Here is a 67,633-nt window from a genome sequence, read left to right on the forward strand (position 1 = left end):
TAGCTTTCATTACAGCTTAGCACAGAATGCACACTGCATAGCTGAGCAAAAGTAGTTTTGCCACTAATGAAAACAATCCTATATGTGCCAGGAATACTAAAAAATAAAATCAGTAGGCTTACCAATATTTTCTTCTTTGGTGAAGAATGAAAATACAGCTAAATACGGACATCAATAATACATATCATTGCTGGGGAAAGAATTTCCTTTTTAGCTTATATAGACATTGTCATAAATCTTAAGATAACGGTTTTCAGAGTTGCACAGGGTATTTGACTGTTTCCTTTTTATTTCAATGGGAAATGCACATATAAATCCCATAGGCCTGGATTTTCAAAGCACCTTGAGGGACTGCTGATTTTACTCAGGTTTCTTCTTCACATTTAGGGAAGAAAATATTTTAAGTGAGTATGCCAGCAGTGGTGTCCACAAATACCACCATTTTGAAAGGATTTTTCTCTCTGACAGAGAGAGAGAGACACCATAAAAGTAGATAGTGGTGACTAAAAAGGCTCATATATAAATGAAACAGGTGGTCACTATATTGCCAAAGTTACCATAGCCCATAACTGTGATTAGGACCCCGCTATACTAGGTACTGTACATACAGTATAAAATAACCCATATCCCCAAAAAAGCATAAAATCCACATGGAAATGAAGCATGAATGAAAGCATTACCATACTAACCTTACATGTGGAAAACTGAATTAACTTATGTGGAAGCTGTTAAGGAGCAATACATTAAAAATACCTTATTGTGGCTTCATCCTTTGTTTCAATATCTACTTCATTTGGGAATTTAAGTGTCATGTTAAAAACATTATTTACTCCAAGATCTTAAAAAATAATTAGCCGTTTTATTTCTATTTAATAGGAGTCTAATAACTTTGAAGATCAGACTTCAGACTGTTGAACCTAAATCCATTTGATTTTCAGTTACCCTTAGAGACTACAGTGGCAAGGGGACCTTGGGTCTCATAATGCCACACCTGGCAGATCCTAACTCATTTGCTTTGCCACTGCATGGAAATCGGAGCCAAAGTCCCTCGGGCCTGGCATAACACAAGGAAAGTCAGGCTTAGTCATAATACGCTGTGCAAAGGCTAGAGTACTGACCAAGGAACTGTAAAATGCCAAGAGGAAATCACGATGAGAAAGACATAGGTTGAACTCCTCTCCTTTCCAGGAATTGAAAGGCTGTCAGGCATGCTGATCAGTTACTTTTCTCAGGTCAGTCCTGTACTATCCCTGGGAATCAAGCGTTTCAGCTTTTGTCTGAGGTGAGGCCAATCTTCTTTCAAAAGATAGCGGAATCAGGTGTTCCAAAATTTATCTAATAACTCAATAGTACAAAGACTAATGTGGGCTATAGACTTGAATTCAGTTCCCTCTTTTGTCTAACAAATGTTAACTTCTCTCCTTCCTTCTCCCTCTCCTTTCTCTTCCTTTTCTCTCTCTCCCCACTTCTCCATCCTTTCCCCCTCCCCTTCCTTCCATTTCTCTCTGCCTCCTTTCCTTCTGGCTTTAGTCATCAGCCAGTGAAATACTGTAGAATAATACGTTGCCAGTCCCTCCCGCCTGAAGCTATCCCACAGCGAGTTGAACAATTAAATATTTATGGCAGTCTGCAAGAGAAAGAAGGCATGTTTGAGATGAGGGAGAGAGCCTACAGCCTAGTGATAGCATTAAGTGAGGAAGGGTGAGATATGCTTCTTATTTCCAATCAATAAGTAATATAAAAATTTAATTATTTAGTGGAGTAGGTATTAGGAACCTGATCTCTTTTCTATGTGACACTGATTGTGTTACTATTTCTGGTTCTCATTTCTGGAGTAAGTTATTTATATATAAACTATGTATGAGAACTTGGGTTTATTTGTGTGTAGTGTTGCACATGGGGAAGATTGTCTTACCTTCATATATAATATGATGGACTCTGAGATGACCATTACCATTTAGGAACAAGGCATTGGAATCATAGTATAGAGACACATGCTATGCGCAGTGCTCAGCAACGGTCAAAAAGAAAATCAAACATTAGGAATTACCAGAATAGGAAAAGGTAATGAAGAGAAAACTGCATAAACCATTGAATACACCCATGGTTTGCTGACACCAGAAATATTGTGGACAGTTATGGTCCTCTGACCTCACAAAATATGTACTAGAACCAGAAAAGTTTTAGAGAAAAAGAATTCAAAAGAATGGAATGACTTCCGCACGGAGGATGGCTGCGTAAGCTAGCAATTTTCAACATGGAAATAAAGACAACTTAATCAGGACAGAAGTCTTCAAAATTATGAGTAGTGTGGTGAGCTATCATTTGTCTTTTCCAGCACAAGAAATCAGGACCATCAAATCAGGGCAGTAGCCAAAAAAAAAAAAAAAAAACCAAACCCAAAAACCCCAACAAACCAAAGAAAAACCCAAAACAAGAAAGAAGTTGTGTTAGACCTGTGAAATTCTTTGCTTTAGGAAATTTTGAATGACAAAATATATTGTGTCAAGAGGGGACTAATCAGTACTTGGAAGAGAGATTCATTAAGGATTACTTAGGAGACAAATACCAGCAGGCTTTGGGAATTTTCCAAGCTGAAAATTGTTGAAGGTTGGGAGAGTATTAACAGGGGAAATATTGCATATGCCTGCCTTGTTTGTACTCTTCCATAGATGCTCCCTTTTGTTTATTGTTGGAGTTAAAGCAGTAAGCTGTGGTCTGAACAAGTATGGCTATTCTTGTGTTATTCTGTAATCCTTCCTTGCATGTGGAACTGCTTCAGCAGTAAAGACGGGTTAAAAGATTGTTCCCAAACCTTATTCCCTGATGACTAGACAACTGTTCTGAGAGAACAAATCCCCTCATACAGAGGAGAAAGCATAGGATTTTCTGCATCACATATGAATGACCTTAGTAACACGCACGAGACCACACAGGAAGCCTATATCCGAGCACAGGGCTCAATTTAAATCTTCCAAACCTCAGAATAATTCTTTAGTCATCACCAGGCAGATTTTGTTAGTGAAGATTCTGTGGAATCAATGACATAATTTTGATACCTGATAATTTTGTAGCCTGAAAGTTAACAGCAGTAAGGGTAAAACATTCTGGCATCCACCCACACGTTCATTGAAATATGTGTGTGTCAAATGATTCATCCTGATCCTCACAGACTTTCTGATATTCTTGAAAGTCAGAAGATGCATTTGGTTATTTAGAGAATAAAAACTTTTTTTCACCACCAGAAAACATACGGGGAAAAAAGAGAACAGATAATGTTGTACCTGTCAGTCTGAAACAGCAGTTATGGAAAACTGCCCGGTATTGCCATACTTGGTCTAAACCCGAAAGCCAAATAGAGACATATATGTTAGCTCCAAAGCGCTAGCGGGCTCAGTTAACAGCATTATAATAATCACTTGGTCAGTAACTTTTGGAGAAACCCTTATTCAGCCTAATGATTAATTCTTAGCAATTCTGCCTCAGGGATTCACTGTAAAACAAAACCAGACTATTTATTATCTCTAGAACAGAATCCAGTTTACTAAAAAAAAAAATAATAATAGCATTGTGTTGTGGATGTGAAATGATGTTGAGAGGCCTGTGTTAAGAATATTTCCCATAGGTACTTTTTGGTCCTTTAAAAATAATCCTACATGTTGCAAGTACTAGAGATAAACTTGTGAATCCTCATATGTACTCTGCTGCTATTCAGACAACCACATTGCATACACACTTCCATAAAATGATCAAGCTCCACCTTAAAAGTATTAAGTTTTCTTCTCCTCTCCTCAACATCCATGCAGAAATGTGTTCCGGGATCTCATTGGTCAGATGGTTAGACAATTGATATTCTAACTTTTATAAATTATAAATGAGTTTGTACTTTAGTTCTTATCTTACACTGTCCCAGGCTTCAGCCACTCCCCAGATTCCTGTTACCAGTGAAGAATATTGAGATACGTCAGATTTGCAGATTTCTACAACTAAAGAATATATTCATAAACATCAGTAAGTGATGGATGGAAGGTCCATTTACCCTCATCTTTAACAGAAATATTTCATCACTTTCTCCCCACAGTCATTAGTACCTTGATGTTCACTGTGGCTCATTTTAATGCCTCAGTATGATAGTTACAATCCAAAGTGCCTTTGGAATCTCCGTGGAGATTCTCAGATATATCTGTGTAGGGGTCTGGCTGACAGGTGATTTTTTCCATTCTTTTAAGAATTAATTTTGCTCTAGGTGTAAACCAATTGCTGTCAACTTACAGGAACAACAGGAAATTTAACAAAAAATATTTTAAACTTTCTGACATGCCTTCTGTTATTTTTTATCACTTGCCCACTAGCTCCTAGTTTAATCATAACCTTAGTTTTTATTCTGGTAAGTTATAGTATATCTTTCCAAGAGCTAGAACAAAGTCCATTGTACTGATTATATCTAACAGACAAATCAGTGGCATTTCCTCTTTCTTCGGGGTTCTCAGTGTTGGAGTTCATATTAGAGGACCTCAAAACCTTCTTTACTAGACTCTACTCAGGTTTTGGATCCATCATATATTCTAATATTCTCAAAATTATCCTTGAACATCACATTATGTTAACAAATAGTTTATTCTTTCTTCATCAACGTCATTATGCTCCATTTTTTTTCACAATCTGCTTCATGGTAAAGAAAGAAAAGGGGTAAACTCCCAGTGGTTCATTTTTGGTGGTTTTCAGGAGTAGAGCTGTTTTTCCACCTTGTCAACCAGCATTGACATTATGCGGTGCTTTAGAAGGTGTTCTTTTTATGGACAATACCCTGGTGACACAAACCAGAGCAGCAATGGCAGCAGCAGAAGCAGCTGAGGTGGTAGCATGTTTTTTAGTGGATGAAACAGAAGAACTTGCAGAACCTGCGACAATGTGACCCATAGGAGAACTCGTTGCCAACTTTCTCTGTTTTATAACTTTTCCCTTTCTTTTTCATTATATTTGACATTTTCCTGAGACTAAGTTTTGTTAACTGTAAGTAGCTTATGGCAATGAACAGGAGAAATAGTCAGCTCTGATATGGAAAGTAGACAAAGAAAATGTGCAAAAGAAACCCCTTTCAAAAGTTGGAAAAAGCATTTGTGAAGTGCTTATGACCCCTCCTTGTCTTCAGATGATGGTAGAAGCTGAAGTTCTCCATTTCTTGCACAGCTGCTTATACACATAATCAAATGTCATTAATTTCTATCCCTAATTAGAGCGGGTTTGTTTTTCTCTCTCTACCTTCACTTGACAAAGAGTACCAGCCTTGACTTTCAAGTTGGGAATTACCCACACTCCCTCAGCTGGACTCCACTACTATCTCTACAATCGATTTTGTATGTTTTTTTCCTTAAAATTAAGTAAGAATTGAGGAAAAGTGAAAAAATTAGTTACTCAACAGTACTTTCACACTAAACCTATTGCACCTGTGTTCATTAGAAGTGCTGGCTTAAATCCAGATGCTAACTTTCACTTACGTGGCCTTGAGGAGTCAAAAGCAGGGTGTCTAGCAGACTACTTATGTAATATTCGTTCCACTTAGGGAGAAAAACAAAGTTTTCCTAGGCTTTTGTGGTGATGGGATCTCATCACCGTTGTTCTTAACTGGGTGATGTGGGGTAAGTACTGACAATACCGGTAGATTCATGTGGAATGCAGAAACGCAGTGTATAGTGTTGCAATTGACTGTGTAAGATTTCAGTAGCTTTTAAAATAATTTTAATAATTTTCCTTTTTAAAATACATTCAAAATTGCTATAGAGATGCTGCTAGATCTTGAGAGGTCTAGGATGCAGATTTCAGAGATGGATTCACGCATCAGATGTAGAGACATGAGGTAAATTTAGTTAATTTGGCTGAGGAGCCAGTGTGTTTGGGATTAAAAGGCAGCCACTGGATCATCAGGAGATATTCACTAGATTACTTCAATTTTCAGTATTTTGAAATTTGTGATAAATCCTGATGGTAGACAGTAGTGGTGATATCACTTTAGCTTTTTGTATTGAATTGTATCTCTATGGTTGGTAAAGGAGAAGAGGCCAGGCTTTTGTACCCAGCCCCTCTTTCTACTCTTTATTGTATGTCTGGCCCAATGTGCAGAAATATTCTGTGAAAAATCACCGTCACAGGTTGTAATTGATGTGAAATAGAAAAAGAAGAAGCCCTGTTTGCGTCTATTGTGCAGAGAACAGCAACAAGGCTGCCTAATGGGCTTTGCTGCTCTACATGTTGTGAGCCACACAAAAACTCAGTAGTTGCATTCGCGAAACGGGAAAAGTGACGCAATAGATAGATACACTACCTCCTCCATCTCCTTGCTACCCCCGCATATGTAAGCAAACATCTTTTAATGAAACATTTTGTATTTCATCCATCCTTTCACGTCCTTCCCTAGTCACACACCAGGCCTTGCTTTAGATAACCTAAATGAGAACTTGAGAGAGAGAGTTTTCTGATGAGAGAGAGATTGCTTCACAGTTAAAGACAAGCTGCTTCAAAGACAAAAAGAGCTCTGTTCTCAGATGTAGAAGCTAAGGCAAGGGCATACTCCTAAGTTTGAAATGCTTTTTCCTGTTTGAGTAACTGGGATATTTTCTTCAGGCATTGGTGTTTAGGTTGTGACCAAAGACTAAAATACATGCTTAAGTAATGGAAGATGTTACTTCCTTATTTGAAAATAAACCCAGAATTTCAAAATCAGATTAATTCTGCTGTTTCTGTGTGACTGCATGAGTTTAATTTAATGCATACAGGTACTTTCTTAGCATATCTATCAAGTGCTTTCAGGACTATTTTACGAAGAAAATAATCAGTTATTTTTGTTATGATTATTTACAAAGTATATGCAATACTGTTTGCACTGTACAAGGAAGGAATGCAACTTCTGTCCTAAGTTTTTAAAATCTAGTCAATCATTTGTGCCCACTGAGCTAGTTACAAGCAAATGTGTTTTCACTGTTACAGTTGTCTAGCTTGGGAAGTCTTGACATGATCTTTTCTGTGCTAATGTTTTCACACCTGATCTAATTTAAGATGTAATGAACAAGGAAGTTTATCTAAAATTTATCATCTGTTATCTATGTACATCTATGCATGCTTCTTTAAGAAGATGCTTTATATCTCTGCAACAGCTTATGATTATCACGTGATGCAGGAATTACCATGGTAACTACCTGTATGTATTTTTTACTGAACAGCACGATGAGAAGGTAAGAAAAGCTGCATAAGTTGTTGGCAACGCAAGTTACAGCTGCCCTTGGTTTGTGTAGCTCAGTCACTCACTGTGATAAAAGCATTGTCATTGTCTTAGGACAGAATGTTTATATTTATACATTAAATCTAAAGGAGGCATATTTTATTGGAAAATTCATTGGACTTCTTGTATATTTGTGATTTATAGCACAGAGGAATATACTTGCTTATGCCTAGGAATGAGAAAGAAAAGAGCTCTTTTCCTCATTTATCTCAATGATAAACTATTAGGCATTCTGTATTCTTCTGTAACATTTGTGCAGAAATGAATATATTTCTCAAAGAAAGGAATTTACAAACTGATATTCCTTGAGGAAAATATATAAGCGGTGTTTAAAGCTTTTTCAGAAATATCAGTGCAGAAAATTCAGCAAAATTGAATTTCTTCACATAGGATTACTGTGCTTGCTCATGCATTTTTCTTTGAAATGCTACATTTTGAGAGGTGTAGAACCTGAAATGCAGATGTTGGTTTTCAGGAGATAATAGTTGTATTTAGAAGTATATGTGCCCCTAGTAATATAATTCTAATATCTTTCTATAGAGTTCTTATGTGTAAGTGCTGCAAAGATAGACAGCAGGATGTGGCATGTAATCTCATTCACTGGCAATTGCTCTGATCCTTCAAGGAGCATTTGTTACTCATTCATTGCATGTCTGCAAAGGCAAGAATCTCAGAGTGGTTTATTGAAGTGCCCAGTAAAATTTTGTTTCTTGCAATTCACTGCTTAAGGAACAATAGAATCTTTCTAAGCGGAAAGACAAGTCAGTGCCCTTGAAGGGAGCCTCCGAAAGGAGATTGAGAAATATTTTTCCCTATCAAATTGCTTAGAGCGCAACACGATGGCTTAGTTTTAAATCCTGTGAGTTGCTGAACGTTTTCAGTGCCCACAGCCTGATGTTACGGAAGTCCCGTCTACAGAAATGAGAGTGAAGAATTGTTAAGTGTCATTCCCAGCAGTTCAGCCACAATTACCAGACTCTGATGAGTCAGTGCTCTGTCGGAATCAAGAATTAAATTGTGCTGAAATTAATCAAAGTCCAATCCAATTAATCCAAGCATATCTGTATGTGTCTATTGTTTTCCTCTTCACCAAAAAAGGTAGCATAGTTCAATAGTACATTAGAACTGGAAACTAGGTTCTGTTCCTAGCTCTGCCAGTAGCCTACTGAGTAAATGTGTCCTGCTCCTTTCAGTTTGCTGTACTTGGATTTTCCTACCTGTAAGAGAGCATAATGTTTTCTTTTCTCTGTGAAGATCTCTTTGAGATCACTCAGGTAACATATAAACAACCAGCAGCTTTGCTGTCATTGTCATGAAACAAAATATTAGATCAGTTGAGTTGTAGCCACATCTTTCTTCTTTGCTATCTGCTCTTCTTCCCACCGTCATGGACCCAGACAAGTGAATCAGCCATTCTGCATGGTCACAGAAGTGAGATCGCTGGACCAGTATCTTTGCTGGCCTCTCAGCCTGGCACATTCCACATCCGATCTCCAAAATGCATGATGCCAAGTGACTGGCCATTTCACGTAACAGAGCAACTTGCATAAGGGAAAAGATCCCCAAGGAACATTTTCCGAAAGCAGTATAAAGAAATAAGGACTACTTACATTTTTCTTGAATATTCCTTTGAGGAAAAACATTATGATAAATGGTGCATTCACAGTGATTTGTGCTTGTATTAGTGTTTTGTATCAGCATTATCACAATTGCATGTCTGCAACTTGAAAGAAATGATAATAACAAAATTTAAATTGCCTGGGTTCCAGAGTTGCCACACCTGAATCTAGAGCAATTGCCTCCATGTAAACTCCAAACTGGCAGAGGGCAAAGAAAGGAAAACAGAAAAATATTAGAGCTCTCCTGATTTTGAACAGAGAATTCTGACTTTAAAAATAAAATAGCTCCTGCTTCTAGTCTTTCTCCTTGTCAACATCACAGTCTGCCAGCTGCCAGATTTAAAAGCCCCACAAGGCTGCATTATTTTCCAGTACTGAGACATGGACTGACGTCACTCCTTATATAAGACCACAATTAACTGAGTTTTTTCTTGAGTTAGTTCCAGTGATTAAATTAGTTACATTGACAGTGCCTGCTGTACACAGTAACTGGCTCTACTCAAGTGTCTCTAGTACTTACCAACTAGTGTATTGCTTTTTCCAAACTTGCACTGAATTTTATTTAGAGAAAAAGATATTTCTGTTAATCTACCAATATTTATCTTCTCCACCCTCTCAAGTAGCCTTTCATATAGCTATTGAAAGTTGCCAGACACGACACTGAATTGTCAGGGGTTGTGACATTATGCGAAGTTTTTGAGCATCAAGTTACATACGCTATGTGCTAATGCTTTAAGGAAAGAAAGGAAGTTGGATGTGTCTAATGTTTTCTACAGTATCGATCATTTTCTGAGTGCTGCAGGGACCTCTTGGCAGGTTCAGAGTGATAAAAGAATGTTTCTCTGGATGTAAAAGCTTTTACTGCATATCAGTATACAATACTGCAAAAACTCATGCAAAAATGTACTAAAAAAATGCTAAGTAGCACATAAGTTAGGACTTCAAATATCTGAAAAAGCAAAATTTAAAATAGCTTTAGCGCTCTTAGCAATGTTGTCCTTGTGTACATTATGTGTGCAAAATGAGTGCAAAATGTGTCAAATGATCCTTGAAAAATGTTATCGTACATGTACAGAAAGATACACAAACTGAAATTTCAGAAGCATCTATAAGTCCTGTATTTCCCAAATGTCACGTGCTTAATTAAAATGTTCTTTTAAGAATAATTTTGTATGTATTTACTCAGTATCAGGTCTCTTTAAAAGGAAAAAGTAAAGCTAAATTACATTGTGTGAGATTTTAGCAGACCTCTCCTTTTATGGTGTCAATGGTGTGTAAATCCTTAAACAGTACATAGCTGCCACTAAAAATTATATGATAGCATATCCTATAGGTTGTCATCCTAAAAGGGGCTCAGCCAGAACAAAGAGGTGCTCAGCTTTCTTTTTCTCTTAGTAAAGGAACCGTGTTCTGCTAGGCTAGGTAAGAAATGGGCTGCTTTGCATATGTGCTAAATCAGGCAATGAAACAATAGAAATGTTTCTTGATGATCTCATAGCATATCCTATTTCCCAGTCTTGATAGCTGCTCCAAGCAGTTTCCACAGGTTCTCTCTATAATATCTGATGCTGCTGGGATGATAATGCGTATCTATTCCTAGACTTTCCATGTAGTAAAATTAGTCGGCTAATTATTACTGGTAGTTGTCAGTATTTGTTCCTGAACAGCAAACACTGCAGCAGAAGAATTAAGATTTGGTAACAGTGCATGCTTTGGCTAAATATGAAAATAATCTATGAACAAAAGAAAAAAAATCGGTCTAAAGATTTTCCTCTTCACATAGTCAATGCACTGCCTAATTATAATACATAATATTAATATAGTTTTCTTTCAATCTGCAAAAGATTCATAATCTTTTCTAAAGATTGCTAAATGCTATTTCAGGTATATCATGTGTATAATGACTATGTAATCTATATTTTTATATATACTCTATTTTAAAGAACACCCAACCAAAACTAAAAATGTGATGTAAATATAACAGCAAAGCTATGTGGTGAAGATCTGTAAGATACATTTTGGAGACACATGTCTCAAGCTAATAACCTTTCACCTCTCCCCATTTCATCTGCACTTTGGCCTCTAATCTGCCTCCACTGGGACTAGTATTCATATTCCAAACCACAGAGCAGCTGTCAGAGAGGTCCCATTATTATAATTTTATTTTTAAAAAGGCAACTTGCCATAAAACATGCCAAGTATTTTTGAATTCTCACGTGAAGAGAGTGATGAGTAGCAGACACGTGGTTTGAAGGCACTTTTTTTGTAAGGAATCCTTAGTTCTCCCTTGCTGCTCCAGTGACTAATCCCTTCCCTTCCAAATGCTGAATTTGTCAGCAAAGCATATGACTGGGGGAGGGGGAGGAAGCCACGCTTGCGCACTTATTTTTGGTGGTACAGATTAAAAATTAGGTTGCTATGGATTTGCAAGACCTTTTTATGCCAGAGTCTTGATAGTAAGATTTTGAAACAGAGAAAAGGGAGAAAGATTTGGTTTAATCAGCTTTTAGGATACAGGGGGAACGTGTGCTTGTGAGACAATACAAGTAAAACTCAACCCATTTGCCACATTTGAAGTTGAATTGTGTTTAAAATTTTAGGTCAGGCAATTATTTCTCTTCATACCAACGTAGTCTATCTGAAAATCTTGAAAGGAATTCAGCATGCTGAAAGGAAAATCATAATAGTTGTCATGTCAAGCTCCTGTCCTTAGTGTATATGATTCTATACCTAATCAACTTGACATAGAGTGGGTAGACTGGCAGCTTCCAGGAATCAGAAATGAAGGCAGTGAGACACATGTCAGAAGTATGCGAAAGTAGGAGTAGCTAGAAGTATGCAACTGCACTTTGAGAGTTTGACCTTTGGCACATCATGTTGCCAGCTCTTTTTTGCTGTTATCTAACATAGTAGCCAGACTGCTGTGTTTTGTGTACTCAAAAAATGTAGCTAATGGCAATTTTTTCTCTTTAAAAATAGCTGGTTAGAGAAGCAGATATTACTAACTGAAAGATGGGGATGCAACTCAGAAATACCAGAGGCAGATGACATAGTTCATGCCTCTAGCATTTCATTCTTTATGTAAATAAAGGACAAAATCTTCAAACTATATACTTCACCACTAGATTGGCAGCTTTGAGATAGAAAAATGTTTTCATATTGTCAGTTACTATTTCTTTTATATTCAGTATTTTTCTCAGTGTGTGGATGCCAAAATGTTCTTTGTCAGTTGTACAGTATGTACAATTTTCCCCTTTGCTCAGAACCATTCATAATTCATTGTCTGGATTTGACTAACTATATTTCTTATGAATTTACAAATAAGTGAAATTTCTTATACTCTAGTGGCTCCTTGTGGAGTTGCCTTTTTTAGACTGAACTTCTGCACATGATTCACTATTTGTTGAAGGGGTTTTTTCTACATTTGCTTTAATGTACATACAGGTTTTGATTCTTAAGTAATAGCTATAAAAATAACCCAGATATTTGAAGACAGAAGTCCTTTATAAAGTAGTTCAGCAGTTTCATTATATTCACTTTCAAACTGATTGGTTTCTTGGAATTTTGCCTGACTTTTTTCAATGTGTGTTAATTCATAAAAAATGCACATAATGAAGTCTTCCAAAAATTAAATGGCAGATGTATTGGGGATGCTCTTACTCTTCCTGAACTGGTCTGAATCATCTGAAGACAGTAGAGCTACTCTACCAAAGTTGAATGACTGTCTCTTTGCAACCTTGTTACTTTGTTACTATCAACATATCCCATCCACTTCTGTCCATTTCTGCAATATACATGACAAAATGAAAACATTCTTTGAGAGAGTAAGAAGAAAACCTTCCAGAAGTTCATAATTACTTACTTAGACAATTAAATCAATTTGCAATACTTTAATCTTTGAAATTTTTGAAAGCATGCTTTCAAATATTTGGGGTCCAGAGTAGCATGTACAATCATTGTATTTGTCCACTGAAGTTTAGCAAAAGATGCACCACTTCATCCTACTCAAATGCACAAATATTTATCTGCATGCACTGAAATAAATTCCATATGGGTTTCCAGTTCATGAAGAATCCCTGTGAAAAAGATTCCATGGGTGGTGTAGACCATTATGACTGCTCTTACCAACCACATAAAAAGCTTGGCATATGGGTAGATTAGGTACAACAATTTTGCTATCAAAATGGTCCTCTGGACTAAGGAATTAAATGAAATTGAGATTATAAATTGGTACTGGTAAGTGCAGTTTGCACATTCAGGCTGATGGAGAGTGAGGCAAGGAACACAGGCGGGGGATTGGGCACTACTGTTCTCATAAGATCGTTGACTAATTCATTACACAGAAAATAGTCGCTATAGATGAATACAAGTGACTTGTTGCATTAGTTCAAAAATGTGCATTTGACTGAGGCAGCAAATTACTAGCAAAAGGAGATGATGTTTTATTTGAGACAGTTGAATGCCGTGCCAATGAACTGATTTCCTTTTTTCTTATTCCAAAACTTTGAGACTGAAACTAAACAAGTTATTAAACAAAACAAAGAAAACTTCTCATAGATAATAAATAACTGTATTTCTTATTTCTGGGAGGACAGTGTGAGATGATACAGTCTGATTATGGTCAGATCATACATCTGATTGACGGCATTAGAGCATTTATAACTGTGGCTGATACGGGAGGCTATATTATAAAGTTAGGTAGTTTTATTTATCACCAATTGTTCTGAAAAATCAGGATTAAAACCTCTCAAATTAGTGCCCTGTAAATTAGTTATAATTTTCTTTTTTTTTTTATCTAATTCTCTACCTAAGCATGCAATCAAGACCCTCTTATATTACATAGGTGCTGAGGAAACGTGGATCAATGTCTGAAGCACTAGGACACTGTAGTGATGAGTATTACTGAAGAGTAAACAAGGAAATTAATCATCCTGTCTTCAAATCAGGATTTAAATGGGGTGATAAGACTGAACAAGGAGGAGAAAACAACATATTCAATAGCTGCTCATTAGTTTACGTTATTCATTTGTGTACTGAGTGACACGGAGGTCTCAGGGAAAAATGCGTTAGTTCATCATGCATTGTTTCAGAATATATGTGGAAAAGGAGCTGATTAGGGTTGTACACGCAAATTTTAATTCTGATGTCTCCTAACTGTTAATACTTGTCTTTGCAATCTTTAATCTTTATACACACACATATGTATATACATATAAATATACGCTGTAGCAACCAGAATTTTTAGCAAGTGTATGATGCACATGCTCAGTTTGATGTCTGAGCATCATCTGGAGGCTGTAGAAGGCAGGAGGAATTACAAGGAGGGTTTATTCTTCTGTCTGTGGACTTAAACCTGCTTTTAAGCCTCAAGAGAAAAACGAGAGATGATTTTCTGTTTTTCTGTTCTTTAAGGTATAATAAATCTAACAATACTAAGTAGTGAGGTAATTGTGAATGTTAATGCAAAAAACATCATTGTGAATTTAATTAGCGTAAATAGAGTTTTTAAAGTAACAGATACTTAGAACTGTTATTTTATGTAGATATCTTTATTTCTTCCATTTAATATACAGATTATGTCACATTTTTTGAGTCATGTCAGAGTGGAGGATCATCTAAAACATGTTGTCTTTAAAAACAATAGAAAAATGAATTAGTAAGAGAGGATCCTGCTGAAAGATGATGCTTTGTAAAGTCTGGTTTTGCTTACCTGGAAGTGTGGCACTTTTATAGGTTACTCAAAACCTGAGATCAAATCTTAATGGTGGCGTGACGTGAAATTTGTGCTGGCAGCACAGGCAATCGGGCTCCTTATTTTAAACTGTCTATGGCCAAAGCTCTTCTTTGAAACTGTTGTTTCTCATGCCAAGGGGAAGAAAGGAGCACTACTGCAGCAGCGCTGCCCACACAGCTAACAACGGCACGGTCTCAGAGGAAGCCTTCAATGGAGCTTCAGCTTTGCTGCCATATGATAGTAAATGTCATATCCCAGGCTCAGAGAGGTGACGAAGGAGAAGGGAAAAGGAGAAAGACATTGTCAGTATATAGTCATATGCTAAATTACTGTTTTACTACTATAAAATGTCAGGTTTTTTTCATTTTTACTATATTTTCTTAGTAAAGCTTTTTATCTGCTGCAAATCAATTAGCATATAGCTAAATTTACCCCAAGTCCTGCCTTCTGTCAAAGTTGTTGCTGACAATCTCTGTTCTTTCTACAGATATAGAATAAGCAGAACAATGTCTGCAAACCAAAATGTTCATTTGCAAATGCCTTATTAGGAATATAATGTTGATTTGTTTTCATACATTCAATTAAACACAAGAACAACAGAGGACAAATTAAATTTGTTTTTCTTTTTATTGCATACAGGATAAAGAGTGCTTCAGAGATTAGCTGTAAACCTATTCTAATTAGTGCCCAAAAGCAGATCAATAATTCATCTGTATATATCTTCCTGTGCTTTGCTAGTAATCACAAATTAAATTAATGGCCACACACAACAAATGAAGTGACGGACTCCAGTGTTTTTCCTCGGGAGATCAACACCATTTCACTACAGATGACACAGAGTCTCAGTGGGTCCTATGCTGTTTATTCAGGCAATAGAAGCAAAGTCACACTTAATAGGATGTCAGGCTTCAAGCTATTCTATAAACACTTTATGTACATATAAACCCTAACATACGCACATCAAAAATGTTTTTAAAAGAAACTTTAGCTCCTAATAAAAATTACATAGAGCTTTTATTTTGGAAGCGATTGAGGTTTCCCAAAAGCGTTTGAATACATAACATGTCTGTACCCTGTTATTAAGACAGTTAACTTTCAAACATCAACAATACAATTTTGCTAATGGATTTTATTGTCTTTTCTGATGTTTGGTTTTGCAGCCTGTTTTGATGGTGACCTTTAAATCTCTCCCCTTAGTCAGCTGGAGGATTCTTTTCTGTCTCATTCTTTCTCACACTTTCCTTTTTCTGTATGCTTTTCTGATAATTTTTATGAGATTATTCCAGGACAAATCACATGATTTGTGATTTCATTGCAGAAAAAGAAGTCCAAAGTTGCTTGCAATGAAAGAAACAAGAAAGCAAATAGGAATCCCACAGGGAATGATTAAGTCATGCTACCAACATATCGTTGTTAATCAACTTATATATGATCCACTATTTCATTTTTATAACATAATTGAAAGTGATAGATTCACAAGATGAAATGAATCAATAACAAAAGAGAAAATAAACATTTCCAAGCAGCACCTCCAGGTTCACTTATTAGTCAAACAGGTTTTTTTTCTGATGACATAATGCTTCTAGGTTGTTTCATTTGTTATTTCATGGGATTGTCTTTCTTGTGTGACTTACCATTGTCACTACTGACAGAAACTTAGGTGTGCATTAAGGTGTATTACCTAACTGATGCTGGAATCAGAACATCTGGAACATCTGCCATTTGGGTGCTGTGGCAGGCGGGCACAGATACCTCACTCGCTGACCAGGAGCCGTACCTTCCCCAGTTCTACTCTGTGTCACAAAGACATCATTTCTCTTTGCTTCAACTACTCTTACCAACTCATGCTAGGTAAACAGAAGAGATCAGGAGATTACAGAAGATCAGTTCAGTGACAGAAGGATTTGAACATTTGCCTGGAATGTGAGAGGCTTATATTTGAGGGTCTGATTCACTGCAGCAGCAGCTATAGCCCAGGACTACTCTGGAGCTGATTCGCTTTCATTGCAAAGTCCTGTGAAGATAAAGCTTTCATTCTGACGGAGAACTAACAAATGCCAGGAGCTCTCAATTTGAGGAAAATAGTTAGGGCTTTCTCTCTGTTTCAGTTCTTCCATTCTGTTAAATGGGAATATAGACTGAAATCTAGTGAGAAGCAGCACTGCAGATAATCTCCTACCTGGTGGGGGCTATTCCAGAACAGAATTTCAGTGCTTGCAGTCTGGCTGTTAGATAGCACAGTGTTCAGTCACTGAATCAGTGGCAATTTTGAGAAACTTGCTTTATCTTCCTTGTATTGAAGTCAGTGTCTTCAAAACACATTGCCTCCATAGGGAGCAGAACTGGGTATTTTGATAGAGGCTAGGGCCCGATTCTCCAAAGTTTCACGGTCTGTGCATTAAAGTATCAGTTAGGGAATAGATCTTAAATGAGTGCCAGTAGTTGAATGCTAAATAGTGCTGGTATTCCAACTCCACAGCAATTATTTCAGCTTGCATGTTTTCTGCTAAATAGTTTTTGTATCCTCTCACATCAAATTAATGCACAAGAACAAATAAACCACTGATGGCCCGAAGGATTTTATTCTAAATAAAACATGGAGTATTTACAATTATTAATATAAACAGTAAATGACAGTTGCAATAAGGCTGGCATCGTATGAACAAGTTTCAAGGTTAATAAAGATATTCTAAGACAAGAAAATAAATGAACTAGAAAGTGCTTTTTAAACATATACCCTTTCTTTTTACTCATGTGAAACACAGACACACACACACAAAAGAATGTCCTTTGAAATAATTGGCCTAAAGAGGTAATTCTGGCTTCTTAGATTTTCATTTCTCTCTCATTCATTACAGAATGTGTTCAGTATATAAAAATAATTATTTGATTTACAAGAAAGTTGTGATTTATGATTTATGAAAAAGTCAAATTTCAAGCTTCTCAGCATGACCCAGGCCATATCTGAAAAATAAAGAGAGATCTGGTTTTAACTGGCAGGTATGATTGAGGTATAAGAGAAAGAAGAAAAAAAAAAATCAAAATTATATTTCCTGAAACACATGGTTTTTAACAAATATTTAATTCAATTTTTAATGTCTTTAATTTTCAGGTTGCTTAAAATGAGCTGAAAAGTTTTTGGAGGATGTATACATATATGTTATATGAATTAGCTCTTCTTTCAGACTTTAGGCTGAGATTATTATTATATTTTTATTATTAAAGGGCATATGTCAACAGTAATTGAGATTTGCGTGTTCATGCAATGGAGAATACTAACTCACAAAGCACAGCCAGTCCACTTCTTCATAGCCCCATCCTATTATATACCATCACACTACCAGTCAAGAAATAACTGTGGACCATTGTCTTCAGGACTCCTAAAGTAGAGCTAGATGGTCAGTCTTCACCTTACAGTGCTGCCTTGTGATTTTCTGTGTAGGACTTGTACATGCCGACAAGCATCTTTTCATACATCACATTTAATTTGGTGCTTCATCTATACAGAGTAAACAGTTTGTGCTTTATTGATCCTATGGTCAGACATAACTGCACAGAAAAACCCAGCTGAGAAAAAAGTTGAGCTTTGGTTCAGCTTGTCTGTATTTGATTTAGTTTTAATTCCACAAAGCAACATTTACAAAAAAGAAAATAACATCGTAACTTTCCAGATTAAAACTGAAAGCAGTTCTGTTGATTGTTCTGATGTTCACCTTGAAGAAAATTATCATACCCTCCTCACAAACTTATTTAGTTCATGGCCATCTATGGCAATTATCCAGTGTTGACACATTTAATTGATTATAGAAGACAAACTCTAATTAAATGGCAATCTTCCAATTTTAACAATGCTATCTTTTATTTTTTAAATGCTTTCTTATCTAGTTCATATTGTGCTTCCAAGCATCATTTTTGCTTTTTTTTCACATCTGTTTTTGGCGTAATAGTGACCTTCCTCTTTGATTTGCTGGCCTTCCCAGATGCTACAGAAAGGTGGAGAGAAGTAAATAAGTAAGTAGGGCTATCACACACATATCTCGATTCTTCTAGATGTGACTCCTTGTATCACACAGAAATATTTTTCAAAATATGAGGAATTTTTTCCTCTCTCTGGACCCTTGGACATCCAGCCACCCACTCGCGTCTTCTGAACACTGATTTAAACCAGACACTATTTGTGTGGACCTTGACACATTTTTACAGCGCATGTGCGATTCATCTGCATGGCATGGAAATAGTAATTCCAACATTTCCTGGTATCATTTTTACTGTGCATGCCCGACTTAATCAATTCAGATTTTTCAGCAAGCGTGATGCACAGGAATCTTGAAAACCCTGGCAGGAGGAGTGCAAGCATTTGAATAAGTGAAAGAAATTCCATTCTTCAAGGAAAGCTCTTTTTCATATTTCTTTTTCAAGAAAGAACAGAGATGCTCTGAAAAAGTACATTCTGAATTCAAGGAGATCCTTTAAATTGGGGAATATTATTAGGTTATTCATACCTCTAGAAATATTATGAATCTTAATTATATCAACTTAGGTAAGTACTACATACTAAGTTGCTGCTATGGGGAAAATAAATAATAGATTATTCTACATCTGTGACCTGCAAAATGTAATGGTGGAAGTGTCAAGATAAGCAATACAACACCAAGTGTTTCCTGCCAATATCCCCATCCAGTTTTACGGACCTTTTTAGGTTGCCGTTCTGAAGTTCCCTGAAGCTATCAGAGTGCAAGATCTTCTCAGAGAGAACAAAACCAACCAAACTTCTTATGTATGATTTAAAATTTTTGTTACTTGTTGCTGATGCCCATGTTTATTGTAGGTTGTAATGGTTTTTAGAGGAGACTTATATAAGCGCTATTTGAACTTGCTGAGGATACATTAGGATTTTGGTGAGGTCAAAAAAGAAATAAAATCTTTCTGCGTACACTAAGATTTCTCTCCTATTACTGCTCCAAATATCTGTATATTATGTACATATATATGCATATTGTATGTACATGTATGTATATGCAAACCTAGAAGAATACTCGAACATGGTTCATGTTAAATTTTAAGTGAAGTTTTACAATTGGATTAATTTTAATAATCATCTTTTTTGTGGATGGCTGCTATCTTTCTCATATAACATATGTTTACCATTTCAAATAAAATTCTTCCTGTTGCTGATTAAGTTAACCAGTTTATTTTGTTAGGTTGCTAATGACGTGTAATGTCTGTATTTTCTGAAAGAAAAGCAGTAGAGGAAGTAAATTTGCACATGTATAAGTTATATATTGAGTGTTCAAGGTGTCGCAGTCAGAGTAGATGTGAATGAATTCACACTACTTAGTATGAATTGGGATGTTGCTAAACCAAATATAGCTGTACTGTTTGTCCATGTCAAATGTTCATCTCATTCACTATTCTTTGTGCACAGAACCTGCCATTTGATCCTCAGGGTACAAGCAACACCTCGTCATCAACTCCTTGTCAGTCGTACAAGGTTGTGATACTCTTTATAATGCCTTGATCGCCAGTTTTGCAAACCATCAGTTTTAACTGCTGACCCTGGTTAGTGCAAAGATCAAGAACATCATTTGCTTGCATACTTTTGTGAGCCGACAGTACGCCATCGTGCAACAGTGCCCGGTCAGAAGTAGTGTAAAGATTAATTTCAGGATTGTGAATTGACCACACATGAAGTTTAATAAGTCTCTTTGGACTGTCACCAGCGCAAGATGGGAAGTGTCCAACAGGGAGCAGGAGGAGCGATAAGGGCAGCTCCCTAGGGAAATGAGCCACGAGCCGAGGGTGACCCAGCTGCTGGCTGTGCAGTTATTGACCAGGGCACAGTCCTCCAGGGTCTGAGCAGCGTGGGCAGAGCAGGGTACTAGCACCACCGACAGTCCCAGAGACAGCAAGGAATGAATCAGGGCCAGGGTCCATCCAGAGAGCCCTCTCAGGAGCAACAGGAGGTGGGCCAGAGGCAGGACTGGAGACAAGGACACAACACAGATCCAACTTCTATTCAGGAGACAGAACAGAGAGAGGGAAGCCCAGACCTGAGCTGAAATGGGGCTCCTGGGGGGGTCCCAGGGCAGGATGCTCAGGGCAGTTAAGGCCTCATGGCCCTGACAGAGAAATGTGTTAGAAACTATGTTAGGATAAGGTAGGGTGCAGCCAGAACATGGTAATCAGCTTCTGAGCCAACCTTTGGTCATACCTTAGACTCAAGATAGGGTGGACCAGATATTTAGGACTTCATATTTAGTTTTTTTCTTCTCACTACTGCCATGAGCAAAAGTTAGGAAATTTGGCAGCTCTTCTATAAGCTTTTCCTTAAATTTCCTACACTTTATTTCCTGTAATTTCTAATTTATCCTTATATTTTATGTTTGACATTACATCTGCCTTTCATACTTATTCTCTACTTACTTTCTTATAGATAAGAGCCTGCCAGAGGTTGGACTGTCGCTCAAAATCTTATTTTGGCTTGTTTTCTAATGCCTCGCCCGTGGCATTTGAGAGAACGTGGATTCACCTAAAGCAAAAATTGCAAGGATTGTATGTTTCTAATGTTAAAAGCCTTACCAAGGAGGCATTTACCAACAATCATTTTGTAACATTAATTCTCAAACATGGAAGATACTATCTAAGCACTTGACCTCAGCATAACTAAGCACACAGGCTTCAGTAGTTGTACGTATGTAAATATATAGCACATTTCATTCTTTGCCGTGCTTTCCATTACAACAGAGTGAACAAGTGTAAAGCAAAGCTAGAATAGCAACATCAGACAAATTAGCTGGGTCAGAGAGGATATACATAGATATCTAATTAAAAGATCTGACTGTAGTTCTAGATCCTTTGATTATTTACTCTTAAATCTCCCAGTGCAATGAAAATTATTCAAGCAAAAACCACAGACAAATTAAAAATAAGTACAAAAGCAGCTGCTGTTAAGTAGCTAATCTAGACTTAGACTAGCCTTCAAACTCCTTCACCGCTTATCCTGAAAGGAACAAAACATTTCATCTTTCAGAGGCAGCAACTAAGACTGTGATGTTATCTTTCTAACAGTATGGCTTTGAACTGTGACATTTATTCTGACTTCCACATTCATTCCTATTCCTAGCTTCATGCTGAAAGAGGACTTCATTCATATTTGCAGATATTCTTTTGTCACTGTTATTCAACCTTTACCGTGAGGCTTTCTTTTCCCCCATAGAAAAGTGTTTTTATGAAATTTGGTCCATTGAATTTCATGATCACTTCTGAAAGCAAAGAGCACTTTATGATAGCTTTATCTCTGCAACAAAGACTATGTGTTAACAGAAGGGATTTGACCAATGCAGATTCAAATATTTTAAAAATTGTCACTGATGATTGAGTGATACTATCTATATGAAATCATTTGAGGACATAAAGGTGAACATTTGAGGTGATATTCTCACCCATCTAAACTTAAAGCTTTTCTAACAAGTTTAATGGAGCCTGGATTCTGCCCCTTCCTTTTACTTATTGTTCTACACTGAAAAGATAACTAACTGATAAATAAAAATGTGAGTAATAATTCCTTTCCTTTTTTTCAACATAGTAAGTGAGCAGAGAGTACCAGATAGGGGAACAGAACAGAAACAGGTGACAGGACAAAATGATCAAGTGACTGTGAACACAGTCTGATTGATAAACGGGGATGTTTGGAGCTGCTAAGAGTTTCAAAAGAGGAACACTGTACCACAGGAGTGCAACGTGTCTGCAGAGCTAGTCTTTGAATCTGAGTGTAAAAGAGAAATCTCTGGGCACAGAGGGCACAGTTCAGAAGAGGCTGAAGAGGTATATTTTAGCAATGCTACTTTATAAAAATGAAGTAGCAAGGGAGAAACATAAACATATTTACTGAGAAGAAATAAAGGAGTTTAGATGAAGGGTCATGTCCCCTCAACTCTCCTTTTCCGTAAAACAGATCCAGCTGCTGCTGCTTGTCTTCACTTAATCATCCTTTGCAAGAACCCAATTATTTTGTCCATTTCCCCTTCTTCTTTCTCAGCCATATTCCTGATGACTGGTTCCTGTATTTCTCTGTGAATAGGGTTCTGTGAAGAAGTAAAAATCTTAAAACCTGCTGCTCTCCTCTTCCTTCCCAGAAGGACAGATTCTTCTGCACTGCCATTTAAAAAGGAAGTAAAGGAGTCAAAACAGAAGCAGAGAGCTGGAAAGAGAATGTGGAGGATCTTTTAGTGTTGTAGCATTTAAAGGCAATTTTTGAGTTCCCACCAAGTAGTGCATGGCTGAACAGTGCAGTGTCTAGTGCCTGAATTAAAGTATCATCTCCTTTGTTCTAAGTAATTAAAAGGTGTCAAGCTAATAAGAAAAGAAAAAATTACCTGTACTTAAAGATAGGAAATTATTGAAACAATTCCAAAAGATAGAGAACCTGTAAGATTAGACTGAAAACTAAGTAGATTTTAATTTTGTTAATTAGTTTTCATTTTCCGAGATGTCCACTTACCATGAGAAATGCAACAGCACTTTTACAGACCCTATTTATCCCATTTTTGAATCTTTCAGGAAGTTTCCATGGCAACATCACACTAGTCCATCACAACAATTAGCAGTAACTTTGGGTGTTACCTGACTCAGCATCTCATGACAACTAGCCTATTGGTGAGAAACGCTGAGCACATTACTGTTCTGTCTAGTGTTTTGCAGCCTTCTGTTCAGTTTGATGTTTCTACATTCTTCTACTTGGTGCAAGAAAATTACTGAAAAGTAAAAATTTTATTAGAAAAAGACTTACTTTTAATAGAGGATTTCTTGAATTTACTGATTCCGGTAGGCCCTATCTAAAGATGGACGGAAAGTAACATTATGTTTTGGCTAAGGAGTCTTGTTCCAGGAGCAAGAAAGGGAGCAAATTCCAAGAACAGCAGTCTGTGATGCTTTATATTTTCTTTAGAGGAGGCTGATCCATGCCAGCTCTTTAGCTAACACAGATTAGCTTGTCTTTCCCAGTTTCGCTTCATTGGCTGGCACACTGATCCTCCTGTTCCTTTCTTTTCCACACCTACTCCAACTATCCTTATGAGAGGAGGAACAACAATCTGCAGTTAGGTGCCTCTCCCACCACACACCTCTGCATGGTCAGAGGTGAGAGTAGACAATGCAGGACACTGGGTATTCAGCATAGCTCCCAGATGGGACATAAGGTATTATCTCCATATCAATAGCAGGATTTGTTCTGCAGTGACTATAATTTTAGTCCTCTATATTAAAGCGCATCTAAAAAAAATGACAAGAAACTGCAATGGTCCTTTTTTATATAAAAGGATAAATAGAGCATTTTATTAACACTTTTTGCAGCAACAAAAGTGACACAGTCCACATCTTTTTCATTAAACACAGCAAAAGCTATGGTCACATTTTACATCACTTTGAGGCACAAAGCAAAATACTTTTTTCTTAAGGTCAAGGTATGATTTGCATTAAAAAAAAGGAGAAGAAACAATCCTCAAGTTGTATATTGCGGTAGCAGGGTTTCCAATCACTAGCACGATACAATGAACAGACCAAGAATCCAGAATGGATTATTACATACAATAATAATCATTTGATTGAATTAAGAAATGGATCATTGTTGTCATTTTAGAGTATTAAGAAGTGGTCTGGTGTTGCTAAATTCAGTTGGTTCAGTTTGGTTTAATCCCAACAACCCCAAATATATACAACAAGCTAAATGAAGGTTAATATATAGTCTAGAAGATTATGCACTTCATAATGCATTGCACTTATTGCTTGGTACACTAATGTTGCAGTCACTGTTGAGTTATGCTAAAAAGTCAAGCGTGATGCTTGTTGGCTTCTTTCAACCCAACACTAGTTATTTACCACTTTGGTTTATTGTGAGTTTATATGTTACTCATATTCAGTGTCCATTATTATTAGGTTTAACCGAAAGACAAATACATTTTTTATTTCAGGGATTTCTAAAATAGCAACATTTTCTATAATTACAGTATCTTCAATAAACTTATATCTATGTATACAACTGTGGCACGATGTGTAAAAATATGAAAGCTATTAAGGGAAGAATAAGGGTTAAATTATTCTCTGTTTCTTCTATTGGCTTCAAAATATTCTGCAAAACAAATACATCCTTTTTCATAGGGCTACTTGCTCATAGTAAATTTCTCTTTGGAATTTTGTAAAAGACTATATCTTCTTCTAGGTTATATTGGTTTTTTCTCTCTAAAGACACCAGTACAAAGTTGGAATATACTGCAAAGAACAGAATAACAAAGCTTGGTTCTGGATAAAGCGATTTGACAGTCTGCATGAAAAGTCAGACAGCATTGTATATTGTTTTTATATTAGTTGATAAATGCAGGGAAGAACATGACAATGCCTAGAATTTCATAAGATTCTGTAAAGAATAGAAATAAGAATTTGTGCCCAAATATTCAGTATAAAACTCCTAAATAATTCCTTTATTCATCACAGAGTAGCCTGCAGCATGTAATCACGATAAACATACAATATGCCCTATTTGTTCTTTAGGCTTGATACAATTGCCATTAAAGGAACTGGATCAATCCTCTGTAAATGCCTAGGACTCAACCTTTCTCCTTTAAGAAAGCTCTTGTCTTAGACTAAACACACAATTCCTACATTGCACTGAGTAAACGTGTGTATTTAACACAATCTCTTTCAATACAGTGTAACAAATATATAAGTGCATTTGTAATGATCAAGTAATTTTGGCTTTCTAAAAAGAGCATTAGATGTGCCAACTTGGTTGCTTAGTTGTGCTTTGATCCTTAGTTATGAGTTTTAGCTCTTGTATACCTTAAGTATCTAATTGCCTCTATAGTTTTGACCAGTAAACCCTTAAAACTCTAATGTTTATAGAACAAATATAACCTAATGAAAGTGATGACATGTCACAACTCATACAGATTGCACTTTGATGTATTTTTTTTACAGTAAGACCTTCCTGTTTGATATGTGTTTACATGTTTATACCACATTTTATTTCTGTGTGCAAACAATCACAATGAATTTAATCACAAACACTACAAAATATACCCAATATTTAGGTTTGTTATGAATAATCTCCTTCCTTGTAGTTGTATGAGTCTTGTACTTCCTCTTGTACAAATTCCTCTTTTTTCTCCCAACCATTAGGCCAACCACCGTTGACCTGGGTTGTAGCACCATAAGACTTGGTGGTACCATAATTTACATAATTCTGAGTAATGTCCCCTGTCTCTTCAGCAAGTTCATCTTCATGAATAAAGCCACATTTCTCTTCACTTGTCTGTTCAGGGTCTGCCCAGGGTTGTTTCTCTCCTGAAGCAAATATGCCATAGAAGATAACACCTCCATAATGAACTAAAGCAGCAATGAGGAAGACATACTGCCACTCTTCACGTGTCTGTAAAGAAGAAATTTGCTAAATCAGACTAGTGCATAGACTTATCTGACTCTTCTGAGCTGAAGGATTCAAATTAGGGATTGAGGCTGTGGTAGTCAGCACACCTAAAACATTTAAGTATCCAGTTTCCAGTTATTTATATCCATCTTTCTTTGAAAAATCACCATTCATTAGCCTACAAAAGCATTGACCTGGTGAGCATATACCGAAGCACGCTTCAAATTTGCAAGTCCCTAGATGCTATCCCCTGGGGGTCCCAGACTCTAATATGGATATCATGGCAAGTTGTACTATGGAAAGGTCTTTTTCTTGAAACCAATAGTATTAAACTGGAAGATCTGAAAACTGTATTGCCATTTACCTTGTTCTTTGTCATTGCTCCGACAATTATAGGGCAAACCATTCCAGACAAGGTCCCGACTCCATTAGAAATCCCCATTAAGATGCTGGCATACCTTGGGGCAATGTCTAAATGGTTGACATTGAATCCTGGAATACAAAGGTCAACAAACATCCATATGAAAAGCAGAGCATTACTTCAGTTCTGAAAAGTAATGCTACCACTTGACAATTTTACTATGACATATTTGGGCTGTTTAATTGCATTTCTTTTTCTCTAAAAGGCTTATAATGGTTAAATATTCCTAGAGAGACTCTGGGGTTTCGTTTTCTTTAAAAAATATATTATAAAAGGATACCAAATGCATTTTCTTCCCAAAATTGCAGTTTTTAAAAAAATCCCAGTAGTGGCTGTGTGGAGTAGAGAACCCAGAATATACTTAGGCAGGGAGAAAGTTCATATTTTGCAGTGTCATTCATGACCGTTTCATGCTGTAAATAACATGTCATTTCTTCTTCCAGCTTGTACCACTTTCCTATTGCCCACATTTTTCTTTCTGTTACACAGACCAGCAGAAGGGAGTTCCCTTCTGTTCTTGAGTGGTAAAATGAAGGGAGTAAAAAGACAGTATCTATAAATGATTTATTAATTATTTTTATAAATACTTGTTTGTTCTCTTGCATTTCCAGCAGCTTAATTCTGTTGAAATTTATGCAGTAACTATTTAAATAATCTTAGAAAAAAATCATGCTTCTCTGAAGTGACAGAACTCATTGTCCCCAAAATAAGCATGTAAGTAAGTGAAAACAGAAACCAAATCTTTGGATACAGAAATGCAATAAAAGGGGAAAGGCAGGCAGTAGGATATGCATAACTGTTAAAGAAAGTGCAGTACACTTCAAGTTGTACAAAACAGGCATGATACCTTGCAGAATACATGGGATTGAGGACAGATTTGATTACGGAGAGTTTAGATATTTGGCACAAAAGAAAAGAGAGCCTGTTTTAGACATAAGGAACCAGCATGGGAGAGGATACTTAGATCACAGTGGGAAAACAAGGGAAGGCCAGGTGACTTGTGTTTGGGAAAGACAGAGGCAAAGGGGTAATATATCAGCAGGAAAGGGGAAGAGCTGAATTTTAAATCAGAAAAAAATTGCTAGTAATTAGGCCCCAAAGTAATAAAATAATGCAACACCAACAAAGCATTAACTAATACACAATGGAGAAAAATAGTAAAGGGTCTATATTTAAACAAAGACATGTACATTTAGGTATCATTGTATAATACCAGTCCATTTGTGTCATACATTTGATTTCAAGAAAAATCTACGGCGTAAATTAGCACCTCACTGCAAAGAAAGTCTAATCTGCTGCAATGAAGATGGAAAAGATTGAAGTATTTGAACAAAAATAATCTAATATAAAAGATGTGGTACTGATTGTACTTTCCTTTGTAATGATCATAAATAATGTCGTTTGGAATTCTGAGGTTTGCTTAAATCACTATCAATGAATAAAACCCAAATGAGGTGTTCTATCTCTTAAGAGAAAATAATCTACTAATAATGGTAATATAATCTTACCAGATATGGCGAATCCACTAAAGCCTACAGCAAGCACTAAGAATGAAATAGCCACTCCTTTACTGTGAGAATATCCCACCACGAGAAGAAGAGTTGCTTCCATACCAAAACCTGGGGAAATCATAAACAAAACCAGGCATCAGATTTAATTTCCTCTCAAATATTGCACGCCTTAGGATATGGCGATATTTCATAGGAAGACAGAGGCAAAACATTACCTCAGAGTGTAATATAATCAGGTATTTCTTTCATCCCTAAAAACCACATGTTCTTGCTGCCTCAAATAATCCTTATTTTATTCTTTGTATGCTAATTTACTGTTACTCCCTGTCAGTTTTAAGATTAAAAGAAATACCTGTGATTTGGTTGGGTCATTCCAGCCAACCCTAATGGGAATATACACTTAACTCACTTAGCAATTTTGCAGCCCTTATCACAGCCAGGATTCAGCTCAGAAGTCAGATATGTAATCTCAGGTAGCTGTTTGGGCTCTCTTAATGCAGAGGGTGTTTAGATGAGGAGCTAAGATTCAGTAAGTAGCTAAGGATAGGCAAATTACCCCCCCAAAGCTCATCTGTTTCTTTAACAGTCAAAATGCTTTTTCAAATACCAAACATCTATATTGAAACTGGGAACAGGAACAACTGTGTTTACTTTTATTTAGTAACCACATCTGTAATACACAAAAAATGTACAACATATTGCTTCATAAGTACATAAAACCACGCAGTTTGTTTGTTTACTGTATACAGTGTACTATATGGACATTGAATCTGTACAAGAAGCTTTTTAATAGAAAAGGACTTACCTCCACAGTTCATTATCTTTCTCACAGTAGTGGTGGAAAGAATCTGCCTGCTTCTTAAAAAGTCTGCAATTTGTCCCCCAATAGGAACAATAATTGTCATCACTAAATGTGGGACAGCAGACAAGATACCCACCTAAAATAAACATTAGAATTAGCAGAGTATAAACAGTAAGAAAATATTGATTCTTCATTTTCTGAAGCATTCAGCAACTAATTAATGGTTTCTCTTCAATTTCAGGCTATGTGCTAAAACTAAAAATCTTAGCTTGGTTTATTAAATGAAAAAAACTGGTTATCTTAAGTTGTCGTTGTATTTTATGAAGGCCAGCCAGAGTGTTTAAGAACCTCTGATGTCATGACACTTTTTGTTTATAGATTGTTTTCATAGTTTATATTTAAGCTAATGACTTTTTCCCCCCTGATTTATAGCCCCTCTGCCCTTTCTTTTCAGAAAATTTATGATCAAATGTATTGAACTGAATTGCTACATTTCTGTTGGTGATGTCTTTGGTGTAGCATTGCCCAGTAAACCTAACACATCCAGACAGATTCCCTGTGGATCATCCTCACATGCACAATGGCCATTTGCCTTTGATTTCTGACCATCCCTCAATTTCACTTGGGCAAAAGATATGTCTGAGAAACTCTGTACATAGTGAAAGATAACATGCTAAATATCCACTGACAATATTCAAAATGCTATACATACTAGCAAAGTAAGACGTAGTAATTTTGTGATGACTGTTCCAAGATATAATAATGTATTTGAAGACCTTTCCTTCAAAGCAGGATAGGGCGTCTGTGAGCATGGCACTGCCGCCTGCTATCTCCTGTCAACATAACCGCCTTGCAAATAGTTTGATTTAGTACACACGGCATTTTGTTCTAATAGGGAGTGCTGATTATTGTGTATGTGAAAAAGTGCTTAAGCAGAGGGGTTATTTGCATAATTCCTGTCTGAACAGTGTATCAGCTGGCCTGATGTCTGACTTTTGAGTTACATCAGTGTGCAGAGCAGACAGACTCCATGAGAACAAAAAGAAAACAAGTTTTCTCTACTCTTCAATTAAAGTTGTGAAACTGTATATTTCACTACAGTTTATATATGTGGCAACTATGTTGTGACAGCTAGCTTCATGTTAATAAAAGTTTCTCCCAATAAGCCAGATATTAACTATGAGGTAACTATGGTATTGCAGTTACTGCTTTGAGGTGTTCTTGACTAAATGATAACTATTCATTTATAAGCATCCATATCCACAGCAGGTAAAACCTGATTTTGCTGTCATTGATTACAAAGCTCTGCATTTCTTTGAATACACTCTAAGAAAAATCTTCTAGAACAAAATGATCAGATTAATTCTATAGGATGTGACCATTCTTACTGCATGCATAACAGATGATGTTTCAAGCACAGCAAAGCTTCTTAAAATAACTCCAGCTAAAGATGGAAGCCCACCCTTAAATGCAGGATGGCATCACATGATTTTGACAGTACTCCATAATACGGCAACACTTTGGAAGCTACTCATCTAATTGTCAGTTACACCACAATTTAGGGTGACAATACCTCATGGAACATGATCAAAAGAATACAGGTCTCTCAAAAGCACAAGCCCCCTAACTTTCACAAGAAGGAAATCTGTATTAGTAGGAAGCTTACTATACACTCTGAAGGCTTGTGTGCATGTATCTATATTTACTTTACAGGTCTGATCCAAAATCCGTATGAATTACATGGAACCTTCCCTTAGGGAATCATCCCTATGTCTCATATTTTGCCACCATCTCTTTCACTTCCTAAGTGAAAGAGGGGGAGCAGTTCTCATCACATTAAAGGGGGATATCGGAAGGTGATAAATTTTACTATCCTTTCTAAAACTAGGTGGTCCTGCTTTGTAAAATGCACCTGGAAAAATGGAACCACTTGTCAATGCTGTCTTTACAGCTTTGGTGGGATCCTGCATCCCCTGGGGTGTCAGGGACAGAAGTGTAATGGGTCTCTCGATACCATTCTAATACCGTGCATGATCTGGTTTCAAGCACTTAACTGAAGGTCTTTTTGCAATATGGCCCCAAGTAGATCATCGCTAAATCTCATCCTGCCTTCACCTTCCCCTATCCAACCCTTTGTCATTGTTATTACTTCACTTATATGTGCTGGTCAAGGAAACAGTAACTGGGAGGGATAAGATTTAAGACTTCTAATCCCATGATAAAGATGCAGAACACTTTTCTCCTCCTAATAAATACCACAAATGTAGCTCTGATATTTACTTAGCTAAGATAAAAGCTTTACATTATTTTTACATACCTTGCTTATTTCAAATCCAAACACTTCCTCAAAGTAAGCAGGCTGACTAATAAGCAGCAAGTAAAAAGTCCAGCTTCTACAGAAGTTTGCAACAATTATTGCATAGACTGGCATAGATGTAAAAAATTTTCTCCATGGAGTTTTGTACTTCTGAAACATAGAAATGGGGATCCAGTCACCATTTTGATCATTATCAACTACTTATCTTCCCCTTTCTTATCTGTTATTTTTACCTGTACTCCAACAAGCTCCTATATACACAGCTTTATTTATCTGAATTCCAATGACTTCAATTATCATAAAATACATGCATCCACGTTTGGGTGATCAAGATTTAATTTAAAAACATATGCAAATAAAAATTACTACGAAATGCACAAATGGAGAAACTCAGTGATACTTAGCTGTATCAAAACACTCATGTACAAGTGCCATTATCTCAATCATGTAAACATGAACATACTAAGCCCAAAATAATAATTTTACTTTAAAGGACAATGCTGTTCTATCTAAGGCAACAGTCAGATTTACTCTCTAAGTACACAATTTCATCCAGATTTATTTTAAGAATTTTAGCATTTAAATCTTAATCCCAGCATTCTGAATAATTTTTTTATCAAACCTCAGCTCAAACTGCTTGGTCAGTATATTTTTTTTGTTTGTTTTATTGTATTTTTACAATTAATTTCATAATGAAAAAAAAAAAAAGACAGATGGACAGAACTACAGTCCTGCTGAGTCCCAGCACCTCTCCACGAGCCCAGGGTTCTGCCCATCTATGTTGATCCAAATACAGCATCCAGACCCAGATGAGTGTTTGAAAATTGCTTCAGCAAGGTTTCAGGCTGGATTTGGTCTACTGTTGAATTGAATACTGGCTTTTCTTCAAAGAAAAACAGCTCCTGGATGGATCTATGCAGTACCTTCTACACCTAATAAATTACACTTAAGTAAGAGCTAAGGATTAAGAGTGACTTAATTAATGAGAAGCCAGCCAGAAAAGCTAACTTGGTACTATGGGAAGAATTTCAGCCTAAATATTTTAGAAGTAACTGAACTGTTGATACAAACTAATCACTTCAAAAAAATGTTTAGTTAAAAAGCAACAATAAAAAATAGACAGAAATTATCCAACCCAAGTAAGAATTATATGGACATCCTTTGAAGTATCTCATTTCATGTCAGATTTTCAAAAGCACTTGTAGGTATAAGAAACCATAACCACTGCTGAAGGCTATTGAATATCAACCCAGACACTCCCTCAAGAACACCTAAAAATGTCAGCTATCAAAGAAATGACTCTGTAATATTTCCAGTTCCCTATTTAATCTGTATCAAAGGCTTTTTACTAAGAGGAAAATGGTTTATTCCCGAGTTCAGTCAAGAACCAATGTTCTGACCAATTAGAAAACATAATGAAGAGTGGTAGTGAGGGTCTACTGGGAATGGATGGTATAAAAATCTGAGCAGTCAAAGTGAGGCTTAAGAACCAAAACTTTTTACTTTCTTGAGTTAGTAAGCATGGTGATAGTTTCTTTAAAGCTTTTCAATAGTTAGAGAAGTAAGAAAATTATTATTTAGCATGATGGGAATATTAAGTGGCTAGACAATTCTCTGAGTTCATAGTTAGTTTTTTAGGAGTTCTTGAGAACTAATCCAGCACAGAACTAAGTCAGATTATGAGAGGCTTGATAGCATGTTTCCAGCAAAGTTACCACAGTAATGGGGAATGTTCCTATGACTCTCCTAGCATGCTCTGTTGCAACTTACAGTCTTCCTTGCAAATTAAACAGAATAGTCAGGATTTGCTTTTTTGCTGATGTTCTGAGGACCTCAAGACACACTGAGTAATGCTTTCCACCAGTTTACTTTTAGGAAGAGGAAAACCTTCCAGAAGGGATTTTATAGGAAGTAAATTAACCACTTGAACTCAAGGTACTACAACCCCAAAACCATTCAATTGTTTGAAACTTGTTTTTCTCTCTTAAAAGAGAAGGATATTTGATTTTTTTGTTGTTGTTGTTTCTATTTGGGTCTTTTGGCAGTTTATTACTATCTCATAGGAAATGTGTATAAGTAATATTCTTACTTCCATTGCACCTAGGAGGTTGGCACTCTCTCCAATGCTTTCTTCTATGTATCTCCTTTCTTCATCTGTGATCGTAGGATGCTTTGCAGGACTCTCATATGAAACCAAAAGCCAAAACATGTACCAGACTATACCAAAGCTCCCTTTGGAATGGAAAGAAAGACTTTTAAAAGATGCATAGTAAAGCAGCAAACAACGAAAAAATCTGTGATTAATTATAACAAATTTAAATGGCAATTGTTGTTACTGCTCTTCTACTGAGTCATTCTAACAGAGACTCGGATCCTGCAAACAAGATTTGTGCAAAATACATGCAGAGCTGGACCACATTGAAGTCTTCTCTGTTTCATTTACAGAATGATTTCACTGTAAGTGAATATTCACTGATATTTTAGCATCAATCTGTACAACGCGATGCAATGAAACAGCTTCCATTTCATTTCACCAGACTATAAATGAAGTTCCATTCTGCTTTAAACCATTGCGGTTTGATTACTGCACTAATTTTTTTGCCTGCAAAATACAAGATTGTGGCATTGTTTTCAACATAGCAATGCACTTCATGAGTAGTTTATTAAATATCTATAAGGTTTTCCCCTAATTCACAACAACTTTACACTGCAGAATGAACTCCTTTGGGACATTTTTTTTCCATCAGTGTAAGTTAAGGTAGCACAAATAGTGTGGATGAAGTTATGTAGTTCTTCAGATAAAAATCAGGACATCTTAGTCAAGGCAGGTACTCTAAACTTACAGTTGTATAAATGAAAGAGCAATGTTACATGATCTGAGATGCTATAGATCCGCGTAGCAGTTTGCACTACTTGTACTAGAAGTGATGAACGTTTCACTATGAACTAGCTTCTCTTCTTATTTAATAATGTTGCTTTCCTACTGTCTCCTTTAAACTCTATTCTTTCTTTGTCCTTTTCTCTAGACTGTATTTTTAGCTCTACAGACCCACTTCTCTTTTTCTTGGCCTCTTAACAGTAGCTTTTACACTTTTAGAAAGGGTAGAGTAAGGTCATACATTACTGGAGTGAAATGAGCAAAAACGCATACCATACACATAGAACACAGAAGACCACCCAGTATATTGCACTAGAATTCCAGCTAAAGGCATTGCAATAACAGCTCCTGCATAGGAACCTACAAAACAAGACATGTGTGGATGAAAAGGGAGAAAAAATCGGTCTCAAAATACTTTTACATTACAAATGAAAGAAAGACAAAAATAGAAGGTTACTTACCACAAAAGGAAGTGGTTGCTAACCTACTTCTTTCTAATGGGGGGGCCCACTTGCTCCAAATACCGTGGCAGGCAGGGTAGGTGACCCCCTGGGGAATGGTGTGCCACAAGTTAGCTAATGCTGATCAATTACTCAGTTCATTGTCTTTGCATGATACTTTTTTTTTTAATTGCTACAAACAAGAAGTTCAGAATGCTTTGCATTTCTATAGTCAAGTCTCAGCATAGCCATAGAAAAACTTCAATTTCTGTTAAAGATGAAATGGGGTTTGTATATCACTCCAAATTATTAAAGAGGCCTTATGAAACAGATATAAAACATAATTATTTCCTTTTACTCCCCCTCTCCCTTCCAGGAAAGAATTGCAAAGAATTAAAAAGAAAAAATCTTAATGCATAAGTACCAGAGTCAAAGGAAGGATGAAAACACAGACCCTCTGGAGTCTTTCTAATGCTGGGCTGATTTCTCCAACCCTCAGTTTTGGTGGCCTTATAACTTTTTTTTTTTAATCTAACTTTTAAAGTATCATTTAGGAAATACAGATTACTGTTCCACTGCTCTAAAACTAGAAAATAAGGTCAATAAGAGCTTAAAAATATAGTGTTAAGAGAGAAGTTTTTCACTGTCTTTGTCTTTAATGAACCTTCTTGAGCACTTAAAGCAAATAATGGAATGATGTTAGCTGGTTTGATTTTAAACCAGTTACTTTTTAGGTGTCTCTTCAAAGCCAGCCTTTATTTTACTAATAGAAAAACTAAAAAAAAAAAGAAAAAAAAACCAAAAAAAATTACATCCTGCAGTGTTGAAATTTTAGAAAATGTAATATGAAATGTACAGTAATTTCCCACAAAATTTCTACTTAAGAATTATTATGATGTATGCATAGTTATATAGAGTCACTTTTCTCTTAATCTGATGGTTTTCTTCCTATGAAAAAAGTAGAAAAAAATAGTAACTTTTTGCAAATATTGAGGTTATCATAAATGTTGAGATTATTGGTCTCAATATGCAAAAGGTCATAAAATACATTCTTCCGTTTTGAAAGAAGATCCAATAACCAATTTCATGTTCATTTCAGTCTTTTTGTCAATTTAAAAAAAAAAATACAAAGACGTAATCTTAAAATTGTCAGGGTTTATTGTAAACCTTCTTCCGACGGTCCTGTTTGAGATGTCTTGCATTCACAATTCCTTTGAACAGTATCACAGAAATGAGTGGGTGTAAAATAGGTATTTTATTTTTTAATTACCCACTTGCTTCCGTTCCTCTCCTCTTTGCAGTCCAGCACGCCTCTGTACATGCAGATCACTTTTCAGGAATGGATCCAGATTTATACACATATACTTTAAGAACTTGATTGACCATTATCTAACTTTCAGGTATATTCTGCACCCTCTTTTGGAGTCTTTTTATACAATAAATTGCACAAGTTAAAATCAGCTCATGCAACAGAAGTGTGTAGCCCTGAGGAACAAAGAACCAGCAGTCACAGGCCTACAAATCTGTCTTTCAGTAAAGAAACAAACAAATAAATTTAGAAGGCAGGCTCAACTTTTTTTCTTTTTTAAATTATGGTAAATCTCTCATTCATTCCAACAAGAGCATGGTCAGGGCTTATGACAGAAGCTTAATTCTTTATTATAGATTTAATCTCCGTGAGGCTGGACAGCAAATAAGTGTTGAGAATAGCACCAGTATAAACCCTATGCAGTACAAGATTTCAGTGAAACTTCAGTGTTAAATACATATCACACTGGCTTCTTAGCAAGAGAAAACTTTGCTATGTAATTTTATAGGTGAAGGAAAATCAAATAGCTGTAATTCATACACTGAAATCCGTTACGCTGAAAATCAGTAATAAACTGAAAGCAGTTTTTATTTTCCCCCAAAAGGTACAATTGCTAATTAAAGGCTAACAAATATCTATCACATTTACTGGTTATTTTATAATTTTTCCGTACCTCTACAAGGCCCTGCAAGATCCTAACAAAGATGACACACCCATAGTGCACCCTGGCTGCAGATGGTATTAACATGTTGAGGGAGGATGTCAGCAGTATAGCAGCACCAAATACTCTGCAAAGGTGGAAAAAAAAAAGGAAAGGAAGTAACTTAAGTGTTGTTCCAATTGACCTATTCCACATATGCTCACATATCAATATAGATGTGTTTAAACATATGTTCTCTATGTAGGCAATATACTAACTGCTGGACTGGATTAGTGTCTACTTCCATCTAGTGTAATAACCTGTCTGATAAGACCCACACCAAACATGGACATAGACATCTCTTTAGCATAATTTCCTGAGGAAACACATCTTACGCAGTCATAGGTATAGATCTTAGTCTCCCTATATATCCCCACTCTTTCCTTTAGTTAATTTTCATATCTATTTCAACCAAATCTGATTGAATTTGCCACCCTCTAGAGAAATTATGTCTCCAAATTGTTTGCTAAAACAGGTGGCCAAGTAAAAGAGAGATTCTCATTAGTGCTTTAATTGTAAGAAAGTGGCTCCGTGCATTCACTACTTACAAAGCAGAAGAGAATCCACTTTTATAAATGCCAAAGCAGCAGGAAGAATTTCAGACAGAGCTGGGATTTTCTTAGACACAAGAGTTAATCAATCTGGAAACACATATCGATAGAAAACAGTTCATTCTTTCTGCTGGTTTTTCAGGGGCTACTCATTGAATATTGCTGATTTTGACTCCAACAGCATCCTAGGAATGACTTCAAATAAGGCACGTTACAAGGTCCAAATAAATGGGTGATGACTCATTTTCAGAATTCCACTGCTTTGACTGAATTTGAATTTGATTCAATTAAGATCTGCCCCTGGTAGGAGAAATCCTTTTCTCCAGCATTATTATATCATTTTTTCATGTTCATTCATTCCTTTATTGTGGAAATAATCATTTTTTCCCCCATTTTCCCTTCAGTGGAACTATGCAAAGGGATGAAACCAGTAGCAATGGCTGGCCACTTTCTTTATACAAAACTATGTAATGCTAAGATAAATCCTGGAGATGTCTTAACATATGACATCACGGTATCTGATGTGGAACTGATTTGACAGAAACCTTTAACCTCAGCATGTGTTCTTCAGAAATTGGTACAGTGCCATAAGTTAGTGAGAAACAGACCTTGGGCTAAAGAAGCAGGAAGCAGTGCTAAGTTTCAAGACAAAAATTCTTCCCAGAGACGTCTATGTTTCACGTTCTCTATTTAGAATTACAGCCTGACACGAATCTTTAAATAGCAAAATGAGCATACGCCACTTCTACGTGAGAAATATTAAAGGGCAGCAGAAAAAAAGCTTCTTGGCACGGTAAGGAAGCTTTGTTAAATAGCTCTAAATCTGGTCTCCTCATTGTGTTCCCTGTGATCCCCATCTCATGTTAAACAACATCTAGCTGGCTGTGCAGCACATTTCTGGCTTTGTTTGGCAGCGTGTTCAATACATTTATTGGGACTGACTGGTGCACATGTTTGTGTTACACTGTGTGAACTATTTTGGCCTGCATTTCTTTATGTGTAAGCTCCTACTCCAAAAGTACGTGCAGTTCATTTCCTTACAATTTAATACCCCCATATGTTCACATAAACCACAATGGTGTCTTGGTTTTCATTTGCTTTTTTTTCATTTATTAATGAGAAGAGTTTGGGACTCATAGGAGCTTTGCTTGTGATTTTTACAAATTCTTTTAAAAAGTTTGATGTTCCTGCTAGCAATTTTTGAAGAGCAATAGACTGTAACTATTCTCAAGATTCATCAAGAAAATCCTTATTTGCTTGTAAGCAGGAAGAAAGGACTGTTTGGTTTGTAGCCTTTCCTGTTTCTTTTCTGAATAGTTATTTAGCTAAATGCCTAATGCAGCAATCCCATTTTACATTTGTGATTGTGCATAGACTTGCTGCAGCAAATTCTTAGCTAGTGTGAATCAGTGCAACTCTTTCTAAATCACTATTTCTGTTAAAATCACGCTAAGATAGAATAATAAAAAATGCCATCTCTTTATAAAGGATGAGATTTACAAAATTGTTACAGTAGGTAACTGTTTCTTCAAGGAAATCTACTCTAGTTTTTCAATTCTGTATCTGAAATCAGCTTCCGTTTGCCACAACTGAAATCTATTTCCCAGAATTGCCTTTGTTGTTCTCATGTTCACTAAAGAGAAGCTGTTTTCTTGAGTCTGTTCCTTCTAGAAGAGAAAGGAAAATGTAACTTAAGGAATGATCGGAGATATGCATCTTCTCAGTGAAAATCTTGCCTGTATTTAGACATACAAGTACAAGTGAATATTTAGTTACATCGGGAAGCAGATGATGAAATACTTCCACAATGTCACTTGTAAGTCAATTCTCTCTCAGAACTATGCTTTATAGGAACAGCCTTCTCAAAAATAGATCAATTTTTCCCCCCAAAATCTATGGATTTAAGGGTAGAATAAATTAGAGTTAAATTATGATTCTTGTAAGAAATGGCGTTATCCTTTTTCTTGAATGCATATGAAAAGCGGCACCATGAATTTAGTGCATGGCTATTTTAGTGAGTCGGTTTCCTTTATAACTCTTAGTCAAGAGCAAATACATCTTCCTACATTTGCTTTGCATCTCTCAATGCACATCCATAAATATAATCAGTAGTTCTCCTTCATACTCTTTTGTCTTGTTACATTTATGTCACCTCCATAAATACTAAATTCTTCTTCCTAATGGAGTATTGTGATATAGTTCTGCTTTTTGTACAAACTTACAGTTTTATTGTTTTAAATATCTCAGCTATCTACATTTATTATGATTTAGGTCAAATAAGAATGATTTTGAGCTACAGTAAATTAAATATATTTGAATGCTTCTCATATTTTAATATATTTAATTGGGAAATGGAACATTTTGATTGTTCCTAAGGCATTTCTAAGGCATTTTACTGACCCATGCATCAAACCCCCAAATTACATCATTCTTTTTTCGTGCCTACATTTTTGTTATGTTTATTAAGCTAGTGATTTTATGATCTGTTATGTTTCATTTCTGCTTCTCAAACAATTCTCATTTGCTCAATTTTGCTACAATGTTAACTCCAACAATGCGTTAGAAACCATGTTTTTCTTTAAGATCCTTATGTTTCCATGGCAAATTGACAGTATGTGGGTTCCATAGTTGTATTTGCTGCAACTGAAGACGGATTCTGTTCATTCTCAGACAGACATGGTTCCCTGTTTAAAGTGAGACTTTCAACCTGTTTAGGAGTGTTCATTCCTATCCCACACCCCACTGCATTTTTTATACATGTATCTGTTTGTCCTCTTGATATTCTGATATCATCCTGAACAGATAGGTGTGACCCTTATGGGATACACAGTCGTAAAGCTGCCATGCTGTGTCATGCATTTCTTCAATCATGCTTTCCACAGAGGCATGGGCTTGTGGAGAAGGTTTTATACCTCCAGCCCAAACACCACTAGAGTTCACATCTCTTACAGAGTGAACCAGGCCTTACTGCATAGTGTCCCTTGGGAGGAGCTCAGCCTAGGAAATCCATGTAGCTGTGCTGTTGAATTTTCATTCAGAGGTGTCCCTGAACATACATTTCATGCTGGGCACACTTCGAACCCCACAAAACATATTTTAATGCCGTGGCACAAATGAAGAGCTTTAGCAGATTGAAGGTAAACTCTGGGAAAACTACGGTATGCCACAGAGACAGAGCAGGAGAGGCCAATGACACCGCCATCATTCTTGGCCCTGGCATTAGGAGGAAATTAAAATGCCCTGACATGCCTTCAGCAGCCCCTAGACTTGGGGGAAAATTCCTTTCTGACCCAAAAGCACCAACTGTGTAACTATATAGAGAAGAAAATAACCATATACAGAAGAAGACAAATGAATAAATACACTAGAAGTATGTCAAGGAGAGGAAAAAAGGTAAATCCTGGTCCTCATAATGACCAGAAGAAGCCCTGAAACAAAGAATTATGCTTTGCTTATCTATTTCTATTTCTAGACCTGGTAGACTCAGTCCCAAAAGACAGAATCTAACATTGATCCTCAGTGTTTTACTGACATTGGCATTATACGAAGGTCATGAGCTGTGACTTAGTCCTCCTGTAATACAAGTAGTAATAATAGCAAAATCATATTTGACTAAGAGACGTTTGGGATGGGAGCAGAGGAAGGAAATGACTCTGACAATTCAGGAAAAATGCTTAGAATGGAATGAGTTTGCAGGGGCAATTAATCTTTTTGGGTTTCAAGCCAATTGGCTCATTTTTCTCTTTGGGGACAAACTAAAGAGAAAGAAATGTATTTATTTTCATCTCTGGATTTCTAATCTCTGCATCTGTGCAGCCCCACTATTCTCATCTACCTTTTCTAGGCAATTCATATTACATGAGTATTCTGCATGGAAGTGCATTATAGATATTGTTACTTGGCTGGAAGAAGTGCCAGCTCAAAAAGTGAGCTGAGAACAGTGGGAGCACAGATGCATGCCAAATACTGAATGCCAGATGGGTGACATATGGGTTACACATACGATATCAGAAAGTAAGGGGTCCTGGTTGGAAGCATCCTTTTACCCCAATGACTGGGAGGGAAAATTGCTACAATGACTCCGTAAAGCTAAAACCCCTTTCCTATGTGTATGGGAAGGAGTCAGTTCCTCAGCTGAGTCCTATGTACTTCTATTTATGTCATTTTTTAATATAATTGACAAATTCCACAATTATCTATGCCTCTGTTCTCTGAATAAGTGGTTCAACTTTGTGAAAACAAAACTGTTATGGAAACCAAATAATATGTCTGTTCTAAAGCATATGAAATACCTTAACTAAAGCTTATCCTGTAAAAAAAATAAAAATCAAGGAGTAACTCTGTTCAAAACACCATTTTTTATATACATTTAAAAGACAAAATACTGTAGGTTTAAGGTGCTTAAGTATATGCTGTATCAATGAATTATGAATGCCATTTCACTAAAATCCAGAATAATTAAAGAATAGTAGGTGTTGGTAACTGACAACTACAAAACAAGATTGCAGATATTTTAATGGATTTACATTGAGAACTGGGAAGGCATAGAAGGTTTCACATCACTCTTCATGATAACCTAAAGAAGTTTTCAATGGCTTCAATAGAAAATTCATTCAGGACTGTAACTGAAGAGCTTTCACCTCTGAAAAGCCACTGATCATAATTTCATGGAAGACCTATCTACAGAATAGGGAAGTTTGATTATTTTGTTAGTTTTCTAGGGAATCATGGCAGAGGGTGAAAACATTTCGCACCGCTACAATAAATTAAATCAAAATATTATAAGGTGGTTTATTCTGACTGTGAACAGGAACCTATGGAAAATGTAGCCCATGTTCTTTTCTGGGACATACAACCTCTGTACTTGACAATTTTATAGTAATACTGACCATATTATAGAGGACCTTATTTTCATTGGGTAAAGTATCTGTATTGAACTAATACTTTATTTGTAAACAGTGATAAAACATTTTTCCTAGTCTTAGATGAGAGTCCTCTGTTAGGTAAGAGTGGAAACTAAAGAGGAGTGAAAACGTGAGTTTTCCTTGCAAAGTTTTCCCAACCTAGTTTAAAGATGAGATGAAAATTCTGTCATTAAAAAAAAAGAAATTTATTTGGATTCAAGTTGGTGAGCTGGTTATTGCCATTTCTTACAGAAAATACATAAAATGTGTTGAACAAAGATTTATTTTATCAAACATATATAAAAAATAAATGGGGTCTTGACTATCCTTTGGTGTTCTTTCTTGAACAGTGCTTGTTTGGGAAAGTCCCAGAGCAGCAGCAGCTCTGAGCAGCTGAACATGTATTGCCCAAAGTGACTTTTTAGACTATTTTGTCAGCTCAAGATTTCTAAGATTTATTATCTTTGAGTCTACCTACTATCATTCATCTTTGACAGACCTCCTCCTGCAAAAGGCCAACAACACAGAACTAATTATGTTGTATTTTAATACAGCCCAAAGAACTTCTTGTCTGAGAGGAACTGCAAGGCTGAATGCTGGATTAAATGCTTTATTTTTTGAGTAAAACATAATGTCTAGGGAGAAACAGCACAGGAGCTAGCTGGCATGCCTGTAGGCATGCAGCAGTTTTTCAGAATCCTTCCTTCTGCAAATGTTGCTAGCAATGACCATTTATGATCATCCTTTTAAACTTATTTTTTCCTTTGAGTTGTGCAGTGACTGAATACATAGAAATTTCAGGGGTTTAGCTGCCAGTTAACACTTCCCTTCTTACAAAGTGTATCTCTACCCATATCAGGTGTGATGAGGGCCTTCTAAGGCTTTGATACAGAGCATGAAAATTTTGACAACCTGAATTTGCTGTGATTTGATCTGCCAGCTTTGAAGATAAGTAAATCCCAAAATATTCACAAGTCTTTTAACCACATGGACCGTACAAGGACTGGATCGATCACCAGAGTGAAATGCCATGCAGAGACTAAGTCCATGTGTATCAGTAACACAAAGTCCCTTTCACCTTCTGTCTTCTCCAAGCCCCCCTAATGCCACCGACTCATACAGGTCAAACCAAAACCCTAAACAGTTTCCAGGCTTCACCTTCTATTGCCTGTTCACAGACCTATTTTTGATATGTCAATGTGTATTTTATGAAGAACTTGGGCACTTCTGGATGACAGCATCATTGCAATCGATGCTGAGTGTAAAAGACTCCTGGGTCATTAAATTCTGATCGTTGCTCTTACCAGCAAGTGCATTACATCATCCTTTCATAAGCAGATCAGGTTCCATCTCAGAAGTAATTAGCATTTGCCCTACTTATTTTTGGAGGCCTTTCCAGCTTGTCACTTCCTACATCCAGTAGATATCTTGTACCCATGCTGTTTTATTTTAGCAGTTTTAATCTCTGCAGTTTACCCCAATAGCAATCCTATCTTCTTTCTTTTGCATTGTTAAGCAAGCCAGGCCCGCTTCACCTCGTCTTCTTTATTCTTCATTCATCTGATTGCCCTACCAACCCTTTCTCTGTCCTGTTTGAATTCAGCTGGGGAATCTCTAAAACCTGCGGGTTTGTTTTACAACTCATTATATCCATATATATCTAGATAAAACTCTGACTCATTTCTTCTAGCTCATTAGCTTTAGGATGGCTTGCTCTTTAAATATGTCATGTTTCAAACCAAGACTATCTCATTCAAATTACCTTACCAAGTTCTAGGGCTTAGACTGTGATTCAACTGTCTCTGTTGATTTAGAGATATATAATACAGTTATCAAAGAAAACACCTGTGTTTTTATCTTTCAAATGTTTTGAGGAGCTGGTTGGGAGGATAACTGCTATGCGTTGGACTCCAAAGCTACATCTGTACTGCTTTGTGGAGTGTTTTCTGACATATGGGCCACGTGTTACAGCTGATTGTACCTGGATTGCTCAGAGCAAATGCAGATTCCTTCAGAGCAAAGTGACTGTGACATTAGTGTTTTTATGCAACCAACCTAAGCAGCATTTTGTTGCATGAAATCCAGTGTACATATTGTATTGGGGTGAACTATCAAAGCAGGTAGAGGTGATTAAGGATACCTGTTGGATAGAGTGCCTGGAGCTTACTATGTCAGAAGCACACAATGGGGGGGGGGGGGGTTCAGAGAGGATTAGTCTTTTCCCCTCTGAAAGGGACTCTGGTTATGAGTTATCATACATGCAGTAGGGATTCATGGAGGCTCGGGACCTGGGAGAGAACTGGGAGCAAAGTTATTTGACAGTATTGACGTATCTGGATGATATAATCCCAATAAATAATAAGTTTCTTTATCAGCTTGGTCTGAAAGCACCTGGTGTAATTTTATGTAAACTGTGTAGCAAATTTTCTACAGATACCGATTTCAAAGGATTTGGATCAGTGGGGGATAGAATGCAAAAATAAGTCCAAATTTCAGACATAATCCTACTCCTGTTAGTTATATCTGAACAAGCAGGGCCAAATTCTGAAATTTTTATATTTAGTCCTGAAATAACTCATCAAAAGTAAATGTAGTTCTTTGCATTTAGTATCTTGAGGATCACTGCCATTCTATATCCAAATAGTTCTGAAAGTCCACAATTGTCAACTAAGAGTTATACAGGTGCTTCTCAGTAACAGAGAAAATAATATTGTAGCCTATGATGTTCTTGCCTGAGAGGTGCTTGGAAGCTAAAAATTTAATGTCATTAATGATGGTTTACTTGCTTCCGATGTAAATACAAACAGTGCTCTTACTGACTTCTGAAAAGATTATTTTTCCTCAGTAATACAGTGTGACAATTTTTTGCATTTTTTCAGCTGTTCCCCTGTACATCAATGGTTACCTCCTTGACTGCAAACTGTGAGTAGCCACTCATCTGGAATATTTACATTACCTATACTGATGTTTATTAAGTATGTACCTATCATGTCACTTGTTCATCTCCTTTGCAACCTAAATATTCCTGATAATATTTGTCTTACTCTATGTGCCTTTTCAGTCTGTAATCATGCTGATTACCCTTCTTGGGACAACTTCTATTTAAGTTTATGTATTTGAAATGGACTAAGTGAAAAAGAAGCCAGTATGGGGAGACACTGTTTAGGTATTCTGCAACATATAACATCATTCTGACTTTTCTCTGGTATAAGCTAATTTCCTGATGACTCTGTTGACCCCTCTACTGTAGACATATTCCTGTGAAATGCTCACCCTGACAGTTTATGGCTTCATAAATGATAGACAGAATGTAGCAGGGTTTTTGTGAATCGGGCCTCTAATTTGCATAAAATGGCATAGGGCTAACAAAGCTGGGATTATGCCATGAATATTAGAGTGGTTGATGAACTCAGCTGCCCAGCAAAACAGATAGAATAAGCTACCTTTGACATTAGAGAGCAACACTTATTCCCAAGTGCCAGTCTTAGGTTGAACGTGCTTCATGAAAGAATCGCTTAAAACCGATCCACTTTAATAATAGTCTGTGGCCAGAAGCCGTAGTATAGCAGCTTTATCTGGCTTTTTAAAACATGATAAAACAGGTTATTTTCATTCGTATGTGTACAAGGGAGGAGGGGGATGTGTGTCTGTGTGCCCTTCATACTAAATCCTATTATAAGCCCTTCATGAAGCATTAATATGTAAAAGCCGACCTCCCGCCATCTAATCTAGTATAATAAGGGCTTGGATACATTATTAATTTTTGTCACACATCTGAGGCCCCCTTTTATCAACCAAAACCCCCATCCAAATCCCTTGTTGCATCATTAAATTGTGAAAACAGCTTCATCATTCATGACAGAAAAATGGAGGGACCCTGAGCCATATGGCAGAGGGAACAGCAGTACCAGCCACCCATAGACGTTTCCCCAGTCCCCTTCTTGCAGTGACTGGTGCTTAAAAGACCCTGCAATGCAGTAAGGTGACAAAATCATCTTGGGTTTTTCATGCAATATTGGCTTCTTTGCCTGGAAACAGATGAACCCAACACCAGTGCCTGGGATCGGAGCCCAGTTTAATCTAGAGGATTTTGAACTGAATGTGAAAGGTTGGCAACTACAACTTTGGGGGTTCTTTCTTACAGTGCAAGGCCAGCTTATATCTTCAGAAGTTCAGAAGTTGGCTCTTGTCTAACCTTTCACAAATGCCCTGGTCATGCTGTGAATTATACATTGTTTGCAAATCAGAAAAACACACAATATGTCTACCTGCTAAAGGGAAGTGAAGAATTTCTCTTTTTAAAACAGAAAAATGTAAAGATGTAAAGTTCTAGGAAATCTTTGTACTTGTCTTTCTAAACCAATACTTTACATTTTTTATGCGTGTTGTCATTAAGGCTGAGTTAGTGAGAAATATTCTGATTTCACTGACACACTAATGACACAGTTTCAGTGAAAATCTTTGGGACTCTGAGATGAGATGCACTGACAGTTGTCTGAAATATCATTCAGTTTATTCATGCAAATAATCCTATCGGATTACTTGCTGGGAAGAAGGATTTAGCCCTTAATAACAAGATGAATGGCACTTTAAAAACAAAGATGAATTTGAAGTGAAAGGTTTGATTTATATATTTTCATTCACGTTAGAATGTGACAATGATGAAGAGTTCAACATAGATGAGAGATAATTACATTGTAGAGAAATTTAGTATAGTTATGTAGCGGCGATTCTTAATGTGAATAGTGCCAGGATTTGCAGTTTAACAAATGATAAGAAATATGTGTCATTATCATAGAATTATGATAGAATTATAAGGTGACTTTAATTTTTTTTTAAATTGTCATTCTATTCTGCCCTTTGTATCTCTTTGTGTAAGAAAGTTCTAATAACTGAGTATACACAAAAGACCTAAAATGGTCACTCAGGTCTGTTTTACCAAAAAAACGTATGTGATTATTGCAGATCTATTTTTGAAACAGTACTTGGCATGTACAGTCAAAACCTGCATTTTTATTTTTAATGTATAACTGCAAACTTGGGAATCAATTCCCTATCCTGTGTAATCTAACAATGACCCATTAATTTCACAGAATCTTTCCTGATTTACAGTAAGTATTTAAACTGTTCACTTAGGAAATCAGTGAGGAAATACTGCCACAGCATTTTGATAATGCCTTTGATAGGGCAAGGTGTTTATTATGGATTTCCAGCATGGTTTTTAAAGAATTTTTAAAGAGTGTTTCAGAAGTTAAAATATAACAATATTTAAATTATCCTGGGATGAGGTGCTAAAAACCAGTACAGTTTCACACCTTTCCATATATGTGTGACAGCACAGCAGGTAGTTTATTCACAGACAGCTGCAGCTTTGCAGTAGCATGAATGTGGGATAAGAAATATTAATTTAAATAAAATTATTATATTTCTAGATTAAAAACAAAACAAGTGCTTAATTTTAAGGCCATCTAGCCTAACATTCCCTATGGCATTAACCATTATGTTTCACTTGATTATACCTTACATTTTGCTTAATTATCCCTGCACTGAAAACATTTTCTAATAACTGAAATATAACTTCCAATATAGGAATTTAACACCCAAAGAAGAAGAATTTCACATATAATTTCTCTGGTTGGGCCAGTGGTGGCTAGTCATGATTGTTAATATTTATGCTTTTTTCATTTATATGGCTGTCATTTACTGATTCTTGTTATATCTGTCCATGGGACTAAAGCACACATTTATACCCAGCAATTTTTTCTAGTGGAGTTGTATGCATACTTTGTAATCAGATTGCCTCCAAGTATTCTTTTTTATATACTGATAACCTGAATACATAGTTCTTGCTATTTCTTTCATTATGTGACATTATCTACAATCCTATCATCTTTTAAGTAATTAAAGATCTCTAAATCAATCTCTAATTTTTCAACACTCATATTAATATTCATGTACCCAAACCCAAATTACCCGCAACAATCCAAGGTCAGTGTCATTGACCTAAATACACCCACTGCAATAAATCCAGAAAAATAAATATCCCAGGATTACATCGAATTCCTTATTAGAGCATCACGTTGGAAGCTCCTGATGGGTTTCTAGTGCAGCGTGGCTTAAGATCCCACTCAGCATGACTGCTTCCCAGGGTGGTTTCCCACTCCCTGCTGTTACTTTGCATTTAAGTGTCATATATATTGAACAGAATTCAGTCTACCAAATGGTGTTTAGTATATCATCTGATTGTCTGGTCCTTTTTGTATGCACAAGTTTATCAGCATTTATACATATTCCCGAAATGGCTGATGAAATGTGAAGATCACAGTAGATCTTATTTAAAGACTATTCAGTGGTATCATAATGGTATCTAAATCTTTGAAAGGTTCATAAACACTAGCCAGTTAATCATCAGTCTCCCAGTGTGATAAATACCACTAGTCTGGTTACAGGCATTCACTTGGTTGTGCAAAACACAAAAAGAAGGGGTTTCATCACACTATGTGATGACCCAGGCAAATACCCCAAGTAGCCTGGGGGTCCCTATACAGTATACAGGCAGGGATACGCATGTTCTGGGAATGATGCAATACCCCTGAGGTTTGAAGTGCTTGTTAACTCACTTGCTTAGTTAAACAGTATAAATCTTCCTGGAGGAGCTCAAAGTCAGGAAAAACTCCACCAGTTTCCAGTTTGCTATTTTCAAAGCATCAGAACAGCAAAATCTGTCTATAATATAGTTGTTAAGATACTACAAAAGAATGTAGTCATTAAATGAAATTTCTGAATTTCGCACCAGAATATTGTATTCATTGCATTGTGTCAGAACATTTAAACATCTTGGCCATTGGTATTTAAATGCATTCCATTTAAATCAAATTTTGAATGATAAGAATTGAAGAATCACCAAACCACAAATTTGTTTTTCTTTCCTTTAATAAGATTTCAGTCACTGAGAATGATGATTGTTTTTTTTTTAATTGGTAAAGATTAGGTGAATTCTGATTAGCCCTAGCAGAAGTTCTTCACATGGACTAAGTAGAAATTAAGACTAGGTGGGGTTGGAGGACTGTCAGCATTTCATACCCTTTCTGTTCACATCACATTGTAATCATATAATGACAACCCCTCTGGTGGGAGCCTCTGTAATGCTGATATTAAAACCTGTAGTTTAAAAGCATTCAAATGAGATTTATGTGCTTTTAAATGGCATTAACTACCATTATGAGTAATAGCTCAGCTGATTAAATGGTATGGATACATGGTATTAGGGCATCACACTTGAATTTCCATGTTTTCTTGTATTTTTCAAGGAAAAATACTTTTAAACAATGCAAAAGCAACTCAGTTCCTTCATCCTGAAAACCCTGCTCACACTAGTCAAAATCCACTGTGATTTAATGAAAAACATAGCACTGAATCCCCAACAATCTCAAAAAAAAAAAAAGTCTCACTCTTTGTTCACTTTTTGGGGAGAAAGCTTTGCTATTACTAATCAGAAAGGGTGTAACCAAGAAACATTTATATTATTTTGGATTTGTCTCCGGAATCTGCTTGTCTATTCTTGCCCCTACAGTCTCAAAAGCTCTGAATCATAGTCGATTTTCTCTTGATAAAGATAGTTACGTAAACATCTCTGCGGGGACCATGAGTTCTACTCCCAGTGTACTGCAGCCTGGGGAGAAGGGCGCTTTTTTTAGTGTAAGGCTGTACCTATGTTCAAATAGGAGAAGTAACCTAGATTACTTGCAAACCTGGATGTCCATGTGACAAGACGCCTTCTCTAAACTACTAGAGCCTGCTCCATACTCTCTGCTACCATCGTGTCGTGCTTAATCAACGGCAAGGTTAATTGTTCATTGTTCATTGAGAACTTAACCCTGAGAAAAGGTATAGCTGTAATAAACCCTACCCATGGGACTCCGCATTGTGCTTCCTTTGTTCCCCCAGTCTGCTGTGGTCGGTTGCGTAGTGCTTTCATACCAGGATCTTCCAGAGGCAGATCCTCCTCTGGGAGAAGAGGTCTCTAGCCTCTTGGCAAAAGGGAATCCTCTTCTATTTTCACACACTACTCAAGGGATGCAAGTTTAAAGCTTCACTGATTGCAAATGAGGGGGCACCTGAGGCCAAATCAGTGTCTTTTGAAAAATTATGTTGTCTTGCAATATGCTGAAGGTTCTCTTTTCCTATGGAAGTCAACAGAGGTTGCAAGTGTTTGGGAGCACTGACCTTTGTAACATACTAGCCCAACTTCTATTGCCCACCAGAGAGGTAAGTGCTCAGGAGACATGTTGTTTCTGAATGTTCTCTGGAATTTTCAAACACAGGTTTTTTGACCTCGTTGGTACTATAGCAGCATAAATACACCTCTTTTAAGTAAAGCATTTTTCTTATTGTTGGGCTGAAAATACTCTATAACAGAACATTCTCAGTGAAGCAATATGACATAAATTGAGACCCAAGCTATCAAGTGCAAATTCCTGAGAAACTCCATTTACTACTTGTAAATCTCTAAATCGCTAAATCTGATCTGTCAGAAGTAATGGGGAGCTATGCACGATAAGAGCAGTGGGTCAAGGCAGAACAGAATAACCATGCAGCAGCAGCCTTGAGTTCTACAATTAGCAAAGGATCTCAGTAAAATGCTACCCATTGACAGACTTAGTTGAAGAAAATATGTTAGAGAGTTCAGAGCTCAAGTTTGCTAATTCTTGATTGGCAGTAAGCATTTTAAAACAGGGTCAGAATCAAAATAAAAGGTTTCAGCCCAGCTTGAAATTAACGCATTGTGTCTATAAAGGTTTTCTTGATACCACAGGAAGGTCATTTCTTTCATGTGTTATACCTTAGAAAAACTTTCGAATTATGTCAACCCAATCTCTGTAATTGGTTGCTAGACTGAATCTTAATGTCAAGCAAATTCAGTGTCATACACTCAGCAACTCCCCGTCAATAACAAATTAAACTCGCAAAGCACACCTTAACCCTCCTCCCGGTTTCCTTCCTTGACACTCTTAGCAGTTGGGAGTCAGTTTTTCATTTGTGCTATCTTTTCCATGTAATCATTATCTCCTTCCCTTCCAGGGAATGAATCTCTTGAAAATGTCCCTTTTTCTTGAGCTCAAGACTGAGTTTCTCACAGATTGTCTTGAATCTGGTGATGCTGTTCTAGAGTCTATTAATTTTTTACACAGAGCACATCTGAACTTCATTTTTCTGTATGAATTCAGACTTGCTCTGAATGCAAAGGAAACCATTGACGCCACAAAGATATTCAGTGAGGCTTCTAAAAAAAGAAAAACAAGTTACTTGGCTGTCATCCACCAGTGTGAAGGGACCAGTTGTGGCTGTAGCACGAGACATGTAAATCAGCAGAGACTTTTATAGTAGCTCATATTCTATTGGTGCTGCAGGCCTCTAGACCTGTGTACTCACTTGTCTGACTTTTTCTCATGCAGTTTCTTGGTAAGGGTATGGACATCAAGGCTTGCACCCTATTTTGGGTGCCGCTTTTCCCTACAGTCATCCTGTTCATTTCAAGTTGAATGTGTAGATGTCAGAATCTCTTTGTAGCATTCAGGAACTAACTTGTATTTTCACCTCCTCAATACCCTGTTATTCCAACCACTACATCTAGCCACTCAGCACTCTATTCTCTGCAATTTTATCTACAAACTAAATATAAATCACAGCCACTATCCACAGTTTACTATTTGCAATTGCTGGCATATAAGTCGTAGCTAGTTCCTTAATTAAACCTGTGATTTACATACTCATTTGCCTTGTGTTGGAGTTGTCTCAGAGGCTTCCACAATAGTAATAACTAACCACTAATCTGTGAAAATTGCTGAGTTAAAATATACCCAGGTTAATAACTGGAACTAGTCCTCATTTACTGTTGTAAATGTTTGTGAAGAGGAGGAAAATTTGATTCACATATGCCAGGTTGTGTGTTTCTAACACTGAGTTTTCCTGGGAATGTCCCTGCCATTGTCTTGCAAATCTTTGTAGTTGCACCACTTTAAATCTGGATTGATTCAAATGACTTTACTGATGTTGCTTGAGTGAATGAATACAGATTTTTGATTCTCTGAGTCAAATTCTGCAGTCTTTACTCAAGCAAAACTCCAATTAATCCTGAGGAGTTACAGACTGTGTAAAGATGCAAAAATGCTCGAAGGAGGAAGAAAAGAAGAACCCTTTAACTGGCTGTTAATTGTTATTTGAAATGGCCTTTTACATTTCTGAACCATTATCAGAAAGATGGCACTTGCAAACTGACAGGCAATGGATACCCCTGTTTAATGAATGTTGTATTTTGTCTTATTTGCTTTAAAAAGAGGTTTCTTAGGGTTATCTCAGTTACAAAGCATCTCTCCATTAGTAAATACTCATTATTTTTAATGTAGGTCTCTATCTAGAAGGTATTTACCTTGGAGAGAGCATTTTTGCCGTAGCTCCCCTCTCCCCCCCCCCCCTCTTTCTCAAACAAACACAAGTAAGCTTGCTCGCCAGGCAAAGCGTCTCTGCCTATCCAAGCCTACCTTTGATGTTGCACACTCCTGAGAAGAGTTAAAGGTATATATTGCTGATTTTAGTACCCATTTGCACTTAGTTTGTTAGTGTTTTGAAGAGTGGCACTAGGACCTTCGCTACTGCTGCAAACGATGAGCCTATGGCATTAAGCATGGACGTGAAAGCCTCATGTGTCTTGAATACTCAGTGGATCTAATTAACAGGTAGAATCGCACCCTGGGTGCTTGAAAAATTGCCAGACACCATAGAAACGAGTCCTTAAGTCCCCGCACCATCTGCACTTTCTTTTCATTGTGGAAGTCTCATTGAAACATGTTTGTCGACCATTCTAAATTCATTTCTCCGTTAATGGAAAATTCCTGCTGATGGTTTTCTTTTTCATTAAAACAAAACCCATAAAATTCTTTCGTTCAATCATGGAAAAAAAAATCTCTCAAGCTTTGCTGAAATAATGAATCTTTGAATTCGCCTCTGAATACAGGTTGTCTGAATATCATTGCCACAACCTCCGTAAATGACTTTTTAAAGGAAAAAGAAACCAAGAGGAGATGTCCCCCGCAAAACCAGCAGGTAGTCTGAAGATAGCTGATCAATGCCTCATCGCATCCGCCTTTCCACCCTTCATGCAAGCGTCCCTTCCGTTTTTTTTTTTTTTAACGCGACTGCCTTTGAACCGGGGACCGGTTGCCTGCGGGGATGCAGGGGAGCTCCCGGGGGGGGCTGAGCCACTGACCGCCCCCCGCCCTCCCCTCGTACGGGAGCCTGGGGCTATTCAGACCGTCGTTACCTGTTAGCTGCCAGCCGGGAGGAGATATACCCGCCGGGGATTTGGGTGATTATGTATCCCCAGAAAAAAGAGCCGTGGATCATGCCAACTGTTTCAGGATCCCAATTAAACTTCGCTTTCTTCCAATGCAAGGGCCCGGGAGAGAAGGAGAAAAAAAGAAAAGGAAGGCTGTAATCGTGCCAAATCAAAGCATTCACCCGCAGTAACTTCGTACCGGGCAGTCGCGGGAGGGTTTCTAAGGCCGGCGGTGGCACTTGGCGGCCGGGGCACAGGGACAAGGACGCGGGGTGCCCAGAGCTGCTCCCTCTGCCTTAACCCACCACAGCCAATACCCCAGCCGCCCGTCAGGGAAATAAACAGCAAACCAAACTCGATAATAGCAATAAAACCAGCACCCTTCGTGGGACACCAGAGGGGCAGGGTGGCTGGGGGGTGAGCAGAGCCCCGTGTGGCCGGGGGGCCGGGCCGGGGCAGCGCAGAGCCGAGCCGGGGGGAGCCGCGGAGACCTCTCGCCCTACCTCTCGCCCTGTGCAAGGAGTAAACTGTACAAGGAGTAAGTTGGCTTGTCTCCGGACTTGTAGATTTGACACTCGTCTTGAGCATTCACCTCTTTCTCACTACGCTGTAACTCGCTTTCAAAAGGGTTCGTATCATTTAACGCCTTTTAGCAACGTAAATTCTTTCACCCGGGTGTTTTCAGAAATTCCTGCACAATATCCTCGTCTCCCTTACAGCGCGGCGCAGCCGCTGGCAGTGGCTTATTCGACGCCCTCCTTCCCCCATCCCCTACATTTATTTTACGAGCTATCTGCGTTTTTCAAAAGAGAAAAAAAAAAACCACCACAACCTGTCCGCAAATTAATACCGCAAAATGGGGCTGGGAACCGAAAAGGAAAAATAGGAATAAACGGTAGGAATTGTTTTCCCTTCAAGACGGGGGTTTCCGTCCTACAAACGGCGGCGGGGGGGGGGGGGGGGGCGGGCGGGGCGAGGGGGAGCATCGCGGGCTGAAGCGGGGGGAAATTCCGCGAAACCATCAGAGCCCCTCTCGCCTGCGCTAAGGTGCTTGATCTGGGAGTTGTACTGGGAGGACATGGGATTTACGAGGGAAGGGTTCCCACCTCTTTAATAATTTTTCCTCCTCGGTGTATGGTGCTGTTATTGACCATATCCACGATGGCCACTCCCAAGTTACATCGGATCCCGAAGGAAATGCAGAATCCCAGTCCGCTCATGATGGCAATGATGTACCTCCGGGGCAGCCCGAAGCAGGTACAGTCGCACAACGGGGCTTTCTTCTCGGGCATTTCCATGGGCTTCCCATCTTCCGTCAGCTCGATGGTGTCCCCGGGCTTCTGCCTCTTCTCTAGGACTCTGCCCGACACAAGAAGGGAAAGTCAAGCCCTGGCCGCCTGAACGCACAGCCACTTCGGGGAGCTGAAGGCTTAAATTCACCGCTCCCCCCGCCCCTTTGGCTTGGTTTGGATTGATTTGAGGATTTATTCCTCGTTTTCCAGTCACCTTCAACTGTTCTTAGGCAGTGACCTGTGGGAGTCAGGATTAGTCATCCCCAACTCCCCCCGCCACCCCGCCGCAGGAGTCCAGGGAGGAGCTCTAGCTGAGAATTGCTCATCTATCATTAAAGACTTCTGCTTAAATATGTAGGACGCATTAAGAAGACATCATCTGTAACCACTGCAGAGGCGCCATGTTGGGTAGCCCAAGAGGCATAGTATGGAAACCGAAACAGTCTTTTGGAGAAGGTTTTATTCCCTCTTTGCTCTATTAGGAACACCAAGGGGGATCATCTTGGTGTGCATTTCGCTTCAGGTCTGGGAACACAAGAAATATTAACAGAAAGGGGGGGGGGCGGTATTGCTACTTATTTTAGATTTGCAAAATGGCTGTCACATGCAGTGGAAGAAAACATGACCGTCTTTAGAGAACTGGCATCTCCGGAGAAGTCTTTCCAAAAGATCGCATCTGCTCAGCTACACGTTGTGAGGGCGTGATTGCTTAGCAGGTTTAACCTTCCCAGATCAGTTTTAAGCTCGATCTCATTGCCCCCACTCCCTTGTTTTTGCATGAGAATCCTATCTCCTACAAAACAATGTGCAGGAATCTGAAGGGGAATGGTTATTTGCAGCTATTTCGAATCAACAGAAAAATACCGAAAAAAACCCTGCCATCTACGAAAGGTGACTTATTTCTTCTTTGGTGGAAAAGCTTTAAAAATGCCGTGTCGGTAGTAAGAAAGATCGGGTTTATCTAGCAAGTGTCCCATGCTGAATCTCTTAATCTTCTTTTGTAGTCACTGAGATATTTAAAAGACAGAAAAAATAACCGCTTCCATGCTAGCTCCGTCAGCTTGAGGAGCGAATATGTGACCATTTCCCGACACTCTGGACTCTCCTACCGCTGCCCTCACCCCGGTCTAGGAGTGTTTTCTCACGTCAGAAATTCTCCTCCTGGAGCATCTCTTTGAGGTTAACTCATCCGGCTAATGGGGCAGCAACAATTAGCAGAAAAAGGCTCAAAAGGCTCTCCGTGTTCTGGAGAAAATACAGGGATTTTCTCCAATAGTTACTCACTTGAAATTCTCCCACGTTTTTCTTTGCTGGGATAATTATTTTCATGCTTAAAGACCGCAGCATTAAGAAATGTCTTAAAGTTGTGAATAGAATAAAACACCGTGGTTTTAAGTTCAAAATTCGTTCGTGCGAATAAAAGATGGTGTAGAAATGTTTTCTCCCTGAATGGGCTTCTTGTCTTCGGGAAGACACTAGAAATCAATGCGTAAGGGACAGGAAAACTATTTTAATTCTAAGAATCGGCAACAAACTACTTCAGCCCCGTGCGTTGAAAAAGATTAGTAAATCGCGCATTTGTTAATCAAGGGGGGAGTTCAAACGGAGTTTTGCTGGAAAATACAAACACCGTTTCTCCATTATTCACTGTGTGACTATATAAAAAGCAGTAGACATGATCGTTTTATTTATATCTTGTAGAGCCTTTTAGCGCGAAAAATAGGTTGATTTCCTTAATTATATTTTAAGGAGTTATTTTGGATTATCAATTTTTCTTTTTCTTTTTCTGACCATTGAAAATGACTTAAATATGACCAAAAACTGTAGGGTTTTCACTGCGTTGTTGGTGGCTTTGGTTTTGCTTTTGGCTTTTCAAAATTGTACCCTTCCTACTAAAATGGAAATCTTAATTTTGTCTTTATCACTTCACTGATACGTCCTCTTTCCTGAAAATGGCAGCAGAAGTTGTGACTCATGCTGTGGAACAGCCTTGTGCCTGTGCCCAACACTGCCGCATAGGTATGGAAAAAAGACTTTTACGTGACCTACCCTAGGCAGATAAATCCGCAGTTACCTTTAATATGTGATTCGGAAAAAAAAAAAAAAACAAACCACCAAAAAACCAAAAAACCAAACCAAACCAAACCACCAACAAAAAACCACTTCGGGTAATTTCTAGCAGAGGGGACAATCGAAAATACATTGGAATTTCACAGACTATTCTCAAACGTCCCGGAGGTCACTAAAGTCCCCAGATTGGATGGAGCACAGTGTGTCAACTTCAGTGCATACACTTTTTAGGTATGCGAGAATTTGGGCTAGTTTATCTGTGTGTACAGGGCTCGAAGATGGTAGAAATGTTCTGTACGCACAGAAACATACTGTTGTGGAGTGATGCTTTTGAGTTTAGCAATTGCAGTTGTGTATTACTTATAAGACGAGTGGATGCTTCTCAAGGCAGACGGATAAATAATTAAACACATCCCTCTATATGTTTCAGCTTCAGGAGAAAAAAAAAATCGTTCGGATATCAATTATTTATACATCTCCATGTTTATCTTCCTCTGACGACAAATTACACAAGGGACAAGACTAATCGAAACCAGGAAAGATTATTATTATTATTTTTTAATGATTGGTAAGGGCAGCGGGAAAGATCCTGTGACTGCATTGCAAAATTAACACAGAACAAAAATACAGAGAGCTGCTCTCTCCTGATTATGATTTCAAGATGGGATCCTGTTTTCGTGGGAGAAAGATGGGGTAATCTTTTGCTACATATTTACTGACACCATCTATGAATCAGATAGAGAAGTTACGAGGGTGCCATATTGAGAAGCTTCTGCACTAGTTTCCAGGCTCCAGATTATATCAGCGGTATCTCAACAGCTCCCAGCCCCTCCACCACAAACCTCCCCAAAGCATTCGACCTCCTTCAGCAGCTGGCGGTTAAGAAAAGCTTCCAATTATTTCTTGGAAGTAGAGTCCTCTAAGAGATCTCAGTCTTACCTGTAGAGTTGACCAAGCGATTTTCCAGCAAAATTCTTCAGTCCCTCCTTGCCAGGGGTCAAAATCCTTTGTTTTACCGACTCCATTCCTGCAGGGGTGCTCGCTGGACTCTGCTCTGCTCTGGATAGGGCACTGCTACGAGCAACGATGGTTCATATTGGTTTAATCGCTTAACTTTCCCCCCCCATTAAATGGCTATCAGTGCACCTCCGGGTAAAGGGAGAGCGAGAGGAAGCGTGCGCGCGTGTGTGTGTGCGTGAGAGAGAGGGAGAGACGGCGTGCGGAGCCGGGGGGGGAGAGGGCGAGGGCGAGGGAGCGCGCCTGTGTGCGGCAGCGAGCGGGGAGTCTGAGAGCGCTGCAGGCAGCCCCCCGGCTTTCCCGGCAGCGCGGAGTTGCCAGGCTCGGTCAGAAAGTCTTCTCGGCCTCGCAGGGTTCAGTGGCGGCGGGTGGGGGCAGTGCCATGCCCGGCTGGGAGGGGAAGGAGATCCCTTTGCGGGAGCGTTTCAAAGCGGTCTCGGTTTGGCGCTGGCGGTGTCCCCGGCTGTAGGGCTGGAGGGGGAGGGGTGCGATTCGCCGCCGTAGGCAGACAGCGGCGAAGCACCCCGCGCCCCGGAGCCGCCGGCTGAATCCCTCTGACGGCGAGGAGCCCTGGCGCGTCCGCGCTGCCCCCGCTCGCCCACCCGCGCAGCGCTGCTCCCAGCGCGGCCGCGCAGGTCGCGCCCCGAGGCGGCGGCGGCGGCGGCGGAGGCGGAGGCGAGCGGCACCCTCAGGGCGCCTCGCCCGCTTCAGCACCGCGGACAGCGCCTCGCCCCTTCAGCACCGCGGACAGCGCCGGCACCCCCCTACCCCTTCCTTCAGCACCGCGGACAGCGCCGCGCCCACTCCGCGCCGCGGGGGCGGACCGCGCTCCGCAGCCCACGGGGAGCCGCGCCCCCGCCTCCCACCCGCGCCCGCGGGGCCTCCTGCGGACCCAGCGTCGCCCCCCGCTTCGGGGCCGGCCGGAGACCGCCCCGCGGGGTTTGCCGCACGTCGGGGCGAGGGTTGCTCATCCGATCGTGCCGTTCGGGTGGAGAAGGGACACGGCCTTCGCGCAGTCAGTCGCGCTTCTGGGGAAGCAGGGCATTGACTGCAAATAATGGTGGTCTGGCTATAAGTAGGTAACATCTATTCTAAAGGTATATTTATCTCTATGTCCGTATTGACCCAAACGGCTTTTTTTTACAGCATATTAGGCATCCATTAGTGGCTGCTTTCTCTTAAGCATTTAATATTTTCCATCTCTTTTGCGTCCTCTGCTTTCATGCCTCTGAGGAGGCCAGCATAATATTTAGACTTGGTTTGTGATATTCACGGCCCTGGAATGAGCTGGGCACATTCTGAACGGGAACATTTTTCTTTCCAGAATCTAGTAGTAATTTTCCAACTTTATTCACTTTGAAGCAGATTGAAGATGCAAAACAGCATTTCTTTCTAAAAGTCACAACCATTATATTTCTCTTAGGCTTCATGTTAATCCTAAAGTTTCTGTAGATTTGTTAATTAAAAAAAAAATAACGTAGAGCTTGTGCTCTAAACAAAGCTGCCTAAAATTATTAAGCTCCTTCGCTTGCTTAGTTGGTGACAAAATGTAAACAGCCTATTTAAAAGTAAGATTCCCTGATGAAAACGTGTGTTCTAGCTGCAATATCCTGAAAGCAACTGCTCTTTGGATTTATACACATTTTTTTTTCTGATGTTGCCCTCTGGTGGAGGGTTAATGAAGTTTTACAGCGGCAAAGCACGTTTATACGAGAAAGACCAATTATTCTAATTTTGAAATTCCCACAATGACTAATCCGTGTCGAATTTCAGTATCTCCTTTCAAAGTTGTAAAAGAACTACAAAGTACTAGAGTAGAAAATAAATTAAAACGATATGTAATTGAAACGCCACTAATTAGCATCACAACACAGGGCTGATTTCTAAATCATGGTAGGTACCAAGTGTGGTTTTCAGCATAGGTTTCAGTACAGCATTTTCACTACCATTACGCTGCCGAAAGGATTTTTCCCAGTACATGCAAAGCTGCACAGTTATATAAGCAAGTCTTCCCAGTGTTTCATGGCTCCAGTGTGCCATTGCAGATGCTCAAAGGAAACCTGTATTAATAGATTTTTTTCTAAGGGGCAGCAGGAATAGGAAATAGTTTAGCAGGGATGAAATGGGATTGGATTCCGTAATGCAAGCCTTTCAGAAAAGTACTGAGCACTTTTCTGAGCTGGAATTTGACACTGTAATGTCTGCAGGGCCGGGGTGCTTTGTTTATTTGCACACTCCATACAAGGAGCTCTGGCCCTTTTTTTAGAAGGCTCAGCACTGGCATGTTTTTGATGCTATGGCTACTAAAGTGAAATAATAGCATTTAATAAGTAAATGATGACTGATTTGGAGAAGGTAAATAATTTATCATATCACATGAAAATGAATTTAAAGGCCAGATGAGACATTCCTGGGTGTAGACTACTTACTAGAGGAGAATTAGCTAGTCCTTAATTGGATAAATATGCAAAAGAGCAAACAACCCTGATATAGTAAAATGCTATAGTGACTAGGCTGCTGCTGTAGCCATCTGAAGCAGAAATTTTATGTCTATCACATGTTATATTTGGATATCACTGAGTCACATCCTGATCAAGCTCAGCTGTTTTGGTTTCACATGAGGCACTGATAAGAGCAATAGGAAGCTAATGTCATTAGTGTTATAAAATATGTACAGACTTGTCAGCTTTTTTAACATTATACGTTAGTTATTTAACCTTGGTAGAATAAGCCATTTCTAGAAGAAACAACACATAGCATTAATATATGTTATCAAAATTGTTATCAATAATTGTGTCTATAATGAACACCCGACACAGACAGATTCCCCTCACAAAAGGCCTAATTCAAACTCCAGTGAGATCACTGAGTTCTTTCCATTGGTGTCAGTGGCAGGTGAAATAGGACGTTACGCAGAAAATTCTAGTCCAGACATCACTACTAAATGTTCACGTGTTGACCAGAAGGAAAGAGATTCAGTCAGAAGTCACCCAGTAAAAAATGCAGTTCTGAAAAAGCTCTAAGAATATCTGTGGGACGGCATGGTATGATGCAGGATGCTGCAGATGCCTGCAGTTTTTCACATAGAGCAGAAAGCTTATTGTTTAATCCTGAAATCTTGTAATTAAATACAATTTTCTTTGCCTGATAAGTTTTTCTTTTTCTTTTCCTTGTGTGAAGGCTAAAGGATTGAGTCTTTACCTGCCCTTTGGTTTCTATAAATAGTTCCTTTTTACAAGTTTACAAGATTGAGCTATTTCAACAAGTTAATTGAAAGAGATGAACAATTACAGATGTGGTTCTTAGCTCGGTTTTTCTTATTGCTATATATCTGATCTCAACATTTGCTACAATAACCCTCAGAATAGTGTCTAAATATAGTGTAATCCTTTTAGAGGACTACAAAGTCAACACAGCAATATACATTTCTCTTCTTTAAGTTTTAGGCTTGCTGAAACAAACTACACCCTAAGCTAAAATTTTCATCAGTGATACATACCAGTGATTTAAAAATACAAATTATTTAAATTCCATATTGACCTTATTTTAGCTGCTGATACACTGCAATATGGATTTGCTCTTTCCCAAGTGTCATGCATGCAGAACTTATAAATGAATATGTATTTTATGACCCACTTTGAAAAATAATCATGTATGTGTTATTAAAATTCCTATGATCATACAGATAAAATGCAAGAGACTTTGTTTTCCGCATCTACTCAAAGGTGACAAAATACTGCTCTTAATGATACAGTATCCTCTTCAGAAATAAATTATGTGCTTAAAATCTCCGTTATGCCATCAAATGCATGTCTGTAATACAGAGTCATTTGGGACTGAGCATAGCATAAACATGCCTTAAAAATTATGATCCAATTCTCACTGTTATTTATGGTAGCTGTCCATTGAATCCAATGGAATTTGATGTCACCTTAGGAACAAAGAAATATTTTACTTTCTTTGGAACTATGGAACTGCAAAATCCCAAAGCAATCTTGCTTGTCAGACCACCAGGAAGAAGGTTGTCTGGAAGAAGCAACAGCTTTGTAAACTCTTTTTCAGTAAACTATTTATTGAAAATAAATATTCAATATTTCAAAAAATTATTGAAATAAAATCTTGCGCCAAGCCCTTGACTGAAGAGGCAGAAAAGGGGGACAAAGAGATTGTTTTAAACCAGGAGCTTCCTCATTCTCCCTAAAAGATTGTGAGTGTCACTCCCTAGAACCACTTAGGTGGGCTTTTGTTTTATCCTCCAGTGTCATGATGGTTCACAGCAACAACTGGACAAGTCTCCTGAAAAAATCACACGGTCGAGCAATTTGAGGATTTAAATGTAGTGTCCACGTGTTGACACATTAAAGATGTGTCTATGGTGAATCCTGCACTCCAACCTGTAAAGAGTCCCAAATCCCAGCTAAAACTACGTGAAGTTGGGTTGACAATACTTTATAGATGATTTTGCCTTTTGGAGATATATTCAGCAGTGGCGAAACATATATTTTATGAAATGGCCTTGTTCTTTTTTGTGCATATAACTCCAGACCTAGGCTGTGTGCACAATGTGGTTATTATGTCCTGTTGAGAAGTGTATTACACAACGGTGTTGGAAGGAGTAGCTGCAATGGGCCATAATGCTAGAAGTTCACAGAATTTCCTTCTGTTTCCTCCTGATCTGTGTTGCTTACATCTTGAATGATATTTTAGTTTCTTGAACTGTGAGCCAGATTTGGTAATTTATATGCTATAGAGCAAACATGGCAGAAGCTGAACTGTTAGATCACATCTTGGCTCTGTATCTCTGCAACAGCGTGAAGACTGTTCATCTTTCTCGTTTTGTGCCCCAAAGAGAACAGGCTTGAGCTGAAACATGCTAAAGAATGCATGCGTCTCAGCAGAACATACACATTCACACGGAATGTCACTTTCAACCAGCTCATGCTTCTTGGAAATAGAAATGTGGAACTTTGGGCCAAGATCACAAGGACAAATAGAAAAATCTAGCAGGAAGCTGGCTGCAGAGGCAAAATAAACTATGACTGTGGATTTTGTCAAGCAAACTTGTGTAGCTTTTCCACTACTTCAGCTAAATGTGATATATGACAGCTTAGAGCTTGTAAATTGGGCTAGTCTCTTTCAGATGCCTCCATTCTGTTGCTAGAACATTATTACATTGTTTTGCCAATAGCCTAATAAACAAAAGAAACGATACAAAATAGAGGACAGAAGTTGCACACTAATTTTTCAGGGTGATTTCTAGTTTTAAGCCACACTGGAGGCAATTTGCCCAGAAATCTCTGCACTAACACAGCTGATGAAATAGTCTAACGACTTGCTACAAACCCCAGTATTTGGAAAGTTGCTATTGCCTTCTGAGAAGGTAAGAACAGTCATTTAAAAAAAGAAAAAAAAAAGGCATAAAAGTATCTGAAAGCTGCCCTTTTTTGTATTAAGGAATATCTTGGTTTTAAGCATATAAATTCATATTGTTAACTCTAATGGCAATGCCTAATTTTCAGATAATCCAAGGTGTGTTTGGCTCGTGTAGCAGGGCAGGTTCATTATTGTGTTGAAGCTGTTGCTTCAGCCCTCTAGTGGTAAAAGCCATTAAGGCACTAGAAGTGCAGACAATTTTGATGTCCTACTAGTACAGCGGATTTCACTACGAAATAAAAACCCACTGGGTGATTTGCAGTTACCATATATGACTACTCCATGGCTGGAAATTTTCCTGATATATTACATAAAGATTTATTTAGTTCCTCCATCCTCCCTTTCCTGTCTAAAATCTAGTTTGTTTTTAATATTAGCAACAAGATTAAAAAAAAAAAAATCTAATAAAAATCCACCCAGTGGTAAACGCCTTTTAAATCACAAATGCAATGATATTCATATTAAAAATCTCTTTTTTTTGGTATATCTGTGGAGAAATTTGACAGTATCGAATACAGTTCTTTTAAAAGTAAATGGGAGTGCTTATCTTCTTCCCAGATATTACAGGAACATCTGTTCCTTTGAATTCCTGTACTGCTCCATGAGTTAAATGCAAAGGATCCCAAAGGAATTCAAGCCATCTGTCATGTTACACAGACAGAAATGCACCTAGCTCTGGGGGTGAGCCGGAGTAACAATTCTCTTAGTACACAAGAAAGCTATGCAACACTTGGTGAGTGGGATGCAATTACTCACAATGAAGTTTAGCCAAGGACTGCAGCATATTAGCCTATCTTTTATTAATATGATGGTTAATGATCTTTTATATCATTAATCTATCATTATTTTCTTGTTCCATTACGTCCATCATTGGACTGTTTAACAGCTTAGGCAAGGCTTTTATGCAAGAATCAGTTTGGTCTTAGTGACAGTCAGGTCTCTTTTCACTGCATGAAAAACCTTGAGGGAAATGGACAAATTGAAGACTGTATTATGGTGCCATTTTATTGCTACAATTAGAAAATCGGAACCAGATTTTCTAAAGCTGCAGTAGTCCTTTCTTTTCTGTTGACTTGTCTCTTAATATTATTTTCAAATGTATTAAGAGAAGTTTGGGGAGGAATTTCTGTTGATTCAGATCACAGGTCGCACTGATTTGAACAGGGTTTTAATCTATTATAGACATTCATTTGCTAGGAGAACTGTTAAAGAGATACCAAAGGTAACTTCAGATACATCATTTGATCAGGAAACTATTCTTGGTGGGGGAAAACAAACCAATACAACTCGTAATAGATATTTGGAAAATAGTTGTGTTTAGTACAACAGGGAACTGACATCTGAGTTTGCGGGCAGACTCTTGGACCGCGACATTGGGTCTGGGATTGATATTACAGCCTGAATTTGTCACTCAGTTTTTCCATGCCTCAGTTTTTTTGGTTATGAAAGAGGGAGAATAATCCTTCTTTAGGACAAATATTGATTTGTCAATAGACTAAATTAAACCAAAATACATAAAACGCTGTGTAGGAAGAATGTATGGCGATTCTATTACATGCAAAGTGGTTTCTCTAAGGAGAAACAAATACAGAAAACTGTAATTAGTAAGCTATATCCACAAAGTATAATTTGCTAGTGATACAGACAGCCAACACATTTTGCCTTCACCAGTAGACTCTGCCAGAACACGTTCCAGTGTTCTAAGGACACTTGTGTATTTTCAACTGCTATACCATAACTTTTCTATGTAGAAGGATATTGAGACAGTGTGTATAACTGTAGCAAAAAATAAATGAGGAGGAAACATTTGTCTTCAGTTGATGTTTGGGGTTAGTGGAGTCTGTAGAAAGTGACTCTTATGCCTTCCCAAGAAAGAACCATGTTTTTCACTGAGGAGTCTTCCATTCATCCCATATTTCCTTCTTTAGTTTTATTTCTTGACAAGCTGATGACCACCACATGAATTCAAGACTGAATGTAATCACATTTCATCTCTTAAATTTCCTTGGAATCAGCCTTATAGAATTTTCTCCAGTCTGGATCCAAAATAGGAAAATAAGGAATCTGGGGGGGGGGGGTCTTATGTCATAAGTTTGCATTTGCATCAGATAATACTAATCCAAGCTAGCAACACCAGCATATCCTCAAATGACTAGTATTTTAATCAAAAGAGTCCCATCATTTTATTTATAATATATAATCAAATATTGCTTGTTCTATGAGCACCAGAATGAATGCATCTGGCTCCCTGAGGCTTCCTGTCTTCAGTAACCCTAGTTTTCTACTATCCCCTCCTCACACAAGGCCCTGGTCAGGATCTATGAGAACTCCAGTCCTCCCCTGCATGTTCCGTAATGCTTTCCTGTCAGCATCCTTGGTTCCCGTCATGTCATCAGCATGCCTTTTCCCTCTCCCTCATCATCTCTCTTCTATTTGTCTTTACGAAACTGCTTTTGGTAGACTATTTTTCTGAAAATTGTAGGGAACTCTTAACCCTGGCATTTTTATGTTTCTGGCAAATTTGACCAAAATAGGCTCAAAACTGATTAAGAAGGGGAACGGACACAAAAAATAATGTGTAAGTCTCATTCCATTAGAAGACTGGACTGAAACAATCAGCGTTAGATGTTGTGTTTGTTGATCTCATGTTTCATTAATAGCGGAAGTTATCCTTGATATTACTTTATCTCTTGGGAAACAATTCCTTTGCTTTCTGTAAACCACAAAGCGCTCACCTCTTTTATATGATAAATACTTAAGAAGTGCTAGATACCTTCTTTGGAGAACACGTCCATGGGTTTGAAGGCAGAAAAGTCCAAATGTTCTTTTTCTTACCACAAGATACAAGGCAAAACCAAAGACTGTAAAAGGTTTTGAGGGAATCTGAGCACAGAACCGCTATTCCTGTTGGTTTGTTGAATACGTAAGATGTTCCTTCTCTCTCGGAAACATTAGTGCAGCACATAATTCATGATGACAGGAAAATCTCTGCTTTATTTTAGGGCACTGCTAATGAGCTCAATGGTGATCACATTGTGTTCCACAGGGCAGGGGGGAAGATCGGTGTATCACGTAGCTAGCTTTAGGCCAAAGCACTCAACCCGTCCATTCCAAAATATCTGCGATCTCTAAATGTAACTAAAAATATCAAGTTCTTAGTTCATATCCCTTTTCTAAATGTCACAGGAAATACCTTCAAGCTTAGGCTTCATGTGCTTTTCATTTTAATCCGGTGTTTAAGTGTAAATATTTTATATCTATTTTTTCTTATTTGTTATAAATAAATCATCACAGATCTGGTGGATTAACTACTTGATTCCACTAGAGGAAGCTGTGGCTCCAAATTCATTGTGTAGTGCCACGGGGTGATACCAGCTTTGACAGCTACACTACAGTGGCACTGCCCTGGCGCGATTAGGCTCTACAGGCACAAACTGAAATGGGTGGAATACTTCTGGACCCTTATTTAGCATCTTCATTTTATATGTAGATATACCAGATTAAGGACAGGCACATCCACACATTCAAGAGCATAGTTCTGATTCACTTCCAAGTCTGTCCTTCCCCTTCCTTCCCAGGTTCCTCTGGATGTAGTTAGCCATAACTTCAAATGCTTCAAGGAATGCCTCTGGCTTATTCAGGTCCATCTGGGTCAAACTGAGCTCCTTGATTCTTGTGTGACTCAGTCTCTCTGGGACCGGTTCTGATGTCTTTAGCTATTCCAGGGTTTCTCCTACAGGGGTGGTGAATTTTAATTACATATTTAGTGGTCTATTTACAAGACTTGGAAGTTCAAACAGTTCAAAAGACTTAAGTTGAACCTTCAGCCCTTACCAGGCTCAGGGTTTCCTTGTCTGTCTCTTAAGCCGGCATTTTCATCGTGAAAGCTAGGACAAGCTTTTCTGACTTTTGGTTTTCAGTCCAACAGCCCTCACCTTAGCAGCTGATATCTACTGGGCCTTCACCATGGACTTTTACTGCGTTATGTCTAATTATTACAACTCATTCTGTAGTTGAGGCACTTTCTGGCTCTCCTTGTAGCAAAGATTTTCTGGCTGCTTCGCTTTTCTACCCAAAGGGCACTGTTTTATAGGCAGTTCTTAACTGGCTTTTTTTTTCACAGCTGGAGAAGTGATGAGTATTACCATTAGTGCTATCTCTGTATGCTGTGGTGTATGATCTATGAATCCCACTCTGTTTGCCAAAGAAAAATACTAAAGTGTAGATATAAAGCTCTTATAAGGCAATTTTACTTATTCTCTGGTTTAGTGCTACAGAAACTTCTCAATCCATTAGAAAAATAACAACTTAAAGGAGGAAAAAGACAAATGTCAAAGTCTCTGCTTGGGCTGTATTCCTACCCAACTCGGCAGGAGGCATGTCTCTGCAAAATATCAAGAAAGAAATTCAGCATTTGGCCTTCTCTATGGAACTAACTTTAATGTGCACATTGCATTTTACCAGTGGTCTATCTTTAGTGGAGAACCCTTCCATACACAGTTTCACATCCTCTACGCTCTCCTTTCAGAAGTGATGCCAGTTCCTCAAAAATTGTCTTACCATTTGGTTGTTCTAAAGCCCTGTTGAGGAATAGGTATTTCTCAG

At 38.0% G+C, this 67,633-nt stretch overlaps 1 protein-coding gene across 1 annotated transcript; it reads right to left on the bottom strand.

Moving 5' to 3' along the window:
* Positions 1-23,928: 23,928 nt before the first annotated feature.
* Positions 23,929-58,165, bottom strand: SLC17A6 (solute carrier family 17 member 6). The gene is made up of 12 exons (XM_052811449.1): positions 57,518-58,165; positions 54,323-54,575; positions 53,202-53,320; positions 36,400-36,514; positions 34,439-34,526; positions 34,251-34,337; positions 33,189-33,331; positions 31,100-31,249; positions 28,786-28,918; positions 27,978-28,088; positions 26,413-26,540; positions 23,929-26,051 (listed from the first exon to the last, which is right to left on the bottom strand). The coding sequence occupies exons 1-12, from the start codon at positions 57,601-57,603 to the stop codon at positions 25,719-25,721; spliced, it is 1,746 nt and encodes a 581-aa protein (XP_052667409.1). The 5' UTR covers positions 57,604-58,165; the 3' UTR covers positions 23,929-25,718.
* Between the last annotated feature and the right edge of the window lie 9,468 nt (positions 58,166-67,633).

Source organism: Harpia harpyja, chromosome 16 (assembly GCF_026419915.1).
Source record: "Harpia harpyja isolate bHarHar1 chromosome 16, bHarHar1 primary haplotype, whole genome shotgun sequence".
NCBI classification, from domain to species: domain Eukaryota; kingdom Metazoa; phylum Chordata; class Aves; order Accipitriformes; family Accipitridae; genus Harpia; species Harpia harpyja.

Excerpts from the sequence above, each read along its gene's own strand:
- SLC17A6 (XM_052811449.1), bottom strand. The coding sequence starts at position 57,603 with ATGGAGTCGGTAAAACAAAGGATTTTGACCCCTGGCAAGGAGGGACTG. Across the intron at positions 53,321-54,322 it reads GAGGAAAAATTATTAAAGAG|AAAGCGAAGTTTAATTGGGA; the intron begins GTGGGAACCCTT and ends TTGCATTGGAAG. Across the intron at positions 34,527-36,399 it reads TCTTGCAGGGCCTTGTAGAG|GGGGTCACCTACCCTGCCTG; the intron begins GTACGGAAAAAT and ends ACCATTCCCCAG.